At 40.1% G+C, this 63845-nt stretch overlaps 2 protein-coding genes and 2 pseudogenes across 3 annotated transcripts; 1 reads left to right on the top strand and 3 right to left on the bottom strand.

The window, feature by feature from the left end:
• Positions 1 to 3897: 3897 nt before the first annotated feature.
• On the bottom strand, positions 3898 to 8280 carry LOC120545741 (tripartite motif-containing protein 16-like). Of its 2 annotated transcripts, none has more exons than XM_039780297.1 (2): positions 8236 to 8280; positions 3898 to 6320 (listed from the first exon to the last, which is right to left on the bottom strand). In XM_039780297.1, the coding sequence occupies exon 2, from the start codon at positions 6031 to 6033 to the stop codon at positions 4354 to 4356; it is 1680 nt and encodes a 559-aa protein (XP_039636231.1). In that variant the 5' UTR covers positions 6034 to 6320; positions 8236 to 8280; the 3' UTR covers positions 3898 to 4353. The 2 variants fall into 2 exon arrangements, with proteins under 2 accessions (XP_039636231.1, XP_039636232.1); XM_039780298.1 differs by having other exon boundaries at positions 3898 to 6317; positions 8236 to 8279.
• Positions 8281 to 14901: 6621 nt separating this feature from the next.
• LOC120545089 lies at positions 14902 to 17003 on the top strand (annotated as a pseudogene).
• A 38015-nt stretch (positions 17004 to 55018) lies between these two features.
• LOC120545740 lies at positions 55019 to 55729 on the bottom strand (annotated as a pseudogene).
• Positions 55730 to 56119: 390 nt separating this feature from the next.
• On the bottom strand, positions 56120 to 58411 carry LOC120545739 (E3 ubiquitin/ISG15 ligase TRIM25-like; the record flags this gene model as incomplete). The annotated part of the gene is made up of 2 exons (XM_039780296.1): positions 58286 to 58411; positions 56120 to 57060 (listed from the first exon to the last, which is right to left on the bottom strand). A coding segment is annotated over exon 2 (657 nt), but the record flags the coding sequence as incomplete, so codon positions are not given.
• Positions 58412 to 63845: the final 5434 nt, after the last annotated feature.

Genomic DNA, 63845 nt, shown 5'->3' with positions numbered 1-63845 from the left:
CCCGCGGTAAGTTACGTATTGCTGTACTAAATCAAACACCACTTCATGCCAGCCCTTAACAGTTGGCTGTTTATCACTAATCCACATAATAGATTCTTCCTAGCTGCATATGTAAGAATACAGAAGAGTCTCTGGTTTTTAACACTATCACGGGCCCTATTTTAACGATCGAAATTGCAAGTATGAAACGCGAAAACGCAAGTAGCTTTGGTGGGCTGGATCTTGCTATGATACCGGCGGGATAAATGAGTCTTGCCCGGAGCAAATCTAAAATGGGTTGGTCTGAAGTAGCTAGGTGTGGTTTGGGCGTAACGTGCAATAAACCAATCAGAGCGTCATCTCTCATTCCCTTTAAGAGCAGGGCTTTGTTCCATGGCGGGTTGCTATTAGGACGGCGCGGATTTGCCTGGCGACGTCAGCGGAGCTGTCCGAGATGCGGCAAAGTAAATGCCCGTCTTGGCCGAGTGGCGATGTTACGCGCGGCCTCTCGGGCGCATCTCCTCAAGTCTGGAGAGGGATTGCTGCAGCCATGGAGCGTGGGCCCTCAAACGCACCACCTGCACCTGTTGTGCCCTCTCCTCCTCCCCCCACTCCTCTCCGTCCACCCGCTTCCACCAGGAGCGACGCTGCATCCCCGGACCAGATCCTGCCATAGTTCAACATCACGTCTCCTTAAGTCCTCTAATATTTCCTCATTTATGTCATCAACACATCCATGATTCATGGAAATGTTGTGTAAAACACAACAAGCCACAAAGAATGCGCGACTTTTTGAGGACTGTAAGTGCCTCCTGATCTATCCAAACACCTGAAGCGCATTTTCAGTAATATTTTCCTTTGTAATTATGTATGGTTTGCAAAATGGGAACTGCTGCATCCATTTAGATGAGAGAAGTGCATGCGGCGGTACACGCTTAGGCCTACATTATGGCCAAGCATGCGCCTAAAATAGCATCTGAATAAGGCACTACTGACTTTAGACTAGCGCCCACTGACTTTAGACCAGGTTTTTCCTGGTCAATGGCGGAATTGTTTTCTGAAACTGCAGAATAGGACCGCTAACGTTTACGCCTCCTCTTTTCGCTGAACCGCCGGGAGCTAAAACATACCTCCCTAATTTACCGATGCGTCTGTGGAGGGAAAAAGTCCGCTGTCGTCGGGTGCAAAATAGGAATGATACATGCCGGGTGTACAAAGGCAATTAGCGCCGAAGTGCAAGATAGGGCCCCTACATATCTAGCAGGGAGACCAAGAATAAGAGACATTGGGTCCATCTGTAATTTTAGCCCAAGTAGCTTTTCAATTTCTGTCAAGACATTAGATTCTGTGTCTCTGACCCATGTATTGTCTCTGTGTGTCTCTGTTTCTGTGTGTCTCTGTCTGTCTCTGTTTCTGTGTGTCTCTGTGTGTCTCTGTTTCTGTGTCTCTCTGTCTCTGTCTCGTCTCTGTTTCTGTGTGTCTCTGTCTCTGTCTGTCTCTGTTTCTGTGTGTCTCTGTCTCTATCTCTGCAGGTCAAACCCTCCCATCACAGCTGTGAACCTGCAGACACACCTGTCTGACCAGTATATGGACTTCCCTGTGCAGGATGGATGTTGAAGGATCACGGCGTTTACGTCTCGTGAAGCAATAACTTCGTCCTTTTCCTTCTGTGCTGGGAGAGAATAATTAATTATTGATTGATTGATATTATGATAACATTTGGTCCGGCAAACACATAAATGTAAATAGGTTTCTTTACAAATGTCCACAAAGAGAACAAAGTGTGTAGGATAAAGGAGGTCTGGTGCTTTCTCTCTTCAGAGCCGTGCAGTGGAAGAGAAACTAAATACACTTTTAGTTTGATTTGATTTCTGGGTCACGCCAAACATTTGGCCCGTCCCACATGGGATTACAAGACACCGCTATTTAACAGACATCTTCCTGTCCCGCAGATACATAACGTGGAGAAACACATGAATAACAAACAACAACTAATATCTACAGAACACGGACTCAGGGGGTTGGGATGGCTGACCAGGTAATAGGCCTGCCAGGTGTAGGTGAAGGGAACCCACACCAGATCACCAAACGGCTACATGAAGCCAAAGCCATGGTGCGTGAGGTCATGGTGGTCAGGATGGCCTCCCTGAGGACACAGAGAACACTCGAACAACGCATTCCTTTAATCAAAGGAAGGCGGCTTCACCTGATCATAAAAAAATATAAGATTTCCTCACCACCCAAGGTTTCTCCCTAAAAGGAAGTTAATCATCGCCATTGTTGCACTAAATGCTTGCTCTTGGGGGAATTACTGGAATTTTTGGGTCTTTGTAAATTATAGAGTGGTCTAGACATACTCTACCTGTAAAGTGACTTGAGATAACTCTTGTTATGATTTAATACTATAAATAAAAAGCAGTGGTGGAATGTAACTAAGTACATTTACTCCAGTACTGTACTTCAGTCCAAATGTTGAGGTACTTGAACTTTACTTGAGTCTTTTCCTTTCATGCCACTTTCTACTTCTACTCTGCTACATTTCAGAGAGAAATATTGTACAATTTACTCAACTACATCCACCCAACAGCTTTAGTTACTAGTTACTTTACACATTACAGTTGTTTTCCATTGATAAACGACAGTGGGAACAGCTGGAGCTACATGTGCAAAACTAACTCCAGTCTGCACAGCAGCAGTTTATGTGAACCAAACTCTAGTTGGTTTTTTCATCGCTGAACAGTTTTCAAAACTCTACACACTTATCCCATGACTTTAACCACAACCTGCACAGCACTGTGGACTCACAGGACTTTGTTCAAATGCTAACACACTGCTGTCAGAACTGTTAACCACAACATTCAAAACACAATGGATTTCAGTCTGGTGCATTTCAAACACTGCTGATTGCAATTTTAACTGAAACACTTGTTAGTGAACACATACTGTGTATATATTATATATAGGGAAAGCTCAGAAAGACGTTTTTGGGGAAATAAAGAAACACCAAATAAGAATGACTCAGTTCTACACTGTACTGTTGGAGAGAAACAGGTAAAACAGCAAAGATACCAACATGTCCAGGTAAGATGTCTGACGTTACATACACAGTGTAGGAGACAAATTTGTTGTTTCACGCGTTCAGATTTTGGGTGTTGTGTCTTGTATGTATATTGGGTGTCACTGTGGTATTACCGTCCTAGGGCAAGGTTATAAAGGTAAGATCCAAATTGTTGCCAGCAGGTGTTTGGCCCGGAAAGGACAAATGGTTTTTTGACCGCTAATGCTGTGGCGCTGGAGTGCATTAGTGCCAAACCCTTTGTTCCAACGTTGTCTAATTGTTTATGGATTTAACGCTGAAAACATGGACATTTCATGCTGCACAGTTAACCAAAATAAACATATTGTTATTCTGTAACGCAACATCATCAGACGATTCTTGAACGCTACACATCATGTTAACATAATGCCAGGTCACTCCGGGTTCAACCACCTCAGTAGTTACAGTATCAGACCAAGCTTCTTTACACACAGCTATAAACAAGGTGAGAAACACTTCCTTTACTATAGTAGAACGGTGGACTTCCTGTTGTTCACAAAGTAATGGAGGTGGAAGCCATGGAAACACCACCTTCATTTGGATTTAGAGATGATGCAGGAGCATGGCGAGCCAGGACATCCCATGTTCTTTGTTATTACGTACCTAACCTAGTTTTTAACTTACTTTTCCAGTCATTACATAAATGACTACAGACAAAATAAATTGATATATATATTGAAGCAAGCTGCTGATTTTCATTCCCTCTTGTTTATGTAGCAGGTGCAGATTGATGACAGGAGGATGAATCTGATGCCACATATTTTAATCAAAAACTCTGTGTCTGTAATGAAGAAAGACAATAGAAGTTGTTAGTCATTTCCACAAGCGTAATGGCTGCCGACATTAACAGACGCTTTTGCAAAACAAAAACAAAAAGCAATAAAACCAAAATGTCCTTCAGCACATTCTCATCTGAACAACAAAATACATCATTACAGCTGCCTCAGTTACATACTATACAGTGGTTCTACACACATCAATTTAACAAATTATATTCAGATATACATTTCAAACATATTGAGTTAAAGAGCCAACTCTTTGAAGGTTTGAAAATAACTTCAACTTTGTGTAATTTCCCCTCAGTCTACCTATCTTACCTTCTAGAAACAGAACCATCAGACAGTTTCTACCTATGTTATGGGACTTATAGAACCAGAACCATTAGACAGTTTCTGTCTCTCTTTAGGTGTCACAACAATCAGCTCTCAGCAACAAACATGGAGACTAAATAAGTCGAAGAGTTAAAACACAGAATTTAACCCTTAAATGACTTCTGTCTATTTCAGTTTACACAACTCAGTAGAGGCTCCATTACAACCATTAACCAGAAGTCCAGCATAGAGTGGCTGAGTGAATGTGGTCTGGACTCTGTGGAGGAGAGTCATGGTTTCAGAGACGCTGTAGAAGGACAAAATACCTGCACTGTGATCCAGGTACACTACTACCTTGGAGGACTCAGGATCTGAGACGGGAGTTTGGACATCGTTGGACCAAAATAAATAACTTTTGTTGTTACAATCTAACCCCCAAGATTTGTCATTGAATCCAAAAACACATTCATCCGACCTCCCTGTTCTTCTGATATTCTTGTATGCGACTGCTACTTTAACTCCTCCTCCTTCTTCTCCTCTCATCTCCACCTCCCAGTAACAACGTCCAGTCAGACTCTCTCTACTCAGGACCTGACACTCTTCAGTGAATCTGTCTGGGTGACTAGAATAAGATTGATGTTGACTCATTACTGTTGCTTTCCTGTTCCCCTCAGATAATAACAGCCATGTGTATGCTGTGTTTGGATCCAGTGTGATTTCACGTGAATATTTTAAGAATCCAGCTCTGGTCTTGGGCTCTGGTTGTGGCAGTAAAACGTCCACTTCAGTCCCTGTCAGTGAGACGTTTGTCCACTCTTCTCTCAGGACGTCCTGTAGTTCATCTCTGACTTCTGACATGGCCGCTGTCACGTCCTCAAAGCAGCTCAGAGGAAGGATATGGATGCTGGATGTTGATTGGCTGAGTGGTGACAGTGAGGGGTAGTTGTGTAGAAACTGGTTGTGATCCTCTGTGTGCGAGAGCTTCTTCAGCTCAGCGTCTCTCCTCTTCAGCTCAGTGATCTCCTGCTCCAGCTTCTCCTGAAGATCTTTGACTCGACTCACTTCACTTTTCTGCTGGGATCTGACCTGCTGCTTCACATCCGAGCTTCTTTTCTCCAGGAGACGGATCAGCTCAGTGAAGATCTTCTCGCTGTCCTCCACTGCTTTATCAGCAGAGAGATTGATGGCTTCCACCTGCTGTTGAAGCAGCTTCACATCTTTCTCTCTGTCCTGGATTCTCTGCTGGATGTTTTGTCGACTCCCCTCGAGCTCTCTCTGCCTCTCAGCTGCCTCTGCTGCAGCTGAGACTGTGTCGTGGCCTTTATGTTCATCCATTAAGCAGAGATAACAGATAAGCTGCTGATCACTACGACAGAAAATCTTCATCACCTCATCATGACGAGAGCAGACGTTCTCCTGGAGCTTCTTGGACGGCTCCACCAGCTTGTGTTTCTTTAATGGAGCTACATTATAATGACATTGAAGGTGTTTCTCACAGTAAGAGACAAGACAGATCAGACAGGACTTGTGAGCTTTGAGTTTTCTCCCGGTGCAGACATCACAGGCCACATCTTCAGCTCCAGCATAGCAGTGATCAGCAGGAGCAGCTTGGAGTCCAGTCTTCTTCAGCTCCTCCACTAAATCTGCTAACATGGTGTTTTTCAGCAGGACAGGCCTCGGTGTGAACGTCTTCCTGCACTGAGGACAGCTGTAGCTGTACTTATGATCCTCTACATCCCAGTGGCTTTTAATACAGTTCATGCAGTAGCTGTGTCCACAGGGAGTAGTCACCGGCTCCTTCAGTAGATCCAGACAGATGGAACAAGAGAAGGTTTCCCGGTCCAGCTGAACTCCTTTCTGCTCCATTTCACCTCTCAGTGACGACTGTCTGTGTGTTTGTCTGTCTGTCTCTGTGAGTCTCTGTCTCTGCAGGTCAAACCCTCCCAGCACAGCTGTGAACCTGCCGACACACCTGTCCGACCGTATATGGACTTCCCTCAGCCGGCTGTTACACGTTGAAGAATCACGTGCGTTTACGTCTCACAGCGTTACGTAACTTCGTCCTTTTCCTTCTGTGCTGGGAAACGACACTGTCCAATCTCTCTGCACGTCTCCCTCAGGTGTGTTTCTCCAGATGACTCAGCGCTCGTCTGCTGATGATAAAAACAGAGTTTTACATTCATTACCACTTCAGGGAAAGAGTCGTACATTTACAGACATAATTAAAGAAAAATATATACTTTATATCCATGATTTATCAGTATTTATCCTCCTTTAAGCATGTTTACACTGGACCGCAGCCTGTTTTTGTCAAACAAAGGCCTTCTTTTACTGATAAATTACTGATCCTATGCACTTTTTACACTAGCCGCTGTAAACTAGAGCTGTCAGTCTTCCTCTATAATACCATTCAAAATGAATGTTATTATTTTTTTTTAAATATTCAAATAACATTTGAATATTAAATGCTAAAATGCAACCTGTTATAAATATGTACTACACTACCCAGGCTTATGCATTGTCAATACCAGTAAAAATGTGGTTGTTGTTAAACGTTCTGTGTGTCTCTTCTTTTTTATTTTTTTATAGTTCAAAATGGATCCATGAAATGTAGCACGCCAACTGTAACAGATGTGGACAGGGTATGGAGACAGACAACTTGCGGACGGTTTTCTAAAATGTATTTGCTCTGCAGAAGACTATATCACATTAACTGGCTTCTGGTCTACTGTTTCCCTACTATCTCACCTCTGCTCCTCAGCAATACAAGACGGTATTTTCTAAGGGTCAGTGTATAATTTGGTCATTCGATTTTCATTTCATAAACAGGTATTATAAAACTAAAAATGAATGGTTATTTGATTGCGTTTTAAAATAAAAAATCTGAAATACAAGGTGTTTTTTCCTTTTCATGATCAAAAGGGGATGGGAGAAATTTAAAAATATGCTTTGATATTAATTTTCTATTTCATATAACAAAAAATAAAATTGAAAAATGGCCTGTTTTTTCATATTCAGAGACCGGATGTTGACATTTCCAAGGCAACAGCATCAGTGTACCAGTGTTGCTTTCAGCCCAGGCTAAACTTACTTTGGAAACCTATACTCTAGATAATGCTTGGGGGGACTTTTATTGCATAATGTCACATTTATTTATTACCCTCTCTCCTTGCCTTCCTCTGACTGTCTGTTTCTACCCGCCACAAACAACTTTGCCCGAAGAGAGTCAAACCAACGGAAGAAATAGACTTTCAGTTCACGGCTGTAACGTTACGGTTACAGCGCCAAAGTCTGGTCCCAGCAAACTTGCTGTTGCTGCCGTTAAGTTTGCTGATCTGGCAGAAAGTCACCAGCGGTTCGGGATCAGATCACAGGGATCAGTGATATGCTTTGATGCACTGATGCCAGGAAGGCTAGCTAGTTGCTTTTAGTCTGAGTCTGAGTCTGTGAGATAACAAAACTTCCTCTAGACGGAAATAAATAAAAGTAAAACATATGTATGTATTTAGGCTATTGAACTATAATGACTAATGCATATGTTTTGTATTGCCTCATTTATGTATTTAATTATGCATTTCATAGCCATATGTATGTATAGAGGTTCAAAAAACGGACGATCAGTCACTCAGGAAGTTAGGCTACACTTTCCCTTAATATAACTGCAGCCTGGGTTAAAGCAAAACTGGTAGGCTACACCGGTGCTATTGGAAATGCAACATTCGGTCTCAGAATATTTAAAAAATATTTTGTTTTTTAATATCTGTTGAGGAAATGAACCAAAAGATACACTGACCTCTAAGAGTGATTTTTATTTCTACCATAGCGTACATAACAATGACATTACAGTATCTCATTCAACTCTTAATGTGCACATTGCTAGCCAACAGCAGCAATTAGAATAGACTGGGAAAACCTTACTTAAATTATAACAATATATGTGAAAAACATGAGAAACTATGTTTTATAACTTTCTAACAGTTTTAGTGGGCAAAGTTAAACAGCCCGTGGGTTCGGGTGACTGCACAGATAACAACAAGAATATAACGTCTAACAAAGAGCTCCACATACCTGCAGAAGACAATATCACATGAATGGCTTCTGGTCTACTGTCTCTACTGTCCGTTCCTCTGCTCCTAAACATGAAATAACAGAGTTTACACTCTCAACATGGACTGGAGAGCCTCCTCCGTTATTTACATTACACAGGAACAGCAAGAAAACGGCGCGAAAAGGAAAAGAGGTCAACAAAGCAGCGTTACAACTTATATTTAACCGTAAAACGGCACAACACAGCTAGTTAATATCGGATTAACTTTGAGACAATATATATTGAAGGGTCACAACACAACTTTCAAAGAAAACCATAAAATAGGGCAGCAGCATTTTACACGGACCTACCTCAGCATCACAAGACGGTATTGTGAGGACACCGAAGCTACGGCAACTCAGGAGGGACAATAGAGGCGAGTGCAGAACATCTCTACAGGAAACAACAGCAATATGATAAATAAATTAAACTCAATAACATAACATTAACAAATACCCAACAAATCATTAAATGATGATACAAATTAAATTAAATATAAATTGGAAATTATAATGAATAATTAATAAAGTGCGCTTTTAATCTCCATTACATACAGTTTCCAAATGAGACACACAGAATCTAATGTCTTGACAGAAATTGAAAAGCTACTTGGGCTAAAATTACAGATGGAGCCAATGTCTCTTATTCTTGGTCTTCCTGCTAGAGTTAAAAAAAGTTAAAAAAAACATTTTAACACTACATTATATTTAATGTGTTCTTACATCGAGACAGAGACACACAGACACACAGAGACAGAGACACACAGAGACACTGAGACACACAGAGAAAGAGAGACATAACTTCCTGCTAGATATGTAGTGTTAAAAAACCAGAGACTCTTCTGTATTCTTACATATGCAGCTAGGACAAATCTATTATTACAGTGGATTAGTGATAAACAGCCAACTGTTAAGGGCTGGCATGAAGTGGTGTTTGATTTAGTACCTCTGAATACCTGACATGTGTGATACATTCCAAATCAAACCAATTTTATAAAGTTTGGGAACCTTATCTGAATTATTTGGACCCCGTGTCGCTGGCATTATGTTACCGGGATTTTCTGAAAGGTCATAAGAGAGAGTACTTTGCTGTGTATGTTTTTTTTCTTTATTCATTCATTTTTATTGTATGTGTGTAGCTGACCCCATGTTGTATTTTGGTGTTGTGTTTTTGGATGTGTGTGTTTGTTCCTCAGATCCTGAAAAGGACATCCCGCTGCAGCTGAAGAGACCTCAAAACAAATGCAGGAATTTGAATTACATATTTGTCTACTAAAATCTCCTAAAAAGACTACAAGGAAGCATATCTTAAAATGTTTTCTCACATACAGTTTGGTCGACAAAAACCCCTAAAAAAGTCAGCCAAAAACTTCCTTAGAGCCGTCATAGAAAAAAGTGTCAGCAAAATTGACAATAACTTCCAAAAAGTGACAAAAACGAGGTGGGCCAAAATGCGATGAGAGACGGATCAAAATCTGCGAGGGGCGGAGTTGGTCCCCGCGGCCTCGAAGTTTGACAAATGTGGCATAAAACATCAGATTTTAAAAACTACATGTGTTTTGTGTGCAGAAATCTTAATGTGTAAAGTAACTAGTAACTAAAGCTATCTGATTAATGTAGTGGAGTAAAAGTACAATATTTCTCTCTGAAATGTAGCAGAGTAGAAGTAGAAAGTGGCAAGACAAGAAAAACTCAAGTAAAGTACAAGTACCTTAACATTTAGACTGAAGTACAGTACTGGAGTAAATGTACTTACCGTAGTTACATTTTGTAAAAAGTAAGATCCTTTTGTTTAACGCCCGAAGTCACAATCACCAAACTCCATGTAAATAATCAGGACTTTTAGCGTGTATAGAGCCAGCATATCTCCACCAGACTCCATGTAAATAATCAGGACTTTTAGCGTGTATAGAGCCAGCATATCTCCACCAGACTCCATGTAAATAATCAGGACTTTTAGCGTGTATAGAGCCAGCATATCTCCACACGTAAATGGTTGAATTAAGGGTTTATTTCAACGAAACCAGAGTGGTGATTGTTGGAACAGTGGAAAGATGAACCAAGACGGCTTTTGATAGTTTTTTTTTGTTTTTCCACTTTAAATTAAGTGTGTTTTACGATGATAAAAGTACTGATTATTTACATGGAGTCTGGTGGGTTTGGTGATGGATGGAGAAACGAGTAGGCCTAACTAAAGCTGTCAGATTAATGTAGTGGAGTGAAAAGTACCTCAACATTTGTACTAACAGTACGTTACATGAGTAAATGTACTTAGTTACATTCCACAACCACAACTACTATATAACGTTGTATATGTCTCAAAGATAGAGACCGTTGCCCGGCGAATATTTCCTTTGCTGTTGAGATTACAAGATATGAACGTTAGGGACTAGCTAACGTTCCACATATTGTAAAACATGCAGTTCGTGGTAGTAAACGTCAGAAAATAGTCCTAAACTATCGATTATTTACATGTTACCTGCCAATAAGCTGTTCCTTTATCAGAAACCCAGCTGTGAATAAGAGGGAGACCGTTTGTCGAGTCCGGTGAGTTAAATCACACAATGCTAGTCTGTTGTTAGCCATTTAGCCTCGTTGTTGTTAACCATTTAGTTAGCCTCGTTGTTAGTCATTTTGCGGAGAAAACACATCGTTTTTGCGTTTTAAGTTCAGATACCTTTCTTATTAAAACAGTCAGAGTCACGAGAATGCTTTCTAATGTATATGTATATGTAACGTACGTTAGTGCATACTGTGTCACTTTAAAATGTTTTTTAAAAGCTAATTTGAATCGCTAGCTAGCGCTAATTGCTGACTCATGCTGTAAGCTAGCTAGTAGTAGCTCAGCTACTTTGTGTTTAGTGTAGTGCTTAACACGTTAATGGTTGAAATACAACTACAATGTGATTTTACTCATATTTGGTTAATAAACCATATATTTTATGTGTAACTTAGGATAAGTCAATACTTACATATTAAAATAAGGCATACAAATGGTTAGAAAAGGGATTTGTTAAAGTTAAAAGTAGTAAAAGAGGGGGTTAAGACGTACTTCCTCATGAAAATGTTACGTTTTTTAAATTAAAAAATGCAATTTCCCCTGTACAGTTTGTGTGTCTCTTTAGATTGACATTTATTGATCCTTTCGGAAATTCACCTTGCACCATACGGCTCATCAGACAGACGGACAGACAGACAGACAGACAGACAGACAACAGGATACTACATAGGCTACTGCAGTTGTCTGAAGTATGTAGTATGCAGTACCTACTACATACTGCGTTCATCAGTAGTATGCAGTATGAAACCGTTAAATGGTTTTATTCTGCTAGTATGCTAGGCCAAGCTGAGCCTTTGAACAAGCTCTTAAAGCATTTATAAGATGCTGAAAATCTAAGAAACTGAAACTTAATTTCTTGCATCTTTATTGTGAAATAAGCAAATACAACACACACTAATTATGAACTGAAACATTAAATCTAATGTATATACATGTTTAGGGCTGAAACGATTCCTCGAGTAACTCGAATAATTCGATTACTAAATCCTTGATGCAAAATGATTTGCCTCGAAGCTTTGTTTAATCAATCTTACCAATGTTGTATCGCTCACGGTGTTTCCGCACGGATGATTATTACTGTCGCACACAGGGTCATGAAGATTGACGGGCGAGGATTACAAAATGAAGAAAGATCGTAAATAGCGAGGGGCTAAGAGAAGAGACAGGCTGGAGAAAATGACAGAAAGTGTCCAAAGTTTGGAATCAGTTCAAACGTAATTAAAACAAAAACTCTGTACAGTGTGTACTACTGCAAAATCAAACTAGCTTACCATGATAATCGCACGACGTCAGTGCTTCAGCATCTCAACAGAAAACATTGATTCTAACTAATTCATCCATTCCACCAAGCAGACCCGACAAAATTAAATCAAAGAGTCGCATGGACGATGAAACTACACCAAACAACAACTACCAAAAATAAAGACAAGAGAATACGTAGTGGTGACCACTATCTGATCTGAAGAGCTGACGTGTTGACTATCCCTTCGGAAAAACAGCTGATTGTTGCGCACCATTTTCTCTCCTCTCTCTCTTCACGGAGAAACAGCTGATCAACGATCATCTACTAGCATAAGTGTAACAGAGCTGTGTAGCATTGTAATCAAATATATAAATTAAAATAGTTTGAGTATAACTAATATTTAAATATAGGCCTATATACAGATCAGTCTCAGGTTGAAACTTGTAGTTCTGAAAGTTAAGTTGCACAACTTAAGGTAATGTTTATGTATGTTTAATTTATGCCTTAGTTTGAGGTTGTTATTGTATTTCAGAAAATGTTTTATTTAAAAACAATGTAATATGGCACTTAAATACACTTAATGTTAAGTTTTTGAGAGATGATATTGTAAGCAATCTAGACAATAAAAATGTAGCTTTTTCTGAAAATTAAACCAAACTATTGTTTATTATTGCTCTTCAATTAAACAAAAGTATTTCTCATCCAATTACTCGATTAATCGATGGAATAATCTGTAGAATACTCGATTACTAAAATAATTGATAGCTGCAGCCCTATACATGTTATAATTTATTTACCAGACGGTATTTCTCTGCCCTGTCAGTCGCTCCTCCCTCTCCTCTGCCTGCTTCGTGGCGGTTTGTGTGAGTGACAGCCCGGTCAGCGAGCTTGTTACGTGCATAGCGTAACGCTGTGAAGCTTTATAACTCAGAAAAGGCAGACAACCACAGGTTCTAGTTAATAGGAAATTATTTATTAGGAATAACCCCTTGAGATGTAGCATCTCGTTTTCCAAGGGGTCCTTAAAGGCAAACAAATACAATACATTCACAATTAGACAAAACAACTTGAGGAGACCTCAAGAAAAACATACATCACATATACAGTACATACATACTGACAAACAAAAGCAAAGCTCTCCTTCACAACAAAACCAGCCATATCCTCCCCATTATCCTGTTAATCTGATAATATATATGTGTGTGTGTGTGTTTTTTCACAAAACGCGATCGGGAAATAAAGGCCTCTTGTCTGTGAGTCTCCGAAGGCGCTGCACACTCACAGCTCGAGGTCTGTGAAGGTGGACCGGCCGGGCGGCCAGCAGGCACCCGCCGGCTCGTAACTTCGAACTGTGGAGCCTCTGAACTCCAACACCATTGGAACAAAAATAACAATCCCGCGGTTGTTGTGGTTGTGGCGGCGCTTTGCATTGTGGGATACGGTAGCAGTCGACTCGTCCACACTGGAGATTTTCTCCGAATCAGTACGACACATCCGGGTATTTTTGGCATACTGCAAATTTTGCTTTTGTTGGAGCATACAAAACTGAATGCTGCTTCTAAAAATAAAACTAAATAAATGTTTCAACAGCAGTCTGATAAACAATAATGTCCACAATGCTATTTTCCAACAAACTGTAGCTTTCAGTATTTCACGGGACCCGCGTGAATGCGGATTTGATGTCGCGGCTTTCGTGGCTGTTTGTCACTTTGCCTTAGATTGAGTGACAAGTAGCTAACTGCCCTTTTGTTTATTTGGTTGCCGTGACTTTGCGAGTGATGACGTCCTGTCACTGTTCCAGTTGCTCACCCTAAAGGGGAGAGAGAGCAGATGATAGTTCGCTTGAGTTCAGTAGAGCGAATGGCTCTGCGGAAGTCGAGTGTAATTACGACTTTTGATAAACAGCTGAAGGGGCGGGAGGTGTACATAGCAGAAACCCTGTTGTGTGTCTGCCCTATTTCTGATACCGTGCAGGCAGAAATTTTGCCATGGCGGTCGCTTCTACAAAATCAACAGACAGGAAACACTGGGATAAATACTGATAAATCATGGATACAAAGCCGGGCTCCAGACTAACTTTTTGCCTTGGTTGCACTGGATGCGCCTACCATTTTTATTTTGGTGCACCCAAATTCTTCCCTTACGTCGCCATTAACGCTGAATGGCGATACACGATATATAGCTCTGTATTTTTTTACAAAGTGTGCTAAATGTTCAGTTTTAAGTCAAAGCCACTTTTCACAAGCTCTTTTATTAAAATAGATTGTGATTAAAATAAAATGCAAAGACAGGGTTTCCTTTCCCAGTTTGAAAATATACAGCTGCAACATATGTAAATGAAAGTTATCTGAAATAAATTGCCTAGGATATATCAAAATATATATATCTGAGAAAGCTCCTTCACTTGTTTTCAACAACAATAACACACTGATTAAAAAAAAAAAAAAAGAAAAACGCCGGATAGCTCAGTTGGTAAATATAGAGGTTTGACTCCGACCTGCAGCCCTTTCCTACATGTCATTCCCCCTCTCTCTCCCCCTTTCATGTCTTCAGCTTTCCTATCAAAATAAAGGCCCAAATCTTAAAAAAAAGAAAAAAAAAGACAGACAGACAACGAGGAACGTTAAGGCACCGGGCGACCTAGGAAAAATCTTTGTCATACCCTTTCAAATTTTGGTCGCATTTGCAACCAAATTGGTCGCACTCTAGAGCCCTGTAAAGTATATATTTTGGTTTAATTATGTCTGTAAATGTAGGACTCTTTCCCTGAAGTGGTAAGGACTGTAAAACCCTGTTTTTATATGACAGAGAACCGCAGACAGTCATGTCACTGAACGAGAGGTGAAATGGAGCAGAAAGGAGTTCAGCTGGACCGGAAACCTTCTCTTGTACCATCTGTCTGGATCTACTAAAGGATCCGGTGACTAACCCCTGTGGACACAACTACTGCATGAACTGTATTAAAAGACACTGGGATGTAGAGGATCGTAAGTACAGCACAGCTGTCCTCAGTGCAGGAAGACGTTCACACCGAGGCCTGTCCTGCTGAAAAACACCATGTTAGCAGATTTAGTGGAGGAGCTGAAGAAGACTGGACTCCAAGCTGCTCCTGCTGATCACTGCTATGCTGGAGCTGAAGATGTGGCCTGTGATGTCTGCACCGGGAGAAAACTCAAAGCACACAAGTCCTGTCTGCAATGTCTGGCTTCTTTCTGTGAGAAACATCTTCAGCCTCATTATGAATCAGAGACATTCAAGGAAACACAAGATGGTGGAGCCGTCCAAGAAGCTCCAGGAGAACGTCTGCTCTTGTCATGATGAGGTGATGAAGATGTTCTGCCGTACAGATCAGCAGCTTATCTGTTATCTCTGCTCTGTGGAGGAACATAAAGGCCACGACACGGTCTCAGCTGCAGCAGAGGCAGCTGAGAGGCAGAGAGAGCTCGAGGGGAGTCGACAAGACATCCAGCAGAGAATCCAGGACAGAGAGGAAGATGTGAAGCTGCTTCAACAGCAGGCGGAGGCCATCAATCTCTCTGCTGATAAAGCAGTGGAGGTCAGCGAGAAGATCTTCACTGAGCTGATCCGTCTCCTGGAGAAAAGAAGCTCTGATGTGAAGCAGCAGGTCAGATCCCAGCAGAGAAGTGAAGTGAGTCGAGTCAAAGATCTTCAGGAGAAGCTGGAGCAGGAAGATCACTGAGCTGAAGAGGAAAGACGCTGAGCTGAAGAAGCTCTCACACACAGAGGATCACAACCAATTTCTACACAACTACCCCTCACTGTCACCACTCAGCCAATCTACATCCAGCATCCATATCCGTCCTCTGAGCTGCTTTGAGGACGTGACAGCGCCGCTGTTAGAAGTCAGAGATAAACTACAGGACGTCCTGAGAGAGAAGAGGACAAACATCTCACTGACAGGGACTGAAGTGGACGTTTTACTGCCACAACCAGAGCCCAAGACCAGAGCTGAATTCTTAAAATATTCACGTGAAATCAGACTGGATCCAAACAACGCCACACACCGCGGCTGTTATTATCTGAGGGGAACAGGAAAGCAGCAGTAATGAAAAAACATCAGTCTTATTCTAGTCACCCAGACAGATTCACTGGCTGGTGGGAGGTCCTGAGTAGAGAGAGTCTGACTGGACGTTGTTACTGGGAGGTGGAGAGGAGAGGGGAGAGGAGTTGATGTAGCAGTCGCACAAGAATATCAGCAGAGCAGGGTGGTCGAATGAATGTGGATTTGGATACAATGACAAATCTTGGGGGTTATATTATAACAACAACAAATATACATTTTGGTCCAACAAAGTCCAAACTCCTGTTTCAGGTCCTGAGTCCTCCAGAGTAGGAGTGTACCTGGATCACAGTGCAGGTATTCTGTCCTTCTACAGCGTCTCTGAAACCATGACTCTCCTCCACAGAGTCCAGACCACATTCACTCAGCCGCTCTATGCTGGACTAATGGTTTGAATGGTCTTCTAGAGACTCTGCTGAGTTGTGTAAACTGAAATAGACAGAAGTCATTTAAGGGTTAATTCTGTGTTTTAACTCTTCGACTTATTTAGTCTCCATGTTTGTTGCGGAGAGCTGATTGTTGTGTCATTCTATTTTTTTCTACGTTTTTCATGTGTTTAAACATTTTTGTTGCTTTTTATTAAAATTATTTTGCTTTCATCAACATTTTTGTAAATTAGTTTGTTTTTTTTTATTGTATTGACATTTTAGAAGCGATGAGATGTTTTTGTGTGTTGAGACATTCAGGGAGCCCCAGAAGCTCTGAATGTGCTCAGTTGAGATCTGTTATTTTACCTTTGATTGTTGAAACAGGACGATATGTTAAAAAAGATGTTTACCGAAATGATCTGTAGATATTAGTTCTTTGTTATTCATGTATTTCTCCGCGTTATGTATCTGCAGGACAGGAAGATGTCTGTTAAATAGCGGTGTCTTGTAATCCCATGTGGGACGGGCAAAATGTTTGAGCCAACATTTCCTCTCTACACGACTCAATAAATATTACACTAAAACTAACTTTTTCTTAGTTTCATTAGTAGTTCCTCTTGCCCGCCTTGATATTATGTAACAGCATACGTTGCCAAAAGCCACAAGGGCATAACTGCAAAGCATTATGGTTAAAATGCATAATTCCTTCCATAGAATTTGGGTTTTTTTCAGTTCAATTTTATAGCATTTGAAAAGAAATTATATGGTTTTAAAACAGTGTCCTGACTAAACTTTGACATAAACCAGTCTGTGATCCACTCAACATCCTCTCATCTTAACTGTTAGTCAAAATAATTCATAATTTCTGCTTTTTAAACTCAAAAATGAGGTATAATGTCATTTAAGTCAGGTTTATTGGCCATTAAAGAAACAACGCCCGAAAAAAAAAAGATTATGTCGGAAGAAAACGTTTTTTGACCCGGAAGGGACAAAAGTTGATGGTCCAGGAAGACGAGATGAGGGTTAAGCAGTCGGAAGAGTAAGATGTTCATTGTGTGGGTGAGGAAGAGAAAGAGTCAAAGCTTGCTGACACTGCTAAGAAGTGTCTCACTGGGACTGACCTGATGTCATGTTCAGCTTACTGGTTCCAGAGGGAGCTACAGCCAGGGAGATGCTTTGAGATACCCACCGTGGTCAGAAAGAACAGGGGAGATACTTTGTTTCTCTCACTATGACTCTAGAGTCAGCACTCACTCTGAAGCTAATCGCCGTCACTCTCTCTCTCCCTGGCTCTACCACACTCCCTCCCCCACACACACATGCACACTCACAAGTATAAACATTAGGCCACTTATGTAGGCTACGGGAAGCTCTGCATGGAGCCTGCACAGAACCATAAAACTTAGCTTTTAGTATAGAGGACCTTTGGTAACGCTGTTTCAGCACCATGGACAGTCCCCTCTGTTTTAGTAACAAGGCTCTGTTTCAGCACCATGGACAGTCCCCTCTGTTTTAGTAACAAGGCTCTGTTTCAGCACCAAGGACAGTCCCCTCTGTTTTAGTAACAAAGCTCCGTTTCAGCACCATGGACAGTCCCCCTCTGTTTTAGGAACAAGGCTCTGTTTCAGCACCATGGACAGTCCCCTCTGTTTTAGTAACATGGCTCCGTTTCAGCATCATGGACAGTCCCCTCTGTTTTAGTAACAATGCTCTGTTTCAGCACCATGGACAGTCCCCTCTGTTTTAATAACAAGGCTCTGTTTCAGCATCATGGACAGTCCCCTCTGTTTTAGTAACAATGCTCTGTTTCAGCACCATGGACAGTCCCCTCTGTTTTAGTAACATGGCTCCGTTTCAGCATCATGGACAGTCCCCTCTGTTTTAATAACAAGGCTCTGTTTCAGCACCATGGACCATATCCTGAGGGCTTCCAGGGATTTAAACAATCACTCATTATCGTTCCAAAGATACCTTTCTGTAATAATGTTGCTTGAGGCTGCGGGTGTTGTGTCAATGGCTTCATGATATGATGCATATGGTTGTGTTGGTCTTGTCACTGTTTGTGAAAGATGAGCAATAGATTGTTGCCCTGTGATGTGCTTCAGTCTGACTGCATATCACTTTGTTTATGTTTTTTATTGTAAGTACTGTATATGTCAGCTGTATGACAAAACAATATGTCAAGTGTTATGTGTGAAGCATTTGAACTCAAGGCAAATATCCCTCTGGGGACAATAAAGTATCGACTGCAAAGTGGTCTCCATGATGTGTAAAAATGAAAACCTTGTCGTAGGACTATAGCAAACACATCGTTGGAAAGGTCTCAACCTGGACAGTAACATATGTCAGTCTGGAGAGCATACATTACTCCTGCTTTGAAATATTGACCTCTGAACCTTGAACCCAGCACATGTTTGAAGGGTGGTCATTTAGCAACAGAAGGTGCTACACACATAAAACCAGCTGTTATAGAAAGCTCTGGACCTCAGCTATCATGTAGATATGGTTTTCAAAGTTTACCCACTGTAAGCACTGTCGAATATGGTAATAAGCTATTTTCACCTATTTAACGATTCGATTGACACCAGTGTGTTCCGCATCCTTAAAAAATCCAGGGTGTATCCAAAATTATACACTGCCAACTTCTAATTATAAGAAATATACCAATATACTTTAAAACTACAACTCCCATAAAGAGGCGCCACAGAACCTGTTACAAAGCTAGTGCACTTGTAGTTCTTCCGGGGTGGGTTGGGGGGACATGTTCGGCTGCTGTGTTTCTGCTGTCGGCCGTAAATGGGCTTCATTCCATTTCATATTGACCAAGCAAAACAATACATGAGACAAATACATGAAACTATATTTTATTATTACTGTTATCTTTATTGTTTGAATCCTCAAATACAATGTTAGACAAAAACATCAATATTACGAATGTTATGTATGTTTTATCTTCTTATCCGCCGAGCCGATGCGTTACTACGTCACTTCGAGTATTCCCCCCGATTCTTTTAAACGTTATTACGGTGCATAAACTTACTGGAACAAATCTGACCAACGTGCTGTTGCTGGTGATAAAAACACTGATTATATATATGTAGATTGAAGCGATACTGACGTTAAAACCCGCTGATCAATGTCCAAATCTCTGATCTGAAGCTCTGAGCCCGCATTGCATTGTGGGATATTGGCTTTGAATCTGCTCAGCTGGGCTCATATCATATCATTGTGTTCTGTTTTACAGCATACTGTAATAAGCCTATTTCACCGATAATAAGACCGAAATAATATTATTAATATAAAAAATGAATACCATGATAGCATCTAAATAAATGTAGATAGATGTAGCATTATAGTTTTAAAAATATAAATAAACAACAAAGCAACTCAGCTTCCCTTGCCGAAATAGACCGAAATAATAATTAACATTAAATAACATTAAAAACATTAAAAGAAATAAATATAAAACATGATATCTTGTGGATAAATGTTGATTAAAACAGCTGTTATTGGGCTAAAAATACCAATAATAAAACTGCCACCGATTTCAAATTATGGGGGCGTGTTTTTCTTTCATCTATATCCGACGGTGAGGGATTAATATTAATGTCTATCTGTCTATCTGTTGGACTAATTTAACTCCCTTTTAAAACTGATCTCACTTGTAATCTGTGTTAAATGCAGTGGTAATATGTTCCAGTTTGACATGGCCCTATACATGACAGTATTCTTTATGGCATTAGTTTTAGGTAAAGGTAGTGTGAAGCGTCTCATGAAGGCTTGCCTAGTGTTGTGATAGTGTCTGTCACATGATAATGTGAAAGGTCATCACGACATGGGGTGGAATTAATTTCATCATTCTATTTGCCAAATTATATATTCACAAGCAGACATTTTCTAATTCATTTCCCTAATGTTGAACCTTTTCTCTTTTCTCGAGCTGGATTCTTAAAATATTCATCTAAAAACTTACATCATAAACTGTAAGCCTTTTTATTCACCCCGTGAGTCCTATTCATTCATTCTGGTCGGTGTTTACCGACCAGATACTATGGAGCGCGGACCAACCCGGACTCCCTAGTTATTGTCCTTGGTGACTTTAACAAAGGAAACCTCACTCATGTACTACTTAAATACAGACAGCATATTAAATGCCCGACCAGAGAGGAGAACATTCTGGATCACTGTTACACCACAGTCAGGGTGATGTATCACCCGTCCCCCGTGCTGCACTGGTACTCTCTGACCACGTAATGGTTCACCTGATCCCCTCCTACAGGCAGAAACTAAAGCTCTGCAAACCTGTAGTGAGGACATCAAGGAAGTGGACCAGTGTAGCTGTGGAGGATCTCCAGACGTGCTTGGACTCCACTGACTGGGATGTGTTCAGGACTGCTACCAACAGTCTGGATGAGTACACAGAGGCTGTGACGTCATACATCAGCTTCTGTGAGGACTGCTGTGTTCTATCATGCACCAGGGTGAGTTTCAACAATGACAAACCCTGGTTCACAGCCAAACTCAGAAGGCTAAGGTTGGACAAGGCAGAGGCGTTCAGGAGTGGAGACAAAAACAGACTTAAATTAGCAAAGTACAAGTTTAGCAAGGTGGTGAAAGAGGCTAAACAGCGGTACTCTGAGAAACTCCAACCCAGTTCTCAGCAAACAACTCTGCTTCTGTCTGGAGAGGGCTTAAACAGATCACCAGCTTCAAGCCTAAAGTCTCCCACTCCACCAACGACCGACGCCTTAGCCGACCTCAAATGAGTTCTACTGTCGCTTTGATGGACAAAGGGTCGGTGCTGTAGCCATCCCTCTCAACACCTCCCAACAAAGGGTCTTCCCTGATTCCATCCCCCACGACACCTCCCAACAGCTACAGCTACACTGCATCACCTCCACCTCCCCCACCTTAAAGGTCCCCCCTCCACCTCCCCACCCACCTCAGTGACGACTCTCTCCATCAATGAGGAAGACGTCAACAGACTGTTCAGGAGACAGAACCCCAGGAAAGCGCTGGACCGGATGCTGTCTCCCCATCCAGCTTGAAGCACTGTGCTGACCAGCTGTCTCCCGTGTGTTCACAGACATTTTCAACACCTCACTGGAGACATGCCACGTGCCAGCCTGCTTCAAGTCCTCAACAATCATCCCCGTTCCCAAGAAGCCAAGGACCACAGGACTTAATGACTTCAGACCCGTCCGCCCTGACCTCTGTGGTTATGAAGTCCTTTGAGCACGCTTGTGCTTTCACACCTCAACGCCATCACCGACCCCCTCCTGGACCCCCTGCAGTTTGCCTACAGAGCCAATAGGTCTGTAGATGATGCAGTCAACCTGGCCCTCCACTACATCCTCCGGCACCTGGACTCCACAGGAAACTACGCCAGGATCCTCAGTCAGTGATCCACCTGCAGGTGGATCACTGACTTCCTCTGACAGGAAGCAGCATGTGAAGCTGGGGAAAGACATCTCCGACTCACAGACCATCAGCACCGGATCCCCTCAGGGCTGTGTTCTTTCTCCTCTACTCTTCTCCCTGTACACCAACAACTGCCCTTCCAGTCACCAGTCTGTCAAGCTTCTGAAGTTCGCAAGCGACCCCTCCCTCATCGGACTCATCTGTGATGTGAGGGCAGTCCGCCTACAGGTCGGAGGCTGACCACCTGGTGAAGTGGTGCAAGCAAAACAACCTAGATCTCAATGCTCTAAAAGGCAGTGGAGATGGTTGTGATATTCTTGTATGCGACTGCTACAGAAACTTCTCTCCCTCTCCTCTCCACCTCCCAGTAACAATGTCCAGTCAGACTCTCCTACCCAGGACCTGCCACATGTTAGTGAATCTGTTTGGGTGACTAGAATAAGACTGATGTTATCTCATTAATGTTGCTTTCTTGTACCCCTCAGATAATAACAGCAGTGTGTATGCTGTGTTTGGATCCAGTGTGATTTCACGTGAATATTTTAAGAATCCAGCTCTGGTCTTGGGCTCTGGTTGTGGCAGTAAAACGTCCACTTCAGTCCCTGTCAGTGAGACCTTTGTCCACTTCTCTCTCAAAACGACCTGTAGTTTATCTCTGACTTCTGACACGCGACGCTGTCACGCGTCCTCAAAGCAGCTCAGAGGACGGATATGGATGCTGGATGTTGATTGGCTGAGTGGTGACAGTGAGGGGTAGTTGTGTAGAAACTGGTTGTGATCCTCTGTGTGAGAACATCTTCTTCAGCTCAGCGTCTTTCCTCTTCAGCTCAGTGATCTCCTGCTCCAGCTTCTCCTGAAGATCTTTGACTCCGACTCACTTCACTTTTCTGCTGGGATCTGACCTGCTGCTTCACATCAGAGCTTCTTTTCTCCAGGAGACGGATCAGCTCAGTGAAGATCTTCTCGCTGTCCTCCACTGCTTTATCAGCAGAGAGATTGATGGCCTCCGCCAGCTGTTGAAGCAGCTTCACATCTTTCTCTCTGTCCTGGATTCTCTGCTGGATGTTTTTCGACTCCCCTCGAGCTCTCTCTGCCTCTCAGCTGCCTCTGCTGCAGCTGAGACTGTGTCGTGGCCTTTATGTTCGTCCACAGAGCAGAGATAACAGATAAGCTGCTGATCAGTACGACAGAAAATCTTCATCACCTCATCATGCGCCGAGCAGACGTTCTCCTGGAGCTTCTTGGACGGCTCCACCAGCTTGTGTTTCTTGAATGTCTCTGATTCATAAAGAGGCTGAAGGTGTTTCTCACAGAAAGAAGCCAGACATTGCAGACATGACTTGTGTGCTTTGAGTTTTCTCCGGTGCAGACATCACAGGCCACATCTTCAGCTCCAGCATAGCAGTGATCAGCAGGAGCAGCTTGGAGTCCAGTCTTCTTCAGCTCCTCCACTAAATCTGCTAACATGGTGTTTTTCAGCAGGACAGGCCTCTGTGTGAACGCGTCTTTCTGCACTGAGGACAGCTGTAGCTGTACCTACGATCCTCTTCATCCCAGTCGCCCTCACAGCCAGGCCAACCAGCATCCCATCATCAGCATACAGTAGGAAGTTAAAGTGTCAGTGTTGGATTTTTAAACTCAGAGGTTTACAGAGAAAAGAACAAAGGGGATACAATGGCATCTTGTTATGCACCTGTGTTAAGAGTACTTATCTATGACACCTTTTACACACATTCTACGATTGTGAGATTATTATACAGCAATTTAAGGGTTTTATGACAGTTTAGTTTTATAACTTTCTGTTGATTTTAAACCAGTAAAAGGAACATTTAAGAGACTTTGAGTAAGAGTCAGAGATATATGGAGACATCAACAAAACCTGAGGAGCCAAGAAGTATTTTACAACTAGAAATGTCATGTTTTCTGATGTAGAGGACGTTTTAACTGAGGTGTCATTAAAAATGAGGAAACAAAGTCCAAACTCAAGGTGCCACCTCCTCATCCTGGCATGAATCACAGCTTGATAACCCCTCCTTGTATTGTATAATGACAATAAAGCTGAACCTTGAACCTGGATCCCTTGATAAGACAGTCACACATATTGTAAGTCACACTCAGACTGTCATCACTGAGAGGTGAAATGGCGCAGAAAGGAGTTCAGCTGGACCGGGAAACCTTCTCTTGTTCCATCTGTCTGGATCTACTGAAGGATCCGGTGACTATTCCCTGTGGACACAGCTACTGCATGAACTGTATTAAAAGCCACTGGGATGAAGAGGATTGTAAGTACAGCTACAGCTGCCCTCAGTGCAGGAAGACGTTCACACAGAGGCCTGTCCTGCTGAAAAACACCATGTTAGCAGATTTAGTGGAGGAGCTGAAGAAGACTGGACTCCAAGCTGCTCCTGCTGATCACTGCTATGCTGGAGCTGAAGATGTGGCCTGTGATGTCTGCACCGGAGAAAACTCAAAGCACACAAGTCCTGTCTGCAATGTCTGGCTTCTTTCTGTGAGAAACACCTTCAATTTCATTATGAATCAGAGACATTCAAGAAACACAAGCTGGTGGAGCCGTCCCAAGAAGCTCCAGGAGAACGTCCAGGAGAAGCTGAAGCAGGAGATCACTGAGCTGAAGAGGGAAGACGCTGAGCTGAAGAAGCTCTCACACACAGAGGATCACAGCCAGTTTCTACACAACTACCCCTCACTGCCACTACTCAGCCAATCAACATCCAGCATCCATTTCTGTCCTCTGAGCTGCTTTGAGGACATTACAGCGGCCGTGTCAGAAGTCAGAGATAAACTACAGGACGTCCTGAGAGAGAAGTGGACAAACGTCTCACTGACAGGGACTGAAGTTGACGTTTCACTGCCACAACCAGAGCCCAAGACCAGAGCTGGATTCTTAAAATATTCACGTGAAATCACACTGGATCCAAACACAGTAAACACAGATCTGTTATTATCTGAGGGGTACAAGAAAGCAACATTAATGAGACAACATCAGTCTTATTCTAGTCACCCAGACAGATTCACTAACATGTGGCAGGTCCTGAGTAGAGAGAGTCTGACTGGACGTTGTTACTGGGAGGTGGAGAGGAGAGGAGAGGAGAGAAGTTTCTGTAGCAGTCACATACAAGAATATCAGCAGAGCAGGGGGTGGATGAATGTGGATTTGGATACAATGACAAATCTTGGGTGTTATATTGTAACAACAACATCATTGGATATACATTTTGGTACAACAAAGTCCAAACTCCCATCTCAGGTCCTAAGTCCTCCAGAGTAGGAGTGTACCTGGATCACAGTGCAGGTATTCTGTCCTTCTACAGCGTCTCTGAAACCATGACTCTCCTCCACAGAGTCCAGACCACATTCACTCAGCCGCTCTATGCTGGACTAATGGTTTATTGGACTGGAGATTCTGCTGAGTTGTGTAAACTGAAATAGATAAAAGTCATTTAAGGGTTAAATTCTGTGTTTTAACTCTTCGACTTATTTAGTCTCCATTTTTGGTGACTTTTTGTCAGTGTTTGACGTTTTTCATGCGTTTACACGTTTTTGTTGCTTTTTGTTGCTTATTCTATTTGTTTTGCTTTTATCAAACATTTTTTTTCACTTTTTGACATTTATTTGCTTTTCTAAATGTTTTTGTAAATTAGTTTGACGTGTTTTAATGCCTGTTTTGACGTTTTAGAAGTGATGAAATGTTTTTGTTTGTTGAAGAAAAACATTCGCGGGCCCCCGAAGCTCTCAATGTGCTCAGTTGAGATCTGTTATTTTACCTTTGATTGTTGAAACAGGACGATATGTTAAAAAAGATCTTTACCGGAGATGATCTGTAGATATTAGCTGTTGTTTGTTATTCATGTATTTCTCCACGTTATATATCTGCAGGACAGGAAGATGTCTGTTAAATAGTGGTGTCTTGTAATCCCATGTGGGACCGGGCCAAATGTTTGAGCCAACATTTCCCCTCTGCATTGAGTCAATAAATATTACACTAAAACTAAGTGTGTTTCATTAGTAGTTCCTCTCCCCCAGCCCTTAATATTATGTAACAGTATACATTGCCAAAAGCCACAAGAACATAACTGCAAAGCATTATGGGAGATATTCCCCTCTGAAGTGACCATCGTTGTTCACTCGCTCCCTCTCCCGTTGCCTGGTCCTATCTAAGGTCCGTCCTATTTACTGGAGCAGTGAACAACATTTGCATTGCAAAAGCAGCTCATGGGATGGGAATGATTGTTCCAGGTATTAGAGAAACAACAGAGCCATGCAGAGAGCTGTGAAGGGGCAGGAGCTCAAAGTTAAAAAGGGGCATATGGTACCCGATTTTAAACCACCACGGGTGTCGGGCTGTGTATAGCCACAGTATAGGCCATGATACTGATGTTACTGTTTAATATATTATCATGTATTACAACACTGTAAGCAAGGGGAGATATAAAACCTGTACTAGTATAAAGTGTAGTAGTAGTCTCCATGTTTGTTGCTGAGAGCAGATTGTTGTGACATTCTTATTTTTAACGTTTTAGTTGCTTTTATCAATGTTTTTTGTCGCCATTTCATTTGTAAAGAAATGTAGATTTACATTTATTAGTTTGGCGGGACCAAAATGTTGTTATCATAATCATAATCAATAACTCATTCTTCTCTTTTACACTAGCTGAGATTCTGTTTCAAACAAAGTGATTGTATGGATGAATTGAATCTGTTCATGAAATCATTGAACAAGAGTCTTTGAACAGACTTTACTGATGGGGTGTGTCAACAAACTGAAGCTTTACATGATGGGGGAAAATGTGAAACTGATATGAGAGTATAACTGAGGCACTTTTCCTCCTGAAACACCACAAAGTACAGTGTTCATGTTTATGGGATTGATGGGATTGATGGGATGTGTCAACAAACGGACTTTAGCTTTACTTGATGAATAAACTAACATGAACAAAGTATTTTCTTCCGTGTCTTCATTCCAGGGTTTTCATACAAAGCTGACGGAGAAAATGTGAAACATAGACAGCAGCTATGACACCTGTTGACTTGGGTTGGTTAACTAGAGATATTAGCCCTGTGGTTACAAACCTGGGAGTCAAGATGGATAGTCGTTTAAAACTCGATGCTCAGATTGGTGCAGTGGTGAAGACCAGCTTTTTCCAGCTTAGGCAACTGGCTAAAGTGAAACCGGGTTCTATCGCGACATGATTTTGAAATTTTAATTCATGCCTTTATTACTACTCGTTTAGATTATTGCAATGCACTCTACACTGGCATTAGCAAATCAAATATGTACGATTACAATTGGTTCAAAATGCAGCTGCTCGTCTTTTAACTGGAACTCGAAAATTTGATCATATTACACCTGTCCTCCAATCTCTCCACTGGCTTCCTGTGCATTTTCGCAGGACAGATTTAAAAATTCTTTTATTTGTTTTAAATGTCTGCATGATTTGTTCCCCAAGTATTTGTCCAATTTGACTGTACCTTATACCCCTCTCGTTTGCTCCGGTCGGCGGACCAGGCACTGGTCGTCCCTAAGACCAAACGTAAATCTAGTGGTGATCGTTGCGTTTGCGGTGGCAGCTCCGAGACTCTGGAATGAGCTGCCTTTGCACATCAGATTGACCGAGTCTCTTCCCGTTTTTAAAATCTCGTCTTAAAACTCATTTATTTTCTTTGGCTTTTAACTCAGTTTGAGGGATGATTTTTGAGGTTGTTGTTCTTTTTTTTTTTTGTATTATTATTTTATTTGTTCTATTGTGCCACTTCTATATGTTATTGCTTATTTTAGATTGTGTTCAGCACTTTGGGCAACCATGTTGTTTTTAAGTAGTATAACTGAGGCACTTTTCCTCCTGAAACACCACAAAGTACAGTGTTCATGTTTAGAGTCAGTCAGTCTCTGTCCTTTCAACTTTCCTCACTAAAACTGCCCCGTCACAGAGAAATGAGCAGAGTTTTCTATCACTTGTTAATTTTACAGCCAACATTTCCTTTACATGTGGATACATGTATTTCCACATAGAGAGGGGGAGGGGTACAAACTTAAGAGGGGATGTAAATTTGAAACAACAGTATGCTTGGACAAAGCTCAATGTTTATTTTGTGTGTATTTTGTTATGTGCAGTGGTTTTGGGGAATAGTCTGAACGAATCGATCAAACAAAGCGTAAATATGTTGCAATTAAAAAAAGGTTCAAAAGATTTATTTTTGAAAAGTACAGAAGTGAGGAAGGAGAGTGAACATCACACTGATGTTAATGCTGCTTGATTTTAGTTTTTGTGTGTTCTTCCTTATCTCAATAGCTAGATAAAGTAGGATGTAAACTGGAGTAGTACTTCTGTAAAATGGTCTGTTTGATTTACCTTGTTTGACTGAGATGAAAAGAGAGCTGAGCGAAGACAAAGTTCTCAATCTACCAATCAATTTGCGTTCCTCACCCTCATCTATGGTCATGAAGGCTGGGTCATGACCGAGAGAACGAGATCCAGGGTACAAGCGGCCAAAATGGGTTTCCTCAGGAGGCTGGCTGGCTCCTTTGTGTCAAAAGGAGCCAGTTGAGGTGGTTTAGGCGTCTAGTAAGGAAGCCCCCCGGCTGCTCCTAGGGGAGGTGTTCCAGGCACGTCCAGCTGGTAGGAGGCCCTCAGGGGAAGACCCAGGACTAGGTGGAGGGATTATATCTCCAACCTGGCCTGGGAACGCCCGGGATCCCCCAGTCAGAGCTGGCTAATGTGGCTCGGAAAGGGAGGTTTGGGGTCCCCTGCTGGAGCTGCGGCCCCTGCGACCCGACCCGGGATAAGTGGACAAGGATGGATGGATGGATGAATGGATGGATGGATGGATGGATGGATGGATGGATGGACGGTGATTTAGATGTGGTAAAAGCATGGGGTGGTACCTGATAAGCCTAGGACTCCTACCTATCCCTTTACCAATGGAGTGTTTTGATGACGATTTGTTTTATGTTTTAGTTATACATTCATACATTTTATATGTATATATGTTTTTCTTTTAATCGTTCGACTTAAAGATTTTATTCATTAATTTCCTTCACATTGTTTCATCATAATTCAAGAAGTCTGAGATGTTTAGAACGTTTAGCCTCAAATCTCACATTCCCAAATACTATTTACAACCTCAGAGCTGAAACTCTTCTCTCCCATGAGACCTAAATGCAGCATCAGTGTTACAGGGTGTGACTCCTGTGAACAAATCGACACAGTGTTATATTACATCTATTTAATGTCTCTTTACTGATATTGTGTGAAGTTTGGACATGTCTTCCTGCAGTGAACATCCCAGCAGGTTAACAAGTGAAATGTGTAAACTGATGCAGGACACAAGAGGGCGCCTTCATCCTGCTAACCAGAGATGTAGTGGAGGTTAAAGCTCCTCAGCTCACCTTGTCTGGAGGTTTTACAGTAGTTAACAACATGTCTTGAAGTCAAGTTTGTCAAGTCAAGTTTATTTATATATCACATTTAAAACCAAAGTTGACCAAAGTACTGCTGCTGATGCTGCAAACCTCTAAGAGCAACCAAAGGCCATTGAGAACAAATGTCTTGAGATGTGTTTTAAAACTGTCAATGGAGGGGGAACATCTGAGACAAAGTGGGAGACTATTCCAAAGCTTTGGAGCTGCCACAGAAAATGCACTATCTCCCTTACCCACTAACCTCGATCGAGGAACAGTTAAAAATAATTGATTCGAGGATCTAAGAGGCCTGGAATTGGAGCTGATAGAAACCTTTTATAATAATCATGCAGTGTGCATTGGACTTGTGGAGGTTTCTTACTGCTAGACTGCTTGAATCTAATAATTTATTTAAATATGCTTCACTGTTACTGTATCTGATGTCTGACATTAACTTGACTGTGTTTGTTTGAGCTGTTTTTCTTACCTTGATTGTGTGAGCTAGGATTTAGGACAAACGTCTCACTGACAGGGACTGAAGTGGACGTTTTACTGCCACAACCAGAGCCCAAGACCAGAGCTGGATTCTTAAAATATTCACGTGAAATCACACTGGATCCAAACACAGCACACACACTGCTGTTATTATCTGAGGGGTACAAGAAAGCAACATTAATGAGACAACATCAGTCTTATTCTAGTCACCCAGACAGATTCACTAACATGTGGCGAGGTCCCTAGAGAGAGAGTCTGACTGGACGTTGTTACTGGGAGGTGGAGAGGAGAGGAGGGAGAGAAGTTTCTGTAGCAGTCACATACAAGAATATCAGCAGAGCAGGGGGTGGATGAATGTGGATTTGGATACAATGACAAATCTTGGGTGTTATATTGTAACAACAACAAATATACATTTTGTTACAACAATGTCCAAACTCCCATCTCAGGTCCTGAGTCCTCCAGAGTAGGAGTGTACCTGGATCACAGTGCAGGTATTCTGTCCTTCTACAGCGTCTCTGAAACCATGACTCCTCCAAGAGAGTCCAGACCACATTCACTCAGCCGCCGCTGCGACTAATGGTTTATTGGACTGGAGATTCTGCTGAGTTGTGTAAACTGAAATAGATAAAAGTCATTTAAGGGTTAAATTCTGTGTTTTAACTCTTCGACTTATTTAGTCTCCATTTTTGTTGACTTTTTGTCAGTGTTTGACGTTTTTCATGCGTATACCGTTTTGTTGCTGTTTTTTGTTGCTTATTCTATTTGTTTTGCTTTTATCAAACATTTTTTTTACTTTTTTGACATTTATTTGCTTTTTTAAATGTTTTGGAAAATTAGTTTGACGTGTTTTAATGCCTGTTTTGACGTTTTAGAAGTGATGAAATGTTTTTGTTTGTTGAAGAAAAACATTCGCGGAGCCCCAGAAGCTCTCAATGTGCTCAGTTGAGATCTGTTATTTTACCTTTGATTGTTGAAACAGGACGATATGTTAAAAAGATCTTTACCGGGATGATCTGTAGATATTAGCTGTTGTTTGTTATTCATGTATTTCTCCACGTTATATATCTGCGGGACAGGAAGATGTCTGTTAAATAGTGGTGTCTTGTAATCCCATGTGGACGGGCCAAATGTTTGAGCCAACATTTCCTCTCTGCATTGAGTCAATAAATATTACACTAAAACTAAGTGTGTTTCATTAGTAGTTCCTCTCCCCAGCCCTTAATATTATGTAACAGTATACATTGCCAAAAGCCACAAGAACATAACTGCAAAGCATTATGGGAGATATTCCCCTCTGAAGTGACCATCGTTGTTCACTCGCTCCCTCTCCGTTGCCTGGTCCTATCTAAGGTCCGTCCTATTTACTGGAGCAGTGAACAACATTTCGGACCGCAAAAGCAGCTCATGGGATGGGAATGATTGTTCCAGGTATTAGAGAAACAACAGAGCCATGCAGAGAGCTGTGAAGGGGAAGGAGCTCAAAGTTAAAAAGGGGGGCATATGGTACCTGATTTTAAACCACCACGGGTTTAGGGCTGTGTATAGCCACAGTATAGGCCATGATACTGATGTTACTGTTTAATATATTATCATGTATTACAACACTGTAAGCAAGGATATATAAAACCTGTACTAGTATAAAGTGTAGTAGTAGTCTCCATGTTTGTTGCTGAGAGCAGATTGTTGTGACATTCTATTTTTTAACGTTTTAGTTGCTTTTATCAATGTTTTTTGTCGCCATTTCATTTGTAAAGAAATGTAGATTTACATTTATTAGTTTGGCGGGACCAAAATGTTGTTATCATAATCATAATCAATAACTCATTCTTCTCTTTTACATAGCTGAGATTCTGTTTCAAACAAAGTGATTGTATGGATGAATTGAATCTGTTCATGAAATCATTGAACAAGAGTCTTTGAACAGACTTTACTGATGGGGTGTGTCAACAAACTGAAGCTTTACATGATGGGGGAAAATGTGAAACTGATATGAGAGTATAACTGAGGCACTTTTCCTCCTGCAAACACCACAAAGTACAGTGTTCATGTTTATGGGATTGATGGGATTGATGGGATGTGTCAACAAACGGAAGCTTTACATGATGAATAAACTAACATGAACAAAGTATTTTCTTCCTGTCTTCATTCCAGGGTTTCATACAAAGCTGACGGAGAAAATGTGAAACATAGACAGCAGCTATGACACCTGTTGACTTGGGTTGGTTAACTAGAGATATTAGCCCTGTGGTTTACAAACCTGGGAGTCAAGATGGATAGTCGTTTTAAAACTTCGGTGCTCAGATTGGTGCAGTGGTGAAGACCAGCTTTTTCCAGCTTAGGCAACTGGCTAAAGTGAAAACCGGTTCTATCGCGACATGATTTTGAAATTTTAATTCATGCCTTTATTACTCGTTTAGATTATTGCAATGCACTCTACACTGGCATTAGCAAACAAATATGGCACGATTACAATTGGTTCAAAATGCAGCTGCTCGTCTTTTAACTGGAACTCGAAAATTTGATCATATTACACCTGTCCTCCAATCTCTCCACTGGCTTCCTGTGCATTTTCGCACAGATTTAAAAATTCTTTTATTTGTTTTTAAATGTCTGCATGATTTGTTCCCCAAGTATTTGTCCAATTTGACTGTACCCTATACCCCCCTCGTTTGTCTGCGCGGGCGGACCGTAGGCACTTGGTCGTCCCTAAGACCAAACGTAAATCTAGTGGTGATCGTGGCTTCGCGTGGCAGCTCCGGGACTCTGGAATGAGCTGCCTTTGCACATCAGATTGACCGAAGTCTCTTCCCGTTTTTAAATCTCGTCTTAAAACTCATTTATTTTCTTTGGCTTTTAACTCCAGTTTGAGGGATGATTTTTGAGGTTGTTTTTTCTTTTTAATTTTTTGTATTATTATTTTATTTGTTCTATTGTGCCACTTCTATATGTTATTGCTTATTTTAGATTGTGTTCAGCACTTTGGGCAACCATGTTGTTTTTAAAGTAGTATAACTGAGGCACTTTTCCTCCTGAAACCCCACAAAGTACAGTGTTCATGTTTAGAGTCAGTCAGTCTCTGTCCTTTCAACTTTCCTCACTAAAACTGCTCCGTCACAGAGAAATGAGCAGAGTTTTCTATCACTTGTTACTTTTACAGCCAACATTTCCTTTACATGTGGATACATGTATTTCCACATAGAGAGGGGGAGGGGTGACAACTTAAGAGGGGATGTAAATTTGAAACAACAGTATGCTTGGACAAAGCTCAATGTTTATTTTGTGTGTATTTTGTATTATGTGCAGTGGTTTTGGGGAATAGTCTGAACGAATCGATCAAACAAAGCGTAAATATGTTGCAATTAAAAAAAAGGTTCAAAAGATTTATTTTTGAAAAGTACAGAAGTGAGGAGGGAAGGAGAGTGACATCACACTGATGTTAATGCTGCTTGATTTTAGTTTTTGTGTGTTCTTCCTTATCTCAATAGCTAGATAAAGTAGGATGTAAACTGGAGTAGTACTTCTGTAAAATGGTCTGTTTGATTTACCTTGTTTGACTGAGATGAAAGAGAGCTGAGCCAGAAGACAAAGTTCTCACATCTACCAATCAATTTGCGTTCCTACCCTCATCTATGGTCATGAAGGCTGGGTCATGACCCAGAGAAACGAGATCCAGGGTACAAGCGGCCAAAATTGGGTTTCCTCAGGGAGGCTGGCTGGCTCCTTTGTGTCAAAAGGAGCCAGTTGGAGGTGGTTTGGCGTCTAGTAAGGAAGCCCCTGGGTGCCTTCCTAGGGAGGTGTTCCAGGCAGCATTCCAGCTGGTAGGAGGCCTCAGGGGAAGACCCAGGACTAGGTGGAAGGGATTATATCTCCAACCTGGCCGGGGAACCCCCGGATCCCCCAGTCAGAGCTGGCTAATGTGGCTCGGGGGAGAGGTTTGGGGTCCCCTGCTGGAGCTGCTGCCCCTGCGACCCGACCCGGATAAGTGGACAAGGATGGATGGATGGATGAATGGATGGATGGATGGATGGATGGATGGATGGATTGGATGGATGGGACGTTGATTTAGATGTGTTAAAGGCTTGGTACCTGATAAGCCTAGGACTCCTACCTATCCCTTTACCAATGGAGTGTTTTGATGACGATTTGTTTTATGTTTTTAGTTATACATTCATACATTTTATATGTATATATGTTTTTTTTATCTGCTCGAATTGTATAAGGATTTTATTCATTAATTCCTTCACATTGTTTCATCATAATCTCCAAGTCTCGAGATGTTTAGAACGTTTAGCCTCAAATCTCACATTCCCAAATACTATTTACAACCTCAGAGCTGAAACTCTTCTCTCCCATGAGACCTAAATGCAGCATCAGTGTTACAGGGTGTGACTCCTGTGAACAAATGAACGCACAGTGTTATATTACATCTATTTAATGTCTCTTTACTGATATTGTGTGAAGTTTGGGCATGTCTTCCTGCAGTGAACATCCCAGCAGGTTAACAAGTGAAATGTGTAAACTGATGCAGGACACAAGAGGGCGCTTCATCCTGCTAACCAGAGATGTGTTTAGTGGAGTTTAGCTCCTCAGCTCACCTTGTCTGGAGGTTTTACAGTAGTTAACAACATGTCTTGAAGTCAAGTTTGTCAAGTCAAGTTTATTTATATATCACATTTAAAACCAAAGTTGACCAAAGTACTGCTGCTGATGCTGCAAACCTTTTAAGAGCAACCAAAGGCCATTGAGAACACAAATGTCTTGAGATGTTTTTTAAAACTGTCAATGGAGGGGGAACATCTGAGACAAAGTGGGAGACTATTCCAAAGCTTTGGAGCTGCCACAGAAAATGCACTATCTCCCTTACCCACTAACCTCGATCGAGGAACAGTTAAAATAATAATTGATTCGAGGATCTAAGAGGCCTGGAATTGGAGCTGATAGAAACCTTTTTATAATAATCATGCAGTGTGCATTGGACTTGTGGAGGTTTCTTACTGCTAGACTGCTTGAATCTAATACTTTATTTAAATAGGCTTCACTGTTACTGTATCTGATGTCTGACATTAACTTGACTGCTTTGTTTGAGCTGTTTTTCTTACCTTGATTGTGTGAGCTAGGATTTAGTTTCACTCAGGAGTTTGAGAGAGATAAGAACCAGTTAGAGTTAAGTTCCCTTTCATTTACCCTGATTCTGTTATGGACTGTGTTTGAATTATTGTAAACAATATAAACTTTTATTCAACTTAATTAGAGGGACAACTCAGTCATTTAGTAAACTGGGGAGCCGTCTCCAAACCCTCTGATTCTAAGAAGAGTTTACCTCCTAAAAGCGCTGAAGTCAGCAGAGTTTTTAAATGAGAAAAGAGCTCTGTTGTAAAGTGTTGCTACGTTCCTTATCACGTACTTTTTTCTTTTGACTTTTAGTACAAACTGCAGCTGCTCTTACAGAGTACATACTGTTGCCTGCAGTACAGTCTGCAGACAGTTGGGACATAAAAACTCTTGAAGCTTTAACTTTGAGCCTCTTATTCAGATATGCTGCACAGAGGATTGGGTGTCAGAAAAGCACGCTGGCTTGCAAAAGCAACCTGATACACAGTACATTTTTGGCGTACCGCAGGGCTCTCAATTGTCACGCATTGAGCGTGACAGTCACTAATTTCGGTCTTTTTCACGCACTCCGCCACACATTGTATTTCTACGCAAGAAAAAATATTTATAATAAATTGAATATGCCGCGGCCGAAAATGTCTGTGCCGTGCTCGGGCCCTCACTATGGAACCGGCAGGAATCAAGCGTCTCCCCCTGGAGTTCTTAGTCGAGCCTGCCACTTATCAGCCAATCAAAAAGAAAGGGGCTACACAATAGCCAATCAGAAAATAGCACTATTGTATCTGGGTAAGATTTAATGCGACAGCCAATGGAAAAAAGCAAAGAGCAGCGTATACAGACACGTCCCTAAACATTTGCTCATTCAGAGACCAGAGACCCAAACAGGGCTCTGTGTCTGTCAGATGGTCTGAGATCTACCGTATCAGCAGAGTAATCACGGTAATGCACAGCAGATTATTTTCTGAAATATATTGACTATTATAACTTTATTTTTCTCAAAATATCACGATCTCCAAAACTCAGATAACACAGATATATTTTGAATGTGCACAAAGTTTTGTACTGGAGCAGAAATCTTGCTAAACAATCCGAAATTCTGTATTATAGTCCGGGGGTTTTGTAATTATTAAATGAATGAATTTATCGCATTGTGAATAATTGTCATATGCACATTTAAGGAGTTTAGGCTACTGCCTCAACAAAAGATGGAAAAAAAAAGGAGAAGAGTAAATAAATGATGCTAGGCTGTGCAGTGTGCTGACTCAGATATAATTAGGAAAGCTGATCTACAGGAGAATAAATAAATGAAAACAATACAGAATGCCTGAGAGCCTTACTGCAATATATTCCATTATGTTTTTATATTTGGATTATAATCTATGTGTACCTTTTACATAAAGATTTCCAGCATCAATTAATTCAGAAAAGGTATAAATAGGTGCATAAAAATTCACCAGAATGCAGGAAATGAAGAGTTTAATGCTCAAATTTTCTGGGGGAGGACCCCCAGACCCCTCCACATAAGTCACCATGAAATGTGTATAATTACTTTGTATTTGGTTGAATTGTCAGTGCCATGTGTCAAATCTTTTCTTGTGTAAATCTGAGCAATTATTAATAATAACTTTGTTATAATGTCACTCTTGCCTGTCTTCAAAACTTGAGAGCCCTGGTACTGCATTTGATATACTATCTATTGTGGTATTATGGGACACATGGGTGAAACACACCCAGTATCTCTCTCAAAAACGCTCCTCTTCCAGGAATGAACAAAGCCCGATAACCCCTCCCTCCTCTTCCTGCTCTCAAACACAGCCAGCTCCACTCTGTACCATATTTCCTTGTTCCCCCTCCCCTTCAGGAGCTACAGTTTGGGGATCGGTGTAACCAACATGCTGGGGAAGTACAACACCAAGCACTCCTCTTTTTAGGAATAAAGCTGAACTTGTTAACTCCTCCCAAACATATGTTGTTTTTAGATCAGAGTTCAGACTAATTTCAGTACTAGGAAGTGAGACTCAGACAGTCGTCACTGAACGAGAGGTGAAATGGAGCAGAAAGGAGTTCAGCTGGACCTGGAAACCTTCTCTTGTTCCATCTGTCTGGATCTACTGAAGGATCCGGTGACTACTCCCTGTGGACACAGCTGCTACATGAACCTTATTAAAAGCCACTGGGATGTAGAGGATCGTAGTAGATCTACAGCTGTCCTCAGTGCAGAAAGACGTTCACACCGAGGCCTGTCCTGCTGAAAAACACCATGTTAGCAGATTTAGTGGAGGAGCTGAAGAAGACTGGACTCCAAGCTGCTCCTGCTGATCACTGCTATGCTGGAGCTGAAGATGTGGCCTGTGATGTCTGCACCGGGAGAAAACTCAAAGCACACAAGTCCTGTCTGCAATGTCTGGCTGCTTTCTGTGAGAAACACCTTCAGCTTCATTATGAATCAGAGACATTCAAGAAACACAAGCTGGTGGAGCCGTCCAAGAACTCCAGGAGAACGTCTGCTCTCGTCATGATGAGGTGATGAAGATGTTCTGCCGTACTGATCGGCAGCTTCAGACTCAGAATCAGAAATACTTTAATAATCCCAGGGGGAAATTATTTAAATATGTCTTATCTGTTATCTCTGCTCTGTGGAGGAACATAAGAGCCACGACACAGTCTCAGCTGCAGCAGAGAGAGCTGAGAGGCAGAGAGCTCGAGGGAGTCGACAAAACATCCAGCAGAGAATCCAGGACAGAGAGAAAGATGTGAAGCTGCTTCAACAGCTGGCGGAGGGCCATCAATCTCTCTGCTGATAAAGCAGTGGAGGACAGCGAGAAGATCTTCACTGAGCTGATCCGTCTCCTGGAGAAAAGAAGCTCTGATGTGAAGCAGCAGGTCAGATCCCAGCAGAAAAGTGAAGTGAGTCGAGTCAGAGAGATTCAGGAGAAGCTGAAGCAGGAGATCACTGAGCTGAAGAGGGAAGACGCTGAGCTGAAGAAGCTCTCACACACAGAGGATCACAACCAGTTTCTACACAACTACCCCTCACTGCCACTACTCAGCCAATCAACATCCAGCATCCATTTCTGTCCTCTGAGCTGCTTTGAGGACGTGACAGCGGCCGTGTCAGAAGTCAGAGATAAACTACAGGACGTCCTGGGACTGAAGTGGACGTTTTACTGCCACAACCAGAGCCCAAGACCAGAGCTGGATTCTTAAAATATTCACATGAAATCACACTGGATCCAAACACAGCACACTCACGGCTGTTATTATCTGAGGGGAACAGGAAAGCAACATTAATGAGTCAACAACATTAATCTTATTCTAGTCACCCAGACATATTCATTAACAGGTCTCAGGTCCTGAGTAGAGAGAGTCTGACTGGACGTTGTTACTGGGAGGTGGAGAGGAAGGAGAGGAGAGAGTTTCTGTAGCAGTCGCATACAAGAATATCAGCAGAGCAGGGGGTTGAATGAATGTAGATTTGGACAAAATGACAAATCTTGGACATTAGATTGTAACAACAACAGTTAAACATTTTATTACAACAATGTCCAAACTCCCGTCTCAGGTCCTGAGTCCTCCAGAGTAGGAGTGTACCTGAATCACAGTGCAGGTATTCTGTCCTTCTACAGCGTCTCTGAAACCATGACTCTCCTCCACAGAGTCCAGACCACATTCACTCAGCCGCTCTATGCTGGACTAATGTTGTATTTTTCTTATGGAGACTCCCCGGCCTTTAATATTATGTAACACCATAAATTGGCAAAAGCCACAAGGGCATAACTGCAAAGCATTATGGGTGATATTCCTCTCTGAAGTGACCATTGTTGGTCACTCCCTCCCTCCCGTGCCTGGGTGTATCTAAGGTCCGTCCTATTTACTGGAGCAGTGAACAACATTTGCATTGCAAAAAGCAGCTCATGGGATGGGAATGATAGTTCCAGGTATTAGAGAAACAACAGAGCCATGCAGAGAGCTGTGAAGGGGCAGGAGCTCAAAGTTAAAAGGGGCATATGGTACCTGATTTTAAACCACCGGCATGACGTGGGGCTGTGTATAGCCACAGTATAGGCCATGATACTGGTGTTACAGTTTCATATATTATCATATATTACAAAAACTGTAAGCAAGGAGATATAAAAACCTGTCCTAGTATAAAGAACACACTACTATGTGTTAAAAACAATCAGTCAACCAACCTTGTGTTTTTTTCAGGTCAAATTTAACTCGTTTTAAAAGCTTTTTATATCACAAATATGGGTTTCTTTCAACCAAATTGCCCCAAAATAACCTGGATGCATGCATGAACGTTTTATAGCATTTGAAAAGGAAAAGAAAATGGTTTTAAAACAGTGTCCTGACTAAACTTTGACATAAACCAGTCTGTAATCCACTCAACATCCTCTCATCTTAATAGTGAAAATAATTCATAATTTCTGCTTTTTAAACTAAAAAATTAGGTATGATGTAATTTAAGTTAGGTTTTTGGCCATTAATGAAACAAAGCTATGAAAAGCAAGAAAAACGTCAGAAAAAGTTCATTTTAAAATATTGACCGAAGGACAACAAGTTGATGGTCAACAGGAAGACGACACGAGGGTTAACCAATCAGAAGAGTAAGATGTTCATTGTGTGGGTGAGGAAGAGAGAAAGTCAAAGCTTGCTGAGAAGTGTCTCCCTGGGACTGACCTGATGTCATGTTCAGATTACTGGTTCCAGAGGGAGCTACAACGGGATATGCTTCCAGGAGACACAACTGCTCCACACAAAGAGCTCAAAACTGAACTAGATAAGGCCCCAGATTCAGAAATCAAGTCAACACATTCTAACCGGGGTCTTGGGGTCCTATGAGGGTCATATATTTACTGGTATTAAGTAGGGCTGGATCCAAATATCAAACTATAGGGATATTCGTTTGGTGAGTAGGTATTCAAATTTAAATTTAAGGATTCGCATATCGTTATTTTTTCATTTAATACTGTAATAAAGTTGAGAGGGATTCAACTTTTGGAGAAACGCGCAACCCTTGTCTTTCATATATTTTGCGCGGGAGAAATCTACCTCCTCTAAATATTGTGGGGGGCATATCCCCTGCATCCCCCCTAAAAAAAGAAATATTAGTACTCTCTCTTATGACCTTTCAGAAAATCCCCCTAACATAATGTCAGCAACAATGGGGTCCAAATAATTCAGATAAGGTTCCCAAACTTTATAAAATTGGTTTGATTTAGAATGTATCACATATGCCAGGTATTCAGAGGTACTAAATCAAACACCACTTCATGCCAGCCCTTAACAGTTTATCTATCTATCTTATCAGTTTATTTATATATTACTGTTTATCACTAATCCACTGCAATAATAGATTCTTCCTAGCTGCATATGTAAGAATACAGAAGAGTCTCTGTTTTTTAACATACAATATCTAGAGGGAGACCAAGAATAAGAGACATTGGCTCCATCTGTCATTTTAGCCCAAGTATCTTTTTAATTTCTGTCAAGACATTAGATTCTGTGTGTCTCTGACCAACGTTATGTCTCTGTCTCTGTGTGGGTAAATACTTATTGGCGAAACTCGATATATATCTCTATATTTTTTACAAAGTGGGATAAATGTTCAGTTTTAAGTCAAAGCCACTTTTCACAAGCTCTTTTATTAAAACAGATTGTGATTAAAATAAAATGCAAAGACAGGGTTTCCTTCTCAGTTTGAAAATATACAGCTGCAACACATGTAAATGAAAGTTATCTGAAATAAATAGCCTAGGATATATTAAAATATATATATCTGAGAAAGCTCTTTCACTTGTTTTCAACAACAATAACAGACTGATTAAAAGAGAAAGAGGACGCCGTAGAGGTTTGCTCCTCGACGCAGCGGGCCTGTGGCTCTTTTCTGCATGTCATTCCCCCCTCTCTCTCCCCTTTCATGTTTTTAGCTTTCCTATCAAAATAAAGGCCGAAAATGCTCCCCACCAAAATAATTCCTTAAAAAAAAAGAAGACAGACAAACATAGGGAGACAGAGGGAGAGAGGGGGGGTGCGATGGACTGAAGAGTATGCTACTCACAGAGTGATGGCTAACTCATTATGAATAGGTCCAGCACGAGTTGAATGCGCTTTGGCGGGTCAGCGGTGTTACACACGCGACCTAGGAAACATTTTAGTCACACACTTACAAATTTTGGTCGCACTCTAGACCCCTCTATCAGACAGATCCTCTGTTATTTGTTCGCTACACGTTCAATCGAGGCCACTCCCCTGTAGGAGACAGGAAGTGTGTACCCTTTTCATTCCACTGGTGCTGCTGGAAATGCAGAAATCTTTAGTATAGAGGATCTTTGGTAACAACGCTCAGTTTCAGCAAAATTGACAGTGCTGCTCTGTTTTAGTAACAACACTCTGTTTCAGCACCATGGGCAGTCCCCTCTGTTTTAGTAACAATGCTCTGTTTCAGTACCATGGACAGCCCCCTAAGTTTTAGTAACAAGGCTCTGTTTCAGCACCATGGACAGCACCCTCTGTTTTAGTAGCAAGGCTTGGTTTCAGCACCATGGACAGCCCCCTCTGTTTTAGTAACAAGGCTCTGTTTCAGCACCATGGACAGCCCCCTCTGTTTTAGTAACAAGGCTCTGATTCAGCACCATGGACAGCCCCCTCTGTTTTAGTAACAAGGCTCTGTTTCAGCACCAGGCCGCGCCCCCCTGTTTTAGTAACAAGGCTCTGATTCGCACCATGGACAGCCCCCTCTGTTTTAGTAACAAGGCTCTGTTTCAGCACCATGGACAGCCCCTCTGTTTTAGTAACAACGCTCTGATTCAGCACCATGGACAGCCCCCTGTTTTAGTAACAAGGCTCTGTTTTAGCACCATGGACAGTCCCCTCTGTTTTAGTAACATGGCTCCGTTTCAGCACCATGGACAGTCCCTTCTGTTTTAGTAATAATGCTCTGTTTCAGTACCATGGACAGTCCCCTCTGTTTTAGTAACAAGGCTCTGTTTCAGCAGATGGTTAAATTATCATTAGTATGTAATAAGCTATCAGAGGATGGTATGAATAGACTTAAAGTTATTTTTTAACAAAAGACAACAACTGTGGACATACTGTAACTCTGCTGTGGAGATAACAACAGAGCTCATAAAGCCAGTCAGCCTCAGTCATTTTCCTTTGGAGGGTAATCAAATCCTAATCAGCTTTAAGCCTGAAGGAGAACTTACCAGACAGTTTGGGGTCAGACGGGTTCCTCCTGAAGGCCTTCTTCTCAGAGTGGGACATCCTGAAGATGTAGAAGCCAACGACACCAAGAGAAAACATCAGCTTTGAAAACGTTAACTTTATCTTTTTGGAACAATAAGTCTCTTTGTATTGAGTAGCTATTAGGGCTGGACATCGAATGTTGATACTTTTATGGCAGTGACCGAAAAACTCTGATCCTGTGAGTATAGTATTATAGTATAGTATTTTTCTTGCGGTGCTGTTGACGTTACTCTTCCTCTGAGACAAGCAGGCACAACAGTGGTTTCTCTGCCCTGGTGACTGACTGACAGGCTGAGGTTGTAAGGCAAGGCAACTTTATTTCTACAGCACCTTTCAGCAACAAGGCAATTCAATTACATTCCTTTGCACTTCATTTAGTTCTCCATTAGTTAAAGTTCCCATGGCATGAAAATGTCACTTTATGAGGTTTTTTATCATTAATATGAGTTCCCCCCCAGCCTGCCTATGGTCACCCAATGTCTAGAAATGGTGATAGGTGTAAACCGAGCCCTGAGTATCCTGCTCTGTATCCTCGTCTTTTCCGTTGTCAGTTCCTTTGTGTGAATCTCTCTCTGTGTTTGTTTCTTACAGTCCTCCCCTTCACCGTTTCTCTGCCTCCAGTCAGCTGGCCTCACCATCCGGTCCCCTCCTCATGGCTCCCTGCTCCGTTCTGTCTCCGCTCCCACTTCGAGCCTTCCACACTTTGACTCCTCTGCTCCCCGGACTCCAGTGCCTTCCCCTCGTTCCTGCACTTCCATTCATTACCCTAATAAACCTGTACCCTGAACCTTGCATTCGGGTCCCTTCTGTCTTATTTGTATCAACTATACTATGACTTTTACATCACTTTTTTGACGCACTAGGACAGCTTGTATGGGGTCACAAGCTTTTGGCTATGCTGCTCCCCATTTATGGAACTCTCTTCCTGTGGAAGTTCGAAACAGTTCTAGTCTCTCAGTTTTTAAATCTCGTCTTAAAACGTATCTGTTTAGGCAGGCTTTTATGTGATTAATGTTTGATGCTGTACTGGTTTGATTTTTCTTTTTCTTCTTTAAATGTTTTTTATAAATTTTGTAAGGCGTCCTTGAGTGCCATGAAAGGCGCCTTTAAATAAAATGTATTATTATTATTATTATTACTATACTATGACTTTTTATCACTTTTTTGACACAGTATACTATGACTTTTTCGACTTTTTTCGACAAGATATACTATGACTTTTTATCTCTTTTTTTCAACATGCTATACTATGACTTTTTATAATCACTTTTTTCGACATAGTCAATCAAAATCACAATCAAAAGAACTTTATTTGTCCTGTGATGGAACTTCATTTGTGGTCAGGCACATTCAGACACAACATACAACAATACATAGTCAACAATCATACCAGAGAATACATAATCCTAAATCTTAAAATCAGCAATCTGATTACAAACAAATCAGGTAGTAACCAAATACAGACACAGTACACAGTATTCTATGCTATGACTTTTTTTCGACATAAGATACTATCACTTTTCCATCATGCTATACTGTGACTTTAAAAAAAATAATTTCGACATACTATACTAGGACGTTTTTTTGTAGACATCTGTAGCATCTCCCAGAGGGCAAGAGTTCAAACAGTGGGTGACCAGGATGAGAACAGTCTTTTGTAATTTTGGTGGCTTTTGAGAGCATTCTTAAGTTGGCAATTTCCTCTAACGAGGGAAGAGGATAACCAACAATCTTCTGTGCCATGTTGATAACTCTCTGTATTCGTTTTTTGTCTGCTACAGAGCATCCAGCGTACCACACAGTCACACAGTACATCAGGATGCTCTCTATGGAGGAGCGGTAGAAGAGTACCAGTAGCTTCTCAGACAGGTCGTTTTTTTTTTAAGAAGTCTGAGGAAATACAGGCGCTGTTGTGCCTTCTTTACCACTGCCGTGGTATTATCCGTCCATGTCAGTTGGTCCGAGATGAGGGTTCCCAGGAATTTAAAGCGTTAAAGAGTGCCACCGGTCTTTAGTCATTCAGACTGCTGGAGGAGGGCTTTTTTGGGATCGGAATGATGGTGGATGTCTTCAGGCTGGATGGAATGGTGGCTTGGGCGAGGGACAGATTGAAGATGTTGGTGAACACAGCGGTAAGCTGGTCAGCACATTCTTTAAGCCCTTTTCCAGGTACGCCGTCTGGTCCGGCAGCCTTCCTTGGGTTCACTGAGCTGAGCACCCGCCTCACATCACACTCCTGCACTGTACATAGTATAGTATGTTGAATAAAAACATACTATACTATAACGTTTTTATCACTTTTTTCGACATACTATACTATCATTTTTCCATCCCAAATGCTCTACTGTAACTTTTTTAACAACTTTTTTATCACTTTTTTTAGACTTTTCTATCACTTTTTTGGACATACTATACTGACTTTTTTATCACTTTTTTAGGACTTTTCTAGCACTTTTTTGGACATACTATACTGACTTTTTTCGACATGCTATACTGTGACATTTTTAACAATTTTTTCGACATGCTATACTGTGACTTTATATCACTTTTTTTTCGACATACTATACTATGACTTTTTTATAACTTTTTTCGACTTTTCTATCACTTTTTTGGATATACTATACTGACTTTTTTCGACATGCTATACTATGACATTTTTAACATTTTTTTTGACATGCTACACTATGACGTTTTCATCACTTTTTTCGACATACTATACTATCACTTTTTTCCGACTTTTTTATCACGTTTTGGACATACTATACTATGACTTTTTTCGACATGCTATACTGTGATTTATTTGGACATACTATACTATGACTATTTTATCACTTTTTTCGACTTTTCTATCACTTTTTTGGACATACTATACTGACTTTTTTCGACATGCTATACTATGAAATTTTTAACATTTTTTTTGACATGCTACACTATGACGTTTTTATCACTTATTTCAACATACTATACTATGACTTTTTATCACTTTTTTCGACATACTTTACAATGACTTTTCGACATACTATACTATGACTTGTTTTTAATCACTTTTCTATCACTTTTTGGACATACTATACTATGACTTTTAATTTTTTTATACTATAATACTATTTATCACGTTTTGGACATACTATACTATGACTTTAAATTTTTTTATACTATAATACTATACTATGACTTTTTTCGACATGCTACACTATGACGTTTTTAACAATTTTTTCGACATTCTACACTATGACGTTTTTATCACTTTTTTCGACATACTATACTAGGACTTTTAATCACTTTTTTCCGACTTTTTTATCACGTTTTGGACATACTATACTATGACTTTTTTGGACATGCTATACTATGACTTTTTATGACTTTTTTGGACATGCTATACTGTGATTTTTTTGGACATACTATACTATGTCTTTTTCATCACTTTTTTCGACTTTTCTATCACTTTTTTGGACATACTATAATGACTTTTTTCGACATGCTATTCTATGACTTTATATCACTTTCTTTCGACATACTATACTATGACTTTTTTGTAATCACTTTTTTTACATACTATACTATCATTTTTCCATCCCAAATGCTATACTGTAACTTTTTTAACAATTTTTTCAACATGCTCTACTATAACTTTTCCATTACGACATACTATACTATGACTTTTTATCAATTTTTTGACATACTATAATATGACTTTTTAATGTTTTTATTCAACATACTATACTATGACTTTTTTCGACGTGCTATACTGTGCGCCTTTTTAACACTACATTCGACATACTGGGTGGTGATGGCCCAGTGGATTTGACCCGTTCCTGTGGTGTGCGAGACCTGGGTTCGAATCCAGCAAGCCACTTAACCCTAGTTACTCCGAAGTTAGTAGGACCTCTGACAGATATAACGTTATAAATTACGCTTTGGATAAAAGAGTCAGCTAAATAACTTTAATAATAATGACTCTTTTTGACTATGACTTTTTACCCCTTTTTCGACTTTTCTATCACTTTTTTGGACATACTACACTGACTTTTTTCAACATACTATACTATGACTTTTTTTATCACTTTTTTGACATACTATACTATCACTTTTCCATCCCGAATGCTATACTATAACTTTTTTAACAATTTTTTCAACATACTATACTATGACTTTTTATCACTTTTTTTGACATACTATGACTTTTTTATCACTTTTTTGGACATACCATAATATGACTTTTTTCGACATACTATACTATGACTTTTTAATCACTTTTTTCGACTTTTCTATCACTTTTTGGGACATAATACACTGACTTTTTTGACATGCTGTACTATGACTTTTTATCACTTTTTTTGACTTTTTTATCATGTTTTGGACATACTATACTATGACTTTTTTCTACATGCTATACTATGACTTTTTTATCACTTTTTTCAACATGCTATACTATGATTTTTTTCAAAATACTATACTATGACTTTTAATAACTTTTTTCGTCATACTTTACTATGACTTTTCGACATACTATACTATGACTTGTTTTTAATCACTTTTTTATCACTTTTGTTGACATACTATACTATCACTTTTCCATCCAGAATGCTATACTATAACTTTTTAAACTATTTTTTCAACATACTATACTATGACCTTTTATCACTTTTTTGGACATACTATACTATGACTTTTAATCACTTTTTTCCGACTTTTTTATCACGTTTTGGACAAACTATACTATGACTTTTTTCGACATGCTACACTATGACGTTTTTATCACTTTTTTCGACATACTATACTATGACTTTTTATCACTTTTTTCCAACTTTTTTATCACGTTTTGGACATACTATACTATGACTTTTTATCACTTTTTTCCGACTTTTTTATCACGTTTTGGACATACTATACTATGACTTTTTATCACTTTTTTCCGACTTTTTTATCACGTTTTGGACATACTATACTATGACTTTTTTCGACATGCTACACTATGACGTTTTTATCACTTTTTTCGACATACTATACTATGACGTTTTATCACTTTTTTCGACATACTATACTATGACTTTTTATCACTTTTTTCCAACTTTTTTATCACGTTTTGGACATACTATACTATGACTTTTTATCACTTTTTTGAACATACCATAATATGACTTTTTTGGACATACTATACTATGACTTTTATATCACTTTTTTAGACTTTTCTATCACTTTTTTGGACATACTATACTGACTTTTTTCGACATGCTATACTGTGACATTTTTAACAATTTTTTCGAGATGCTACACTATGACGTTTTTATCACTTTTTTCGACATACTATACTAGGACTTTTAATCACTTTTTTCCGACTTTTTTATCACGTTTTGGACATACCATACTATGACTTTTTATCACTTTTTTCGACATACTTTACTATGACTTTTCGACATTCTATAGTATGACTTGTTTTTAAACACCTATTTATCACTTTTGTTGACATACTATACTATCACTTTTCCATCCCGAATGCTATACTATAACTTTTTAAACAACTTTTTCAACTTACTATATTATGACTTTTTATCACTTTTTTTGAACATACCATAATATGACTTTTTGGACATACTATACTATGACTTTTTTATCACTTTTTTCCACTTTTCTATCACTTTTTTGGACATACTATACAGACTTTTTTCGACATACTACTACTATAGACATTTTTAAAAAATTTTCGACGCTAACTATTACTTTTATAACAATTTTTTCGAGACATGCTATACTATGACGCTTTTAATCACTTTTTCCGACTTTTTTATCCGTTTGGACATACTATATACTTTTAATCACTTTTTTCCGACTTTTTTATCACGTTTTGGACATACTATACTATGACTTTTAATAACCTTTTTCGACATTCTATACTATGACTTGTTTTTAATCACTTTTTTATCACTTTTGTTGACATACTATACTATTGCTTTTCCATCCCGAATGCTATACTATAACTTTTTAAACAATTTTTTCAACATACTATACTATGACTTTTTTCGACATGTTATACTGTGATTTTTTTGGACATACTATACTATCACTTTTCCATCATGACATGCTATACTGTGACTTTTTAACAATTTTTTCCGACATACTTTACTATGACTTTTCGACATTCTATAGTATGACTTGTTTTTAAAAACCTATTTATCACTTTTGTTGACATACTATACTATCACTTTTCCATCCGACGCCATGCTATACTATAACTTTTTAAACAAACTTTTTTCAACTTACTATATTATGACTTTTTATCACTTTTTTGAACATACCATAATATGACTTTTTTGGACATACTATACTATGACTTTTTTATCACTTTTTTCGACTTTTCTATCACTTTTTTGGACATACTATACAAACTTTTTTCGACATGCTATACTATGACATTTTTAACAATTTTTTCGACATGCTATACTATGACGTTTTTATCACTTTTTTCGACATACTATACTATGACTTTTAATCACTTTTTTCCGACTTTTTTATCACGTTTTGGACATACTTTACTATGACTTTTTTCGACATGCTACACTATGACTTTTTTACCACGTTTTGGACATACTATACTATGACTTTTAATAACCTTTTTCGACATACTTTACTATGACTTTTCGACATTCTATACTATGACTTGTTTTTAATCACTTTTTTATCACTTTTGTTGACATACTATACTATCGCTTTTCCATCCCGAATGCTATACTATAACTTTTTAAACAATTTTTTCAACATACTATACTATGACTTTTTTCGACATGCTATACTGTGATTTTTTTGGACATACTATACTATCACTTTTCCATCATGACATGCTATACTGTGACTTTTTAACAATTTTTTCAACATACTTTACTATGACTTTTCGACATTCTATAGTATGACTTATTTTTAAACACCTATTTATCACTTTTGTTGACATACTATACTATCACTTTTCCATCCCGAATGCTATACTATAACTTTTTAAACAACTTTTTCAACTTACTATATTATGACTTTTTATCACTTTTTTGAACATACCATAATATGACGTTTTTGGACATACTATACTATGACTTTTTTATCACTTTTTTCGACTTTTCTATCACTTTTTTGGACATACTATACAGACTTTTTTCGACATGCTATACTATGACATTTTTAACAATTTTTTCGACATACTATACTATGACTTTTAATCACTTTTTTCCAACTTTTTTATCACTTTTTGGACATACTTTACTATGTCTTTTCGACATTCTATACTATGACTTGTTTTTAATCACTTTTTTATCACTTTTGTTGACATACTATACTATCACTTTTCCATCCCGAATGCTATACTATAACTTTTTAAACAATTTTTTCAACATACCATACTATGACTTTTTTCGACATGCTATACTGTGATTTTTTTGGACATACTATACTATCACTTTTCCATCATGACATGCTATGCTGTGACTTTTAAAAAAAAATTTCGACATACTATACTATGACTTTAATAACTTTTTTCGACATACTTTACTATGACTTTTCGACATACTATACTATGACTTTTTTTCAACATACTATGATTTTTTTATCACTTTTTTTGACAAACTATTCTATGACTTTTTTGATTTCTTTTGACATACTATGACTTTTTTCGACATACCATACTATGACTTTTTCACATACTATGATTTTTATCACTTTTTTGACAAACTATTCTATGACTTTTTGTGATTTTTTTTACTATGACTTTTCGACATACTATACTATGACTTTTTTTCAACATACTATGATTTTTTTATCACTTTTTTTGACAAACTATTCTATGACTTTTTGTGATTTCTTTTGACATACTATGACTTTTTTCGACATACCATACTATGACTTTTTTATCACTTTTTTCGACATGCTAAACTATAACTTTTCCATTACGACATACTATACATAGGTAGTGATGGTCAAATGAAGCTTCGCAAACCACTGTCTTTTCTTTCTGAGCTCCCTAGATGGCGCTGTCTGTTCAAAGAAAAAGGTTAAAGGAATGGCATTTCAGTGTGTTTTAAACCCTTTGTTAAACAGCGAGCGCCATCTAGTGAGCTCAGAAAATAAAGACAGTGGTTCGCAAAGCTTCATTTGACCATCACTAATAATAGGACTTTTTTATCAATTTTTTCGACATACTATAATATGACTTTTTAATGACTTTATTCTACATACTATACTATGACTTTTTTTGACATGCTATACTGTGCCTTTTAACACTATATTTGACATACTGGGTGGTGATGGCCCAGTGGATATGACATGTGCCTTTGGTGTGGGAGACCTGGGTTCGCAATCCCACTGCAGTACATCGATCTATGTGTACATCCTATACTAATTTTTCTCACTTTTTTAAATATAGTCAATCAAAATCACAATTAAAAGAACTTTATTTGTCCTGTGATGGAACTTCATGTGTGGTCAGGCACATTCAGACACAACATACAACAATACATAGTTAACAATCATACCAGAGAATACATAATCCTATATCTTAAGATCAGCAATCTGATTACAAACAAATCAGGTAGTAACCAAATACAGACACAGTATACTATACTATGACTTTTTTTATCACTTTTTTCGGCATATTATGACTTTTTTTTTATCACTTTTTTAGACATACTATGACTTTTTTATCACTTTTTTTTCGACATAATATACCATGGCTGCAGCAACAGGCTGCCACACGACACAGTGACATCTTGATTGATGAACATGGTTGGCGAGTACAGATACCTGGGTGTTAACAATGACAACAGACTGCACTGGAAAATCAACAGCACTGCTGTTCACAAGAAGGGGATGAGCAGACTCTAATTCCTGAGGAAGCTGAGATCCCTTGTGTGCAGCAGGATGTTGGAGATGTTCTCCCAGTCTGTTGTGGCCAGCGCTGTGTCCTCCTCCTCCGCCATCTGCTGGGGGCAGCAGCATCGGAGCCAGCCACATAAACAGACTGCACACACTGATCAGGAAGGCTGGCTCCGTTATTGGACAAACAGGTGACATTTGAAGCTGTGGTGGAGAGGAAGTCGCTGAACAAACTGTTATCTATCATGGATAACCCCCAACCACCCTCTCGACCCCACACTGGTCCTACAGCGGAGCACCTTCTCTAAGGGACCGCTACAAAAAAAATCATTCCTGTCACAGCTGTGTTTGAGATAACTATCTCATTACCTCACACATTATGCTACCTGCACTCTGGTTACTTCATATTTAATAGTATACATATTTTATTTTGTTATATATACTATATATGTAGGTTGTAAATGGTATTCTACACTTGTATATACATGTACGTTATTTTTCGTCCCTCTAAGTGTATTTTCTTCTGAAGTTGTTCTGGCATTTTTATCTTTGCTATCTTATTTTATTTAATCTTATTTATTATTTCTAGTACATTTCTTGTCTTTTCTGTATGTGTGTGCCTGAGTATGTCCTTGTAACTAACTGCTTGTAACAGTAATTTCCTATCTATGACTTTTTGATGACTTTTTTCTACATACTATATTATGACTATTTTTGACATACTATATTATGACTATTTTCGACATACTATATTTTGACTATTTTTGCCATAATGTACTATGCCTTTTTCAATATACTATATATTTTTTATGACTTTTTCGACATCTATACTATGACTTTAGCACTTTTGTCGACTTTTTCGACATACTATACTATAACTTTTTTTTAAGATTATTTTTTTTTTCCTTTATTAAGACATGACAGCTTAGACATGAAAGGGGAGATAGAAGGGAATGACATGCAGGAAAGGGCTGCTGCGTCTAGGACTGAGCCTTTATAGGGCACACTCTATCAGGTGAGCTACCCAGACACCAATACTTTTTTTCCGACGTACTATTACTTTTTTTGATGTACTATACTATGACTTTTTTTATCACTTTTTCCGACAGGCGCTGCATTAAATGTAGAAGTTATTGTGCAATATGTTTCAGTTTTTCTTTTCCCCTGAGACATCAGTGTATGTTTGAATCTGCAGAGCTGACCAGCAGAGAAGCAGTGTGTGTGTGTGTTTGGGAACATGTGTGCAGTTCTGAGTAAACCACTTTGGGGAATAGGTAGGACATGGTAGTGTCTCTCCAGCCTGTGCCATCTAATTGCTGCAGCTGTCAGATTATGCAAAACTGTCTCATCAGAGGCCTATTGTTTCTTTCTTTTATTAAGTGGAAGGGACATTTACTAATCAAGTGTATAAAAAAAAACATTAAACATCACCCATTTGTTTTCCTTTTCTAATTGCTATCAAGAATTCAAGAGCTGGCCTCGTGTCCTAAAGCTTTTCCTATGTTCCAACACATTGACTAAAAAGATAATTTTAAGTGGAATTTAGTACTCCTACTAAAAACAATAGGACAATAGGTATATATCATATATTTCATGATGTTCCAGTGTGTAAAAGTTGTGTCCTGCAGCTTTAGAAAACCTCTCTCTGTGTGTTGTTTGCACTTCCTACTGCTAAATGCACTTGTCCTGAGTTTGGTGACCCAGGAGCCTTTCCCCTGCCCCCCCCTGTGGCCACAGTAGGAACATGCAGGTAGGTTCCTTATTCTTCAGGCTTAGTGTGACCTTCTACATTTGGTTCTGGCTCAAGCTTCGTGTTGCTTCTGAGCCGTCGATTTAGAAACATGAGGTACCCCCAGGATCCTCCAACTTAAATTCAAGGCTTTTTAAGACCTTTTTAATACAATTTCAAATGAAATTCAATGCCAACTTCGTACCCATTCCGACAGAAGTGTGAGGGGAAAATGTCAAATCTGTATACATTTTAAAACCTAGAAAATAATGATGTACAAGTAGGCCACTTGAATTAAATAAAACATATATACATATATATATATATATATAATTTATATATAATATATATATATATATATATATATATAATATATATATTATATATGGTCTCTCTAAAGTTAACTCTCTCTCTCTCTAAACAGTCCGCTCACAGTGAAGTCCTGCACGGATCAACAGAGATTGGCTAGCTAATAAGCCGTTAGCCTGTTAGCTTGAGCTTTGTCTGAAGGCCTTTGTAACAAAATCCAAGACTTTGTATACCAAATTCAAGGCTTTTAAGGTTTAAATTTGAGATTATCAAATTTAAAGGAACACGCCGACTTATTGGGACTTTAGCTTATTCACCGTAACCCCCAGAGTTAGACAAGTCCATACATACCCTTCTCATCTCCGTGCGTTAACAGCTGTCTGACGGCTCCAGCGGCATCAGCCCAGCACAGATCCTGCAGGTAACTGGTTCCAGTAATCCTACTGCTCCCAATAAGTGACAAAATAACACCAACATGTTCCTATTTATATGTTGTGATTTGTAGAGTCACAGCGTGTACAAAAAACAACGTAACATGAGACACAGCCATCTTCTAACAGTAAACAAACCGAGAACTATATTCTCAGACAGGCTTGCTGCGAGCATATCACTCCGCCCATGTACTATATTTTTTCCGCCTGAGAATATAGTTCCGGTTTGTTACGGACGGTTAGAAGATGGCTGTGTCTCATGTTACGTTTTGTACACGCCTGACTCTACAAATCACAACATGTAAAACGGAACATGTTGGGTTATTAGTCACTTATTCGAGCAGTATGGTTCGACTGGAACCATACCTGTTCTGTGATGGGCTGATGCCGCTAGGCCGATCAGACCAGCTTTATGTATAGCATGGAGAAGAAGGGTAATGTGTTGACTTGTCTAACTCTGGAGGTTACGGTGAATAAGCTAAATTCCCAATAAGTTGGCGTGTTCCTTTAAGACTTTTTCAATGCTTTTAAGACCCCGCGGGTACCCTGTTTTTTTCGTAGGAATCAAGGGGGTAAGTGAGCGTCCACAGAGCGTAGCTCTTGTGGAGCCATTTTGATGCTACCAAGCGATCACCTCCCGTTAGCATCCCATTGACTCGGATTCATTTTGGCGTCACTTTGCCAGCGAATAACTTTACATCTGAAGCGTTTAAAGACTCTATTTGTCCATTGTTTATTTCTAAAGAAACAAGACAATGTATAAAAGGCTCCATTACCTTGTACCTCACGTTATGGCTCCGTAGCAGACGCTTTTATAAAATAGGCTAACGATTGGGTCATAACCACGAGACTTACTGTTGCATAGTAGAGAAATTACCATATAGTACAGGAGAAGCTCACAGGCAGATTTCACTCATATTAGCTGTTTAGGTTTAATTACTAATGTTAACTAGCATGTTAGTGATCAGTAATTAGCCTGTGTCTATGTTATCTCCTTACATATACCTACGCTCTCCTTCTCTGTAAGATTGGGAATGATTGAGATTTCTCTCGGCACAGCTACCAGAAGACTTCACACTTTCAGACAGGTTGCTCACGTCACATCTACGTCTTCAAGCTCAGTTGGAGGCTGCTCAGTAACGCTCAGCCAGCACCGGGAAAGAGACTTGTGATAGACTGCACTGGTCTCAGTCCAGAGACACAGGGTCTGGTGGTCCATTTATATATATGCTGTCTACGGTAGGAATAGAAAGTCATTTTAGCCTGTACACTGGTCACTTTTTTCATTTCTGCTGAGTGATTTTTTGTCAAAGCATATTTTAAGTTTCTCTCATCCCCTTTTGACCATGAAAAGGAAAAAAAACACCTTGTATTTCAATTTTCAAATGTTGTATTTTAAAACGAAAATCAAATAGCCATTCGTTTTTTGTTTTTTAATACCTGTTTATGAAAGGAAAATTGAATGACCAAAAGATACACTGACCCCCAACAATCAGCTCTCAGCAACAAACATGGAGACTAAATAAATCAAAGAGTTAAAACCCAGAATTTAACCCTTAAAAGACTTCTGTCTATTTCAGTTTACACAACTCAGCAGAGGCTCCAGAAGGCCAATAAACCATTAGTCCAGCATAGAGTGGCTGAGTGAATGTGGTCTGGACTCTGTGGAGGAGAGTCATGGTTTCAGAGACGCTGTAGAAGGACAGAAGACCTGCACTGTGATCCAGGTACACTCCTACTCTGGAGGACTCAGGACCTGAGACGGGAGTAGGGGCATTGTTGTACAACAATGTATAACTGTAGTTAATACAAGCCAATGCCCAAGATTTGTCATTTAGTCCAAATCCACATTCATCCACCCCCCTGCTCTGCTGATATTCTTGTATGCGACTGCTACATAATCTACTCTGCTCCCTGTCTTCTCAACCTCCCAGTAACAACGTCCAGTCAGACTCTCTCTACTCAGGACCTGACACCAGTTAGTGAATCTGTCTGGGTGACTAGAATAAGACTGATGTTCACTCATTACTGTTGCTTTCCTGTTCCCCTCAGATAATAACAGCCATGTGTTTGCTGTGTTTGGATCCAGTGTGATTTCACGTGAATATGCTAAGAATACAGCTCTGGTCTTGGGCTCTGGTTGTGGCAGTAAAACGTCCACTTCAGTCCCTGTCAGTGAGACGTTTGTCCTCTTCTCTCTCAGGACGTCCTGTAGTTTATCTCTGACTTCTGACAAGCGCGGCGTATCGTCCTCAAAGCAGCTCAGAGGACGGATATGGATGCTGGATGTTGATTGGCTGAGTGGTGACAGTGAGGGATAGTTGTGTAGAAACTGGTTGTGATCCTCTGTGTGTGAGAGCTTCTTCAGCTCAGCGTCTTTCCTCTTCAGCTCAGTGATCTCCTGCTCCAGCTTCTCCTGAAGATCTTTGACTCCGACTCACTTCACTTTTCTGCTGGGATCTGACCTGCTGCTTCACATCAGAGCTTCTTTTCTCCAGGAGACGGATCAGCTCAGTGAAGATCTTCCGCACTGTCCTCCACTGCTTTATCAGCAGAGAGATTGATGGCCTCCGCCTGCTGTCGAAAGCAGCTTCACATCTTTCTCTCTGTCCTGGATTCTCTGCTGGATGTTTTGTCGACTCCCCTCGAGCTCTCTCTGCCTCTCAGCTCTCTCTGCTGCAGATGAGACTGTGTTGTGGCCTTTATGTTCCTCCACAGAGCAGAGATAACAGATAAGCTGCTGATCAGTACGGCAGAAAATCTTCATCACCTCATCATGACGAGAGCAGACGTTCTCCTGGAGCTTCTTGGACGGCTCCACCAGCTTGTGTTTCTTGAATGTCTCTGATTCAAAAAAAGGCTGAAGGTGTTTCTCACAGAAAGAGACAAGACAGATGAGACAGGACTTGTGAGCTTTGAGTTTTCTCCCGGTGCAGACATCACAGGCCACATCTTCAGCTCCAGCATAGCAGTGATCAGCAGGAGCAGCTTGGAGTCCAGTCTTCTTCAGCTCCTCCACTAAATCTGCTAACATGGTGTTTTTCAGCAGGACAGGCCTCGGTGTGAACGTCTTCCTGCACTGAGGACAGCTGTAGATGTACTTACGATCCTCTACATCCCAGTGGCTTTTAATACAGTTCATGCAGTAGCTGTGTCCACAGGGAGTAGTCACCGGATCCTTCAGTAGATCCAGACAGATGGAACAAGAGAAGGCTTCCCGGTCCAGCTGAACTCCTTCCTGCTCCATTTCACCTCTCGCTCAGTGACAACGACTGTCTGTCTCTGTCTCTGTGAGTCTCTGTCTCTGCAGGTCAAACTGTCCCAGCACAGCTGTGAACCTGCAGACACACCTGTCTGACCGTATATGGACTTCCCTCAGCCGGCTGTTACACGTTGAAGAATCACGTGCGTTTACGTCTCACAGCGTTACGTAACTTCGTCCTTTTCCTTCTGTGCTGGGAAACGACACTGTCCAATCTCTCTGCACGTCTCCCTCAGGTGTGTTTCTCCAGATGACTCAGCGCTCGTCTGCTGAACATAAAAACAGAGTTTTACATTCATTACCACTTCAGGGAAAGAGTTGTACATTTACAGACATAATTAAAGAAAAGTAAATACTTTATATCCATGATTTATCAGTATTTATCCTCCACCCTGACGACACCTTTAAGCATGTTTACACTGGACCGCAGCCTGTTTTTAGTCAAACAAAGGCCTTCTTTTACTGATAAATTACTGATCTTCTGCACTTTTTACACTAGCCTTCGAGTAAACTAGAGCTGTCAGTCTTCCTCTATAATACCATTCAAAATTCATGTTATTTTTTTTTAAATATTCAAATAACATTTGAATATTAAATGCTAAAATGCAACCTGTTATAAATATGTACTACACTACTCAGGCTTATGCATTGTCAATACCACTATAAGCATGTGGTTGTTGTTACATGTTCTGTGTGTCTCTTCTTTTTTATTTATTTTATAGTTAAAAACGGATCCATGAAATGTAGCACGCAACTGTAACAGATGTGGACAGGGTATGGAGACAGACAACTTCAGCTGACGGTTTTCTAAAATGTATTTGCTCTGCAGAAGACTATATCACATTAACTGGCTTCTGGTCTACTGTTTCCTACTATCTCACCTCTGCTCCTCAGCAATACAAGACGGTATTGTCTAAGGGTGATCTCATTTTCTACCATACATACATAACAATGACATTACAGCATAGTATCCAGGGTTTCCCGCAGCACTTTGCAGCTTAGGCGGCCGCCTAAGCAAGACACGCCTGCCGACTTAAACACGTCGTCGTCAAAAAAAAATTCTGAACGATCTTATGGACGGGACATGAACAAAAAAAAGAACAGTGCCAGTGCCACAGTCAGCAGCACTGCAGCAAAGAACTCCGGTTAGAAAGGATGGCGGCTAAAGATGAGATAAAGATGCATGAGAACTTTGTAAGCTTTGTTAGTGGTATAATACAGTGATTTCTTCGACTTGGTACACATATTATTAACCCCTAGGTTCATTTTGCGCTGGAATTGTCCTTTAATGTGCACATTGCTAGCCAACAGGAGCAATTAATTAAATAGACTGGGAAAACCTTATTTGAATTATAACAATATATGTGAAAAACATGAGAAACTATGTTTTCTACTTTCTAACAGTTTCAGTGGGCAAAGTTAAACAGCACGTGGGTTCGGGTGACTGCACAGATAACAACAAGAATATAACGTCTAACAAAGAGCTCCACATACCTGCAGAAGACAATATCACATGAATGGCTTCTGGTCTACTGTCTCCTACTGTCCGCTCCTCTGCTCCTAAACATGAAATAACAGAGTTTACACTCTCAACATGGACTGGAGAGCCTCCTCCGTTATTTACATTACCAGGGCTCTCAAGTTTTGAAGACAGTCAAGAGTGACCCCCCACAAAAAAAAAGATCATAGATTGGTGGCGGGTTGGATGAGTCGCAGGAGTAGGGGTGTTTCATTCATATTTTGATTATTATTATTAGTGTTTTTGTTGTTATTATTAATAATTGCTCAGATTTACAAAAGAAAAGATTTGACACATGGCAGTGACAATTCAACCAAATACAAAGTATTTATTCAATTTCCGCATGGTGACTTATGATAAGGGGGGGTATGGGGGTCCTCCCCCAGAAAATTTTGAGCATTAAACTCTTCATTTCCTGCATTCTGGTGAATTTTTATGCACCTATTTATACCTTTTTCTGAATCAATTCATGCTGGAAATCTTTATGTAATGGTAAACATAGATTATTATCCAAATATAAAAACATAATGGAATATATTGCAGTAAGGCTCTCAGGCATTCTGTATTGCTTTCATCTATTTATTCTCCTGTAGATCAGCTTTCCTAATTAAATCTGAGTCAGCACACATGTAGCCTAGAATTATTTACTCTTCCTTTTTCTTTTGCATCTTTTGTTGAGGATTTAACCTCCTTAAATGTGCATATGACAATTATTCACGTCAATGATACATTGATTCATTTTAATGAATTGATAAACAGATTTGTTTGAGCAAGATTTCTGCTCATGTTCAAAACGTTGTGCACATTCAAAACATATCTGTTTTATCTGAGTTTTGGAGGAGTCGTGATATTTTGAGAAAAATAAAGTTATAATAGTCAATATATTTCAGAAAATAGTCTGCTGTGCATTACGTGATTGCTCTGCTGATACGGTAGATCTCAGACCGTCTGACAGACACAGAGCCCCGTTTGGGTCTCTGGTCTCTGAATGAGCGAACGTTTAGGGACGTGTCTGTACGCTGCTCTTTGCTTTTTTTTTCATTGGCTGTCGCATTAAATCTTACCCAGATACAATAGTGCTATTTTCTGATTGGCTATTGTGTAGCCCCTTTCTTTTTTTTGATTGGCTGATAAGTGGCAGGCTCGACTAAGAACTCCAGGGGAGACACGCTTGATTCCTGCCGGTTCCATAGTGAGAGCGGCGCGGCCAGAGAAATTTTGGGTGCTGCGGCATATTCAATTTATTTTAAATAGTTTTTCCGCGTGAGAAATACAATGTGTGGCGGGAGTGCGTGACAAAAGACCGAAATGAGTGACTGTCACGCTCAATGCGTGACACTTGAGAGCCCTGCATTACACAGGAACAGCAAGAAAACGGCGCGAAAAGGAAAAGAGGTCAACAAAGCAGCGTTACGATTTATATTTAACCGTAAAAACGGCACAACACAGCTAGTTAATATCGTATTAACTTTGAGACAATATATATTGAAGGAATGGCGCGAAACTGACGTTCCGAAGCTTTGTTGAGATCTCGAAGCGCAGATGTTTCGAAACACTGATCCGAAGCGTGATTCAAAACACCCATGTCACGTGACTACGGCTAAATGAAACATCGGAGTGTTTCACAAGTGTTTCGACAGGTGGCATGGTCCGCCGAATCAGAGTTTGATTGACAGGGTCTGGAACAGACCACACAATCTCTTGGGTTTTTGTGAGAGGAGTATGATTTTGAGATAGCGGATTTTTGGTGATATAGTGACATTTATAGTGCGAGTTGTTTAGTTATATTTAGGCTTACATTTAAATTTACACATTGACTGATAGGCTAGAGACAGACAGCTATAGCCTACATACAGTGACACATTAATAGATAGATACATATATAGCTACATACATAGATAAGATAGATAGATAGATAGATAGATAGATAGATAGATAGATAGATAGATAGATAGATAGATAGATAGATAGATAGATAGATAGATATGGAAGCTCCGTTTTCATTTTCATTCAGAGCCACAAATGTCAACATCAGGCCCATCATAATCAACATCAACACCAGTAGAAACACAGGACAGTTTATGGGAACGTTTTGATGATCGTATCCGGGAAACCAAGATGATACACAATGCTACAGCTGATGCCACAGTGGAAGAGAAAAAATACCTCAACTATGCGTTTTTGCCCAGAACTCATGATCCCCTAACTTACTGGAAAGAGAGAGCAGTAATCTTTCCTCATTTGTATGTCCTTGCTAAAAAATATCTTTTTTTAATGCCAGCAACAAGTGTCCCTTGTGAGAGGATTTTTTCAAAGGCTGGAGACATATGTCTCAGATAATATTATCTGTAAAAAAAGAAGTAGGCTAGGCTAAGTCCTTCCACAGCAGAGAAATTAATATTTTGGAATAAAAATCTTAAAAAAGTGAGACATTATGCACAGTGAGGAGCCTACAAGCTTCACATATGTTTTTTAATGGCTCGTTGTCAAGGTTGTTTCAGATCAACACCTGCAAGTGACCACTGGGTGTCATCGTTGAGACGGGTGTCAGATTGTTTCGAAGCCTCGACACAATATGGCACATTTGCTTCAACTGTTTCATTGTTTCACGAAGCCTCGATCTGCCCACCACTAATATATTGACACAACACAACTTTCAAAGAAAACAATAAAATAGCGCAGCAACATTTCACACGAGACACCTTAGCAACACAAGCACAAGACGTACGGTGTGCGATATTACGAATCCCACTATGGCCATGCCAAGACCCACCCTTCAATAGCATTCACACACTACTATTGGCCAGGCGTCCATGCTTACATGTACAGGTCCTATCCCCTGACCAATCCCCTAACCCTAACCTTAACCACTTGAGGTCGAATGCCTAACCCCAACCAATCAAGCTGCTTCGTAGGGCGGGTCTTGGCGTGTCCATAGTGGGATTCGTAATTTTGCGTACGGTGTTGTGAGGAGGAAACGGAAACTACGGCAATTCAGGAGGGACAATAGAGGCGGAGTGCGGCAACAACGTCTCCGCAGGAAACAACAGCAATATGATAAATAAATTAAACTTAATAAGATAACATTCACAAATACCCCAAAAATCATTAAATGATGATTAAAATGAAGTAAAATATAAATTGGAAATTAGAATTAATAAAGTGCATTTTTAACTCCGTTACATACTTCAAACCAACACACACATCCAAAAACACAACACCAAAATACAACATGGGCTCAGCTACACCATAGACAGTAAAATGAAGAGCTACACGCATACAATAAAAACGAATGAATAATGTGTATCACACACGTCAGGTATTCAGAGGTACTAAATCAAACACCACTTCATGCCAGCCCTTAACAGTTGGCTGTTTATCACTAATCCACTGCAATAATATATTCTTCCTAGCTGCATATGTAAGAATACAGAAGAGTCTCTGGTTTTTTAATACTACATATCTAGCAGGGAGTTATGTCTCTGTCTCTGTGCCTCTGTGTCTCTGTCTCGATGTAAGAATACAGAAGAGTCTCTGTTTTTTTAACACTACATATCTAGCAGGGAGACCAAGAATAAGAGACATTGGGTCCATCTGTCATTTTAGCCCAAGTAGCTTTTCAATTTCTGTCAAGACATTAGCTTCTGTGTGTCTTTGACAGACGTTGTGTCTCTGTGTGTCTCTGCAGGTCAAACCCTCCCAGCACAGCTGTGAACCTGCAGATACACCTGTCCGACCGTATATGGACTTCCCTCTGTAGGCTGTTACATGTCGAAGGATCACGTGTGTTTCGTCCTTTTCCTTATGTACAGACATAATTAAAGAAGCCTTCTTTTACTGATAAATTACTGATCCTCTGCACTTTTTAAAATTGCCTTTGTGTAAACGTCTATACCCCCTTCATGCAGTATTTTGGAAAGGCAACATAAAAAAAAGGTCTTCAGTCTTGATTTAAAAGAACTGAGAGTTGCAGCGGACCTGCAGTTTTCTGGGAGTTTGTTCCAGATATGTGGAGCATAAAAACTGAACGCTGCTTCCCCCTGTTTAGTTCTGACTCTGGGGACAACAAGCAGACCTGTCCCAGACCACCTGAGAGGTCTGGGTGGGTCATAGTGTAGCAGCAGATCAGAAATGTATTTCGGCCCTAAACCGTTTAGTGATTTATAAACCAGCAAAAGTATTTTGAAATCAATTCTTTGAGGCACTGGAAGCCAGTGTAAAGACTTCATAACTGGAGTGATGTGATCCACTTTCTTGGTCTTAGTGAGGACTCGAGCAGCAGCGTTCTGAATCAGCTGCAGCTGTCTGATTGATTGTTTTAGGGAGACCTGTAAAGACACCGTTACAATAGTCAAGACTACTGAAGATAAAAGCATGGACAAGTTTTTCCAAATCCTGCTGAGGCATAAGTCCTTTAACCCTTGATATATTTTTAAGGTGATAATAGGCTGACTTTGTAATTGTCTTAATGTGGCTGTTGAAATTCAGGTCTGAGTCCATGACTACACCAAGATTTCTGGCTTCATCTGTTGTTTTTAACATTGTCGTTTGAAGATGAGCTAGAGACTTTTAATCGTTCCTCTTTTGCTCCAAAAACAACCACCTCCGTTTTTTCTTCATTTAATTTAAGAAAGTTCTGGCACATTAAGACATTAATTTGTTCAATGCACTTAGTCAGTTTTTGTCTTGGACTATAGTCCCCTGGCGATAAGGTTACGTAACTTTGAGTGTCGTCCACATAACTATGGTAACTTATTTTGTTGTTTTCCATAATCTGAGCCAGTGGAAGCATGTAGATGTTAAACAGGAGAGGCCCCAGAACGGAGCCTTGGGGAACTTCGCACGTCATATTTGTATGTTCAGATGCATAATTACCTATAGCTACAAAGTAGTCCACTTTAGTCAAACCACTTTAGTACTGAGCCAGAAATGCCAACCCAGTTTTCCAATCTGTCTAGTAATATGTCATGGTCGACCGTATCAAATGCAATACTAAGACTGAATTTTTTTCCACTATCTGTGTTTAAGTGGATGTCATTAAAGACTTTAACAAGAGCTGTCTCAGTGCTGTGGTGTGGTTGAAAACCTGACTGGAAGGCATCAAAACTGGTGTTTAGTGACAAGAAAATGTTGAGTTGTTGAAAAACCGCTTTTTCAATGATTTTACTTAAAAATGGAAGGTTTGATATCAGCCTATAGTTGCTCATTAGTGACGTGTCTAGATTGTTCTTTTTTAAGAGTGGCTAGATGACTGCAGTTTTTAGGGCCTGTGGGAAGACACCTGAAAGAAGAGACATGTTAACAATCTGTAGAAGATCTGAAGCCAAAAAATTTGAAACATTTTTGAAAACGCCCATTGGTAGAATATCAAGGCAACAGGAGGAGGTTTTCAGATGTTGTATAATGTCCTCTAGGTCTTTATGGTTGATCGTATGAAATTGCGTTATATTGGAATTTGTTTTGCATGGACACTGTGACAACACATATCCTGTACTTGATATGGAGGCACTGAATGTCTACTTTTCAGAATTTTGT

This window comes from Perca fluviatilis, chromosome 17 (genome assembly GCF_010015445.1).
Source record: "Perca fluviatilis chromosome 17, GENO_Pfluv_1.0, whole genome shotgun sequence".
NCBI lineage: Eukaryota > Metazoa > Chordata > Actinopteri > Perciformes > Percidae > Perca > Perca fluviatilis.
The sequence above is the reverse complement of the archived record's forward strand: the minus strand, read 5'-3'. Positions and strand labels throughout refer to the sequence as shown.

Excerpts from the sequence above, each read along its gene's own strand:
- LOC120545741 (XM_039780297.1), bottom strand. The coding sequence starts at position 6,033 with ATGGAGCAGAAAGGAGTTCAGCTGGACCGGGAAACCTTCTCTTGTTCC.